Source organism: Hetaerina americana, unplaced genomic scaffold (assembly GCF_022747635.1).
Source record: "Hetaerina americana unplaced genomic scaffold, ioHetAmer1.1.p SCAF_4, whole genome shotgun sequence".
NCBI lineage: Eukaryota > Metazoa > Arthropoda > Insecta > Odonata > Calopterygidae > Hetaerina > Hetaerina americana.
This window is the reverse complement of record NW_027286985.1, coordinates 67828155-67900243: the sequence shown is the minus strand read 5'-3', so window position 1 is coordinate 67900243 and position 72089 is coordinate 67828155. Positions and strand designations below refer to the sequence as shown.

The 72089-nt window shown below is 37.6% G+C and overlaps 1 protein-coding gene across 1 annotated transcript; it reads left to right on the top strand.

Annotated features, from left to right (window-relative positions):
• Positions 1-45653: 45653 nt before the first annotated feature.
• On the top strand, positions 45654-71854 carry Usp5 (ubiquitin specific protease 5). Its single transcript, XM_071590365.1, has 17 exons — positions 45654-45854; positions 45968-46093; positions 46166-46348; positions 46640-46746; positions 46942-47129; positions 48651-48796; positions 50357-50550; positions 53751-53822; positions 57695-57890; positions 60960-61043; positions 62204-62343; positions 62641-62760; positions 64354-64547; positions 65337-65528; positions 68932-69162; positions 70810-70919; positions 71581-71854. Exons 1-17 carry the CDS (start codon positions 45750-45752, stop codon positions 71641-71643), a joined length of 2451 nt encoding a protein of 816 aa, XP_071446466.1. The 5' UTR covers positions 45654-45749; the 3' UTR covers positions 71644-71854.
• The last annotated feature ends 235 nt before the right edge of the window (positions 71855-72089 follow it).

Here is a 72089-nt window from a genome sequence, read left to right as displayed (position 1 = left end):
ACTGAATTCACTCCCACAAAATTACACACTCTTACACCCTTGTTATCCATGGATTGTGGTAACAGACTTAGTGTTGATCTTGACTCTCGTTTTAATGCAAGGTTAACCAAGGCGACCATGCTATTGTGGTATCAAATTAAATTTTCATTTTGAAACAAGTGCTTATTATCTGAATCCTCCATCGGTAGAAACATCCAGTACAATTTCAATTGGATTCTTTTCTAATAAAATTCAGTCTCATCAAATTAATATCTAAATATCAATGGAAGAATGGCAATTTTTTTCGTTTTTATTTCTTGGACAAACTTCGTTTGAATATTTTCCAGGAAATGAGAGAAAGGTAATGAGTATTTTTGGAATACATGAGCTAATGCAAAAAGTAGTAGATCAGAGTATTTGAACAGGGAAAATATTACACCATCGCATATTTTCCTTCGCTTCTTTGCATAAACAATGTGATGGACTGAGGAGTCGAGAGGTCCCCAATAAGCGAAGAGTCTCGGATTTATGGTGATGCCTCCAGACACTTTCAGCTAAATGCAAGAGAAATGCTTTTAAAATTCAAATAACATAAGTTTTAAACAATTGGAATTAATTACTACTCTCGGAAATTTTCACGCGAAAAAAGTAAATTTTAGGATTAAATAACATTAAGATAATTTGAAAAATTGTTTTTGCCGAGAAAACAATAGGCTATTCTATGCTCAGTGACCGGAAATATTTCAGGAATCTACCCAATAATCTAGCCCTGTTAATCTACCCATTCATTCGATTGGAATGCAAAGATAGCACGTATTTTGTTGGAGCCGGGTCACTAAATGTTCTCTTGAAAATTTCCAGGTCTGGCGCCAGACTCGGGAAAATAACCCCTCGTCGAGACCAATAAAGAATGCGATATCTGAAATGGTCTGGAGGATATCTTTTCTCTGTTTAATCTTATCAAGAAAGAAATATTTTGACGGTGTTTAATCTTAAACTGGTTTTTATAACTAAATATATGGCATTTTCAGAGCGCAGTAACTTAAGTAAATACATGAGGCAAAGTGAGGGGATTTTAAAATTATTTTCGTACCAAAAAGGTATTTCCAACTTACACTTCGCAAAAACTGTGTCATCTTCCAAACGATAAATATGTAATTGGAGGGAGAATATTTAATAAGGTGGCGTCACGATATTTAACCTAGGTTAGTGTACTGAGAACAACCATATTATGAGTAGCTATTAAAGTATTAGTGTTTATTGGAATTCTTGGAAAACAATTTCGATTCGAGTCATACATTTTGAATTCTGGCATGTGGAGATATGAATTTATCCCGAAACTACTTTCAAAACAGACTACTACATTTTTATCGGGTAATAACTCTTGGTTATTATTATCAATTCTATACTATATGCAACACGCTTTGCAATAAATTTAAATAATCAACTGACAAAGATCATGGACATATCCTGGGTGAATGAAAACTCACCTATACGTGGTTTGAACTCTTGACACACGGAAATTTTCCATTTCACTAACAAGGTCGGAAAAATATGGCAGGAGTTTATAAAACTTCATTTTTAATGCACTCAACCAGATTTGAGTGTAAAATAGCGTTGTAAGAATTTCATCATCATTCATTTATTGTGCAAAACAGATATTCCATGCCTAGGAACTAGACCTAAAACTAGACCTTGTTCTAAAAAATTCCATAAATTTCTTTCGATGATTCCTCTGACTAGTAAATTTCACGGTCAAGAATTTTAAACCAGTGAAACGTGTCATGCATACTATAATAAGTGCCTCATGCAATCGAGGGAGGATCCATATGGTCTTGAAAACCACTGTCTTTAATTGATTGGTTCATCCGTAGAATAAGAGCTGCGAAACCGAACTCTTTGAAACCCATTTCTATAAACTCAACCATTTGTGTTATTAATTATTTATTTAGTTGATTATGGACCTTTGGTTCATTTACTCATTTGGTACTTTTAATTCCTGAAATTCTGCATCCTTGCGATCAACTTTTCCTTTACAGGGAATCCTTTCCTGCATTTCACATTTTGAACCATTATGCACGGAGGTATGTACCCTCCAACTTGCGAGGTCGGAAAAATAAGAGAGGAGTTAAGAAAACTTTATTGCAATAACACTTACTATATTTGAGCATAAAATAATACCATAAAAGTTTCATGGTCAGGTCAAAACATTTTGCCATCACTCGCCACATGGGTTTGGCTAGAAATTCCGCAATACGAAACCAAATACGCAAACCAATGTTCATTTAAGTAAATAGGCGCTCTACCCTTTTATAATTAAAATATATCCAAAATAGGAAAGGAGAGTTTTAAATTGCGTTAAATTTATCTGGCTTTCATCCCAGAGACTCAGGAGTAATGGAAACAGAGCAATCATTGGAGAATGAGTCTATCTATAACGAGTCAGTAACCGACTGATAGGAATCCACCCACAATAGAGCAAATTCCGTTATCCAATAAAAAATATGTGTGCACAGCAATTATATGTTACTGGAAAAGAAAGACCTGTTATTCAGACCCATTTGATAAGCGAGCTGAGACTTATGAACTCGAAATTGTGACGAAATTGTGCGAAGTCTTATCTTCGTATCCAACGTTTCCAGCGTGTTATGTGGGCTATTTAAGCTCCTTCCAAACGTCTTGGAGATCAGTCAGGACTGGACAGCCCAACAAAAGCTAGCCGCTGAGGTTAAGACACGTGGAGAGGGAAAGAAAAGGTAGTTGGGAAAAGATGGTCACCTTGCCTTCAAGAATGCCCCGTCAGAAGACGCTGATTTTTGCCGTGCTTCTGGTCGTGTCCCTCATTCCGGCATCCCATCAGAGACCGTCCAAGGAGGCTCGGCCGTGCGGAACGTCGCTCGACTGCGGACCGAAACGGTGGACAGAGGGAAGGGCCGGAGCAGATACAAGTCCTATCCTAGCGGCCCTGAGCAAGGCCGCCGCCAGCAGCAGATCCACCGCGGTGATCCCTTCCACAGCGACCCCAAGGGGCGGAGGTGAGTCCGAGGGGGGCGCCGCCCGGAAGAGGGTGAGGAGAGGCATCGGTGCCATGGATCACCAGCTCTTCTACATCGTCGGGGTCCCCGTTCTCCGGTGCCCCGGGGGGCAGCGGATGGGCCACGGGAATACTTGCCGGGATGTGGAATAGTCACGGAAGAGATCCTCCAGGCGCATGGTGCTGGGGACGGCGTCCCGCAGAGATATGGTGTTCAATATTAACAGCGAGGAAGGTCGACTGCCGGCGGAGTTTTTCAAACCTCTGAGGAGAAAAGGAGTTGCGTTCGAGGTTAACTTCGAAAAAGAAAACTAGGAAATGTGTTTACCTCGCACAAGTACTTAGGCGTACGGGGTACAGATTTGGCAGCAAGTGTAAATTGAATTGCTTGTGGCGAGGTAATAAATCGATTTCTGCCAAAGAGGGAATGTATTCCTATTTACGCATCGATCTACTCGGAGGTCGCGTGTTAACGATCTCTGATATTTTGGGCATCATGGACGCTTTTAATGACTGTAATAAAGGAAAAAATTGTTGATGAACGGTGGATTCCAAAGAAAAAGAATCTCATTATTGCTGGTTAGAAAAACAAAAGAGTCAAAATGGGCACATTTTCGCTTCTCTTCCTTTTGTAAACGTCGTCTATAAGGCGGTGAATTAAACCGATGGTCCGTGAAGGAAACGTGTGATTCCTGTAAAATTCTGAATAATTCCACAGTGCATTATAATAATTATTTGATATTGAAATTAATTTTATCATTTTTTATTTTTCTTAGCTGGAACATGTATCTTAGAAATAGTCCTATCGTGTAATTAACACTGTTATAACTCAAAAATAACAACTATGTCACGGAAAATGCTCATAGCTAACTCTATATTAGCTACTAAAAAATAAATGTATATTCCTTAGGCTGTGATATCCATGTTGATATGACATTTTAAAAGACGCAAGAAGAAAAGAAAGTATTTCTATTTATTGTTAATTTAACACTATTTATCATCCAAGATGTATTTATGACAACGATGAACTTATTCATGTAAATTGAATTTAATGGAGATATAAATAACCACTAAAGTAAAATATTGGGAGTAATTTGTTTTATTTAATCCATATTCCCATCCTACAAACCTTGATTGCATCTGTGTCAAAGGAATTAGAAAAAAAACGGCGAGAACAAGTCCAGCATTCATGACACTCTTAAGGACAAAATGCTAGGGATCAGCAAACAGCCATATCGTATTCATGAAGTTTTCTCGGGTCTTCCACCGGGTCAGGGGTTCCATGTTAGCCGACGTTTCGATGCCCGACTCGTGCATCGTCCTCATGGTATATAAACATACATATGTATACATATATATATATATATATATATATATATATATATATATATATATATGTGTGTGTGTGTGTGTGTGTGTGTTTATAAACATATATATACATATACATGTGTATATGTATATATACAAAGAATTTTATTCATCCCCAGATGATGTGCATTTCCAGTGACCAAGTGTCTCATGAGTTCCTTTCAGTAAGTCCTCTAAAGCAGCTTTTTAGAAATCCCATTCTTAACCGACCAATTTTCCAAATCGGTCGTCAGTCTTCACAAACCGTTACGCATTCGATAAGCATAATAAAACGCCATCTGATCGGGAGATTACACATGAATGTAAATTTCATTCGGAGGCAGGCCAAAGGCATCGGATTTGAAATAGCATCTCAACGAGGGAGAAGGAATCCCTTTTTGTGACGTAGCATGGTGTTTGTGCTTGGAATATCAAAATCTTATCTGTGACAGGTCTTTCATAGTTTAAACGATAGGACGAGGATTGTTTCCACCATTTTTGACGCCAAAGAAATGGATTTGCAATTTCAGGGAAAAATGTGTGATCCGTTACTCTTAGAATCCTATCTAGGTATTGGCGGCGAAACGTTTCAGAAATATTTCATACGAGAGAGAGAGTATATAGTAACAAACTTATCTTTTGATTCCTTCCATATACATCCGACTGATAAGATAAGAACTTTTCAACATTTGTTGCGTAGGGTACTTATTTCCAGTGAGATAGTAACTACGTCAACATAATTGGAGTCATGGGTATTTTTTGTTATCTAAATCTACATAATAACCCACAAGCCACCACATGGGCGTGTGGCGGGGGACATAAGGTCACCAGTCACACATCCACGATCATTACATCTGCGCATACATATTAGCTCAAGCATGCAACCAGGCAAAGCCATTCGCCATGCTAGAATCTAATTACTTGGAAAATATCAAGTAAAAGGACAATATTCAAAGCTTACGTGAACAATTTTATAAAAATGGGTCTATTTAATATGCATGCATGATAACGACAAAATATAGGCACTCCCAATATTAATTATCCTCCTCGTGCCTGCAATCATAAGAATTTTGGTCACTGACTGTCCGAGGAAAAAAATAAATTTTATATCCATCCGTTCAACTGTCTATCTCTCCGATTTAACGTACGTGATCTGACCTACCATAGAACAAACAAGTCGTGGCCTGTAATATGTCTTTACCATCCTCGGATAGGTGACTTATGGATGCATTAAAAATGCGAGATATGGTGGTGCTACAGCTCGATTATTCGTTAAAGAGATAAAAGACACCACACCTACATAATACCCTGCAAGTCTGCAAGGCTTGCAAGGTCCAAACGACGTATATACAGCACACGAGCAGTTAAAGTCACGTCACATGCACTCGACTTACATAATTACAAAAACAATTCTCATATGCAAATAAGTATGACCACTTATCGAATTCAAGAGGAGTGCTCCACCATTTTTTGTAAAATCATGCAACTAAAGTGATATGCTAATTATTAAATTTGGCTTCAACTACCACAGTTGTTCGCCATGTACACACACATGAGCTGTCTGTTGCAAGAGTTGTAGGACTGTTTCGATTTAAAATAATTTATTTCCAGGATTGATGCATTCTCTCAAAGTGCGAGGTGAGGTGGAAATATAGCGGAGATTACACTGGAGTGGTAGTTATACTAGGTCTGTCCCAAAAGTAGCAGACCTGAGTCGATCAAAAAAATGTAATGTGAAATATCTAGGGCGAATGCCAAGAGGAAATTTCGGAGAGCGTCAAAGGAATTCAAAAGGAATTTGCTATCGGAAAATTTGAAAGAGAATCCAAAAGAATTTTGGCCATGCGTCAAAGAAGATCAGGGAAATAAGTCAACTATTAATTCACTCAAAAATGATAAGGGCGAAAGAGTAACCAGCAGTTTGGAAAAGGCTAACTTATTATATTCCTTCTTTTAATGCGTCTTCATCAATATCTCACCGAATGTCTCCGATAGCTTATCAAATCGTGCCGGTCAACCGATTTCCAAAATTTAAATCTCATATAGAACGGTATAGAACGTTTGCTGAAAAATATTAAGCCTAATAAATCCCCCGGGCTCGATGAAATACCCGCTCGTATATTTAAGGATCTCGCTTCGGAAATTGCGCCGTATCTAGAAATAATATTTAAGGAGTCGCTGGTAGATCACAAGGTTCCCAGAGATTGGAAAACGGCTAACGTAATACCATTTAACATTTAATAATATTTAATATTTACAATACTTTATGGTTGAGAAGGGGAAAGGAGGGAGATGTCCCTGGGGGATAGATTCTCCTTAGGGCCGTTGTCTCGGAGGAAAGCGATTATTTCTTCTTAGAATGCAGGGTTAGGATCAGCAGGAATATGTTTATAGGAAGAAGTGTCAGAGAATAATCTGCTGGATTCTTGTTGGTAGCCTGCTGTGTTTAGGACTACCACTGTCGAACTTTTGTCGGCGGAAGTGATCACTGAGTTGGGATTTTGTGTGAGTTTTTTTTAACCCAGCTACTTCTGCAGGGGAGAGGTTAGGTCTCGGACTCGTGTATATACACGAGGTCTGTAAATTAAGTAATGAGACTGATTTTTAAAAATTTATATCATTAAAATAGAATTAAAATTTCATATTGTCACCCTCAAAATAACTTCCTTATGAAGCCACACAGCGCTGGACTGGAATAGCCTTCAGCTCATCGGTTGCAGCCGTTTGAATGTTATAGACTGTGCCAAAATGAGTTCCCTTGAGGTGATTTTTCAACTTCGGGAAGAGAGAAGAGTCACAATGACTCAAGTTTTAGACGATTGGGACAAAGTCCTTGGGAATGGATTTGAGAGAATATATGCCTGAGAGGTAGGAGGTAGAAATGAAAAGAGGGTGAGGGTTTTTGGTGGAGGAAGGTTTGGATGTGTGGAAGTTTTTACGGAGTATTTATAGAGGAGGGATGCCGGTTATTTACGATGAAGGAGAAAGTGGAGGAGATTATTGAGAAATAAAATGAGGGAAATAATGTAATTACAAATTCGGTGACCGACAATAGAAAGGGAGTGTGAGAGTAAACGTTTGGTTTGGGATAGCAACTGCTGTGATGAAACTCCTGATGCTTGTTGTTAAGTATGATAAGGACGGAAGCGTGAAATTTATTATTATTGCAGGACGTCAATTATTATTATTATTAGGAAATCTACCAGGTAAGATCGGTTTTTGGATGGACACAGCTACTAAATAAAACATTTTGTGACTCCGAACAAAATACAAAATCCATCATCCTATTCTATATCAGGTCCCTCTTCATCTCTGAGTACTTTCTTCCTCCCTTCATCCCGTCCAACATCCCTATCCTGTTCCTTCCCTTTCCTCGTTTGCCTAACATTCTCCCCTCAATTGCAGTCTTCAACATCCCGCTGCCGGACAATACCCCCTTCATCCACTTTTCCTGCCTCCATAGGATTTCTCCCAACAAACCCTTCTCTTCGCCCACCATACCAAGTACATCCTCGTTTGTTTTCTTCTCTGTCCATTTCACCTTCTCCATTCTTCTCCACACACACATTTCAAAAGCATCCAGTCTACGTCTATCCTCCTGCTTCAATGACCACGTCAATATCAAGGAAAATTATTCTAGAGGAGGAATCAGCGATGGCGAAGGAGACAGAGGAGAGGTCGTTGAGGGCAGAACCGAGAAAGTTAACGGCTCCGGTGCAACACGACCAGAGGAGGAAAATGCTGCCATTGAATCGGAGTCAAGTGAGTTGTTTAATAGGGATAGATAAATGGAGAGGAATATTTTTCAAGGTTATAATTTTTTTAAGGTTTTGATCGACAAACTCGAAGATTCCTTCGGTCGGAAAATTTTGGGAAGAGAAATTATGCCGGTCAGGAGACCATTTTAACGACTTAATTGTTGAATTTTTGTGAACTTTGGGACGAGTATAAAATCGAGGGTTACTCCTCAGATGAGATTGGGAAATAAGATGTCCGTGGGGGACAAGTTTTCTAGGCGGGTCGCGGTCTTTGAGAAACCACCTGTAACTCGTTATTTTATGTTGGGGTATAATCATTATGAATGAGTTTGTACTATATATAGCAGATCGGTCAGATTCCTTCATTAATATAATCAGAGGTGATGAGAGCTGCTATATTGGAGACTTCACCTGCGGGGATAACAGTAATATTGAGTTTATTTTACTGCAGTAACTTCGACAGCAGAAAGGTTAAGCATGAGGTTTGATGATTGAGACTGGAAAATTCGGAAATAAATGGATTTATAAACATTTTATTATAATGATTCATGGAAAGAATTTTGAGTTCATGGGAGGATTGAGGTCGTATTTTAAGCAGAGTATTTTGACTTCTTAAGCAGGGTATTTGGTTTGAAGTAGCTGGGGTAGGAGTTGAGAATTCCAAAATATTTTCTACTACAGGTTTTATCAAATTGTAGAACGACATCGGTGAGAGCACTCAAGTGTTTAACTTTGGTGGTTAAGAAGAGGAGGGGACTTACATTTAGGAGAGCAATTCCTTAGAAGATTAAGGAAGTGGAAGGAATGGAATTGGCTTTCCGCCCTGCCCCCACACTACGAGTATCTATGTACACACACCCCTCCACGCGTTAGCCTTCCAGCAATAACTTTTTCTCGGTAATATTATTCGTCACATAAACGTCACTTACTACTCTTAAAGTATAAACTTTGACAGTAGGAAAATTACGTTAGTGCATTTCCTTGTTAACATAATTTCCGACTTTGTCCCATATCTCCTTTCCAAAGTAAATGAAATAGTGAAATCAGTTTTCCTTTTCCTCAAACTTCGCGCCATAAAATCCTTAAGAAAGCTCTCCTCCATATTAATGTCTCACTTGAGCCAAGATCTCCTCTTAACTCTTTGGTTAATCCCACCCATTCCGTCTCTTCGAGTAGAGAAAGATATTATGCGCGGGGTATTTGCGAATTTTCCTCCTCAAGTCACGTGGCACTATATCCCTGACATCGTTTCCTTTTCCTCCCTCGACGACTCTTTTCTATCTCCTTCACATCCACTATAGAATGACTTTCCTTGATATTGACATATCCTTAAAATGATAATGGATTTCATGCTTATGTTCTCATCATGCACCCCAACAAGCAGCAGTACATTCATCACAGCAGCTTTCCATCCCTCCCACACCATACGTTCACTTTTTCTATTCCATTACCACTGAATTTGCAATCATCCTAGTTGTCTCAATAAAATTTTTAATAAAAACCAACACTTTTTCTAACAGGGAAGATACCCTAAGCCCCTCCTGCATTGCAAACAAAAACAATCTTACATATTTCCTATCACTCTCTTTCAATCTACACCACCTATTACTTTCCTTCTTTCAAATATGTTTATTTAAATACCTTTTTCCTGTTCTTAGAAACGCTAACAGTTATACCAGCATTTCCCTACATGTCTCTTAGTTACTTATTTGACTTTCAACCAAGTCAAATTTACCTCTCTAAATCTTTACTCCGCTCCAAAATTCACATCTTCTAATAAGATTGGTCATATGCCCCTACCTGACTCACTCCTTTCTCCAACCCACTCGCCAACTCTCGACAATCAATTCGCTTCTTCTCATAAAATAAGGAACACAATGCATTCGTCCATTGAATTTTACTCGGCTGCAAGTAGATTCAACGCTTCAGTGCCACCTCTGATGTGTTGAACCTAGTGGTACCTGAATAAAATTCAGTGAACGAAAAGTGCGTTCCTTATTTCATGAGCATGAATTTGAACATAGTTGAGTCTGAAACCATCGAGTCTCCTTCTCCTGTTGCACTCCCCATCAATGTTTTGAAATTTTAGAATATAATCTCCGTTCATTTTCATAAATGCCTAAGCTTCGGTGCACCACCACAAGATGAGAGTTGAGGTAATGAAGCAGAGTATTTTGAGGAATCTGATCCTGCTGTCATGGAGGATATGTAAACGGATAGAGAGATTTTAACAATTGATGTTAAAGATGGAGTTAAAGGAAGTGATCCGAGATTTGAAGTATGAATAGGATAAAGTTAAACTTTTAGAGTTTCTAATGAGAGAGAATTAAGGAGGATTTCAGCAAAGTTCATCCAGGAAAAGAAATCAGATTCTAGCTTACCATTATTCCGGGCTCTGTTTTTGGAACAATATTGATGAATTCTTCAGCCACGTATCTCCGGAGATTTTTGGCCATAAATTTTGGAAGAAAAAAATATTCAATACATATGGATGAAAGAATGATATGAATATTCCTGAATGAATATTCCAGTATTTCTGAGTACCATAAAATATAAAAGTTACAACTTAAAAGTTTATTGGGATTTGCAAGGGATTAAATTGCTTATGACAATGTAGCGACGATCCATGAAATATTGCTTTTTGAATTGGATAGTCGACGAAATTCCAAGAATTATGTGGAATCGGAATGCCCTTTTAGGAGATCTTATGAATTTGGAACTTCAAGTATCGATATACGTATTCGATGTTTTCAGGCTTAACTTTGTGGAAATCCATCACTGAAGTAAAAAAATACCAATGTAAATTTCTTAAATTTTAGGTACCTGAGGGTGACGCCGATGCGTCGAAACTAGTTGTGCCGAATAAAAAATCTAGTGGAAAGATTCATTGGTATTTTTTACTTCACTGATCGAGTACCGTCAATGACCAACTGATTAGTCAACGAATCATGCCTTTTCCCCGCCCGACATAAAGCTTGGTCTTCTGAAGCATTTCGTGAGGATACTATCCGAGAGAAAGTCAAAAGACTTTGAGAATACCTAGGAAGCGCTTTCAAAGAACACTCGAGCCAAGTTGGAAGAATGCATAGGTCCGGAGATACAGGAACTACTGCGGTGAAATGAGATTGACGGCACACAATGACTGCGAGCTGTAGGCCTGAACACTTTTGCTTTGTTTCTATGAAAATTTCCGAGAAGACAGAAGATGCATTTACATTTTCAATGAAGAGTGAAAAGTTTTCGATGGTTTCTGGCTCAACTTTGTGGAAGTTCATACTCATTTTATGAAAAGTGAAAAGCCTTTCCAAATTCTATGCGTCATTGGGATGTATGACGTAACTTAAGTTACATTTTCTCTAATCAGATCTGGATGTTTTTACAGATAATATCGGTGCAACATCCGGCAAACAAATAGAATGCTTTAATCAAAGCAGCACACCATAGTAAATAAATATCATGTTCTCTGAAACTAATCAATCTTGTAGATCACTGCGGGAGGTTATAGCATAGAGACAAACCTGCGTCTAAGCAGTAAACGGTAGGTGGACAAAATCGCGAGCGTTCAATATTGTTATCTTGCCATTCTTGATTTAATATTTTGATTTTAACGTGCCACATCCTGTTTGTTTTCACATAGAGATAATATTGTAAACTGGGGAATTTAATCATAAGAGCCAATTTTTCCCTGTCAATCGTTTGCCTTTTTCTTACAAAATACCTTTTCTGTGGAAAAATAAAATTTGAGAAATGTGTCGTAGTGTTCATCAAATGCATATGGACTTTTCCCATGAACGATAAGGGATCAGAATTACGTTTATTTAACCGCGTATTCGAGGGGAAAGGTATTATGTGTCAAAAGTACTCGTAGTCTGGTGTGTAATTACCCTGGTGGTGGCTTGCAGGGTACTATGTAATGTCATGTAATGTATGTAATGTAATGCAAATCGGGTTCGGGCAATCGGGTTCGTTGAGTGGTTGGTTTGACCAATTCCAGACTAGTTTCTCGGAAAGGAGTGGGGAGGGGGGACGGGAACATTCGCTCGTTACAAAGTGTCCAGTTGGGGTTGGCTGAGTGACTGACTCCTTACCTCCATTTGCTCGAGAGCGTCCATTTTTAATCCTTTTGGGAGTATATGTAACATTTCTGGGACAAAGTCACTGCTGTGGTCGAATTCTAGTAGGTGCTTAGCAAAGAGAGAATTGTTATTCAATTGTTCCCGGCTCAACTTTGTGGAAGTTCATGTTCATTAAATGAAGAACACAATGTATATTTCAGAGCAGCACACCATAGTAAATAAATAATACCATGCTCTCTGAAATGAATATACATTGCGTATATTCATTGGAAATATACATTGCGTTCTTCATTTAATGGAGAGAGCTGGTATTCTTATTTTTGTGACACCTTGCGTGTTCCTTGATTCGTAACTTGACATTCCTCCCTGTCAGACCAACATAAACGGTGTTGGAAATCTCGCACTAGAAGTTTGGAGAGGGCGAGGGGGTGTGTAAAAGTCTGCTTTGAGTGAGGTAGGTAGGCAGTTGTAAATCCTATATGATATATCTCCCATAAATGTGATTAAGTACCACCTAAAATCGTTAGATACTGCGGACTGTGCGGAGGAAATACCATTTATGGCCATTGATTTTTGTTTTTTTCCGAAGTAATTTATCAACTAGCTTAGGGTTGTTGCCATTGTTGGTAGCTATACGAGGTGTGATCAAAAAAGACCGGACTGAATACGAGGCATGTGGTAATAGCCTCGTACATGAGCAACTCCACACATTCTCCTTTATTCTCCCAGCTTAAATGTTTGACTTTGCTCAGGCTATAACAGATATATCATTATAACATATTTTCTTTTTTTACTACGGTTGTGAGTCAGGATGCTTACTTTTGGCATAAAATTTTAAAGGATCGAAAAACACGAGACAGCATCATCATTCGTCGGAAAAATTCATTTGGGTCATGCACCACCGGAGGATCCCTTAAGGTGTCCAAAAAACTATGATTGCCCAATAGATCAACTGCAACTCTCCAAAATCCCATCTTCCAACCCCATACCTGGGACCAATGTGTCACATGGGGGGTATCAGACGGAGATTTAAACAGGGCCGAGTCAAGAGAAAGCCGGAGTTTATTGCGGACATGTGTACATTGCACTCAAATTTGGGTTGAGCCTCGGGTAAGTGGTCCGGAACGGGATGAGAACTCCAAGTTGCGTCTCCGAGGAAGCGGTGGGCAACGCATTGCAGCCGGGCCGAAGCCAGCCAGCTGTTGGCGGGTGAACACCTTCGGACAAACGGCATACTGTCCCCGAGCCCAAGTTAAAGTTGAAAGATATTCATTCCAAGATCGTAATTGCATGCATAATAATAACAATAATATATATTGCATACCAAAGCAATGTGAACCGTGGTCCACTTTTTGGGAAAAATTCCACTCCGAGGGAGGTAATAAAGCGTAGATAGTGGAAAGGTGCAGCGGTGGCGGAATACCTAATCATTATTTCCGTAGGGAGAGGCATTGGCCTGACATTCGCCCATGGGCGGTGGGAAGTCCGTAAAACCTCTGTCAGGTCGCCGGAAGCAAAGGAAGAAGAAATAAATAAGAGAAAAGAAAGAAACTACAAAACAGTGAGAGTAAAATGCTTAACATTGGTCAAGTAGACTACGGAACAAAAAAATGGAATATTAAAACATATTCGTACCCTTTTAACAGTTAATAAGTACATTGGAATCAGTGGTAGTCACTGGCTAAAAGTCGTAGCACTTGATGTGGGAGCACTGAATGCACTGGAGTAAAGGTAGAACTCTGGGAGTACAAATGGAATCGTTAATCTTGTGTTGCTGGGTGACGCTCACCCTGGCTGACTACTGCAGGCCATCTTACGTTGCTGACCGCCCATGCTTTCAGGAAGGCAGTGAGCAGCCCCGTGTTGTGGTTAGCCAACACGGAAGCCGTCCTGCTTCGGAGCATGCACAACCTGTGGAGGAGAGGACCCTTGTTACAGCCAAATAAATTTCCGCTCGGAGGGTGTCGGGCGGGAGGATGAACAGTCGCCTAAGTACACTGCGTTCCAGAGGCGCGAATGGATTGATGAGAAGTCGATACGAGAGGGCAGCGACCGCAGCATACTCCATATACCAGCTCGCGAGGGATTAGATCGTCAACTGCATCGACCGCGAAACTTGGCTCCTAAAAATGAGGTGATTTTCCAGGGTTAAAAATACATTGTTAAATATCGTTCCTATGTGCAAATCTTTTGCCTAAATGAAATAAAGAAGAAATGTCTCCACATATAAAAAATTATAATATTTAAGTTATTATAAAATTATCTCTGGAATACATTTGCAAAGAAGTGGAACTTATCCAATGGCATTATACATGTCCATCTTCACACTCCCGCGGACTTTTATACTCCCAATATGCTCGATTTATGGAAGACATAACGAAGTATCTCAAATCGTGACGCACGGTAGGGGAGAGGGGGTTGCGGTGAGGGAGTGAAACCATATGTGTCCAATACCTTAAAAATTCTCTTTCAACGCATTGATTCGGGGGCAATCCCAAAATTGAGATTTCCATTATTTTAGAAACAAAAAAAAAAGTTTGTTTTCTATAATTCATAAAAAAATTTAAAGCTTGAACTTAATTCTACATTTCTACATACTTGGCATATCTATCAATTCATATCTGTTGGTGCTGGGGCAGTTTTTGTATGCCCATCTCGCCGCCATGTCGTTGAGGAATCGTTGGGTCTCATCTTTCACCTTTCGATATAGTGCCTTCCGACCAAATTTTCTTTCAAATTAGGAAATGAGTGGAAGCCGCTGGGTGCAAAGTCAGGACTAGATGGTGGGTGGGTGACATTTCCCGTCCAAACTGTTGCAGGAAGGCGACGGGCGACGTGGGGCCGAGCGTTGTCGTGGAGAAGGTAAACGTACGTTCTTGCTTGTGTGTTGGAACACTCGGGTTTGATCATCCAAAACAAGCGACGATGACGAGGGTAAAGATCACGTCCAACACGTTCTCAACGATATGGTGGCGTACAAAAACTGTTCCTGTGCTTACAAAAATACATCCACCGAAATGACAATTATGTGCAACAATAAAATAAGGTTCAAGCTTTGAAGTAATTTATAAAATATTTTTAAAAATATTTTTTTCAATTTCGAAAAAAAGTTAAACACTTCTATTTTCGGAGAAATCTGGTAACCTATGAATTTAACTTGAACCTGTGCTTGAAGAATAGAAAAATATAATAATGCTAAAAGTACGTAATGGTCGTAACTATTTCATTCAATGCTGGTCTTCTGCTCAACAACAGCCCCTAGTGCACCCAAAATCGTAGTATATCAATTCAAATATCCCCGTATTCGTTCCTGGAACTTCCTATTTAATTCATATACATCATTGATGTTTCCATTGGGATGACTAATTGCCCTTCCTTTACAAATACCTCACTTCTCACATGTTCCAGTTCATAGTCTCCACCGTGGTCAATCCACACGGCCCAATTTATCTGTATCTTGCTTTCTGTACTGAGTTCTACACTCATTAATTCTCTTCTCCACGCGCATCCTTTACTTCCTTCTATTCCTTGCATGTTTTATTTTAATACTTTGAATTTAAACAACACATTTTGTTATTTGAATTTTGAATTTTTCCATAGTTAGTACCCAGTACTTAGTACTACATCAAAAGTTTCCCTACCATCAACTGGAATACCGGGAGTAGTACTTCCATTGAGTTGAACATTAGTCGTTTTGAAATTCAAATAACGGTGTAAATGCCGTAACTTCAACGGAACCGTCCGCTGGTGTGCATTGAAATTCCCGCATTTCGGGTTAAAATTAATGAAATTGACTCAACTTTGAGTGCTTGGACAGTGACGGGAAGATATTTTTTCTCTCTCATTTCGACGCATTTCACAACCTTAACCTTCAGCTTATGAATTCACACACAAAACAATTCACTTTTTTTAAATCAAATTTTTCAGGTCTGACGCGGTACGTTTTTCATTCACGGGAAATGTCTTCGGTCGTCTGATTGTCTTACGAGAGGTTATTTGCCCCGATAATATCGGTAGAGGTACTTTGAGACACGAGTTCCTGCGATTTGTGATATTTTTTTTGAAAGAAGCGCCTGAAGGTCAGGGAAAACCCTCACGCCAAAAGGAAAACAAAACGGAAAGTGACATAGTTTTTGGAGCTTTCTCCCTCGTTATTTGCTTTTCGCCCACATGCGGCCCATATGATTCAACCCACTTCCCCGACCATTTCCGCGAACGAGGAAAAACACAACGAACTGTCGACAACCCCAAAGGACAACAACGGAGACCGAGTTTTCTCGGGAGGCAAAAAGGAAATTCCGAAATTCGCTCCAAGCACGCACCGAGACATTAGTTTCCATCCGTCCCTCGACTGAGGAAAATAAACAACAATTCACCTCCTCCCTCCTCTCATCTCTCTCTCTCTCGATGCTTAAGGAAGCGGAAACCCTGTCAGATAAGCCACCCAAGTGTTTTGCTCACAAGTTGACGGGCAAAACTGACGATTGGCGGAGAGGGGAGCGTGAGGGAGGGAGAAAGCCGCTGTTTTTTTTACTACTATCTGTATTGACTTAAGAGAAAAGAACAAGTTTATCTCTGTCAAACGGAGGGGTAAACACGTCAGGGGAAGGGAGCGGGTGGATATTTAACTCTACGTAGAAACGCCCGAAGGGCCATTTTCGAGTCGACATCGAAGAGTCTCTCACTGCGACGAAGAAGGCCTATCAATCGGCAAATATTTTTCCCGGGACTTGGAAGAAGTTTTTGAGAATTTTTCGCTAGGAGGAAACGATCGATTCCTACCCACTCCCCCGTTTTTCCACGATCGAGGATCGCCTTCGATTATTCCTCTGCGACGTCGCCACCCCCATCCGGTCGAGACAAGAGCTCCGCCCTTGGCAGCAGACACCGATCAGGGCCGATAAAGGACGCGAGATGTCAAACACTGTGAGATTGGCCCTCTTCTTGTTCCTGGCACTCGTCGACGTGACCCAACAGCGACCTATGAACTACGGGAAACTCAAGGTGTGCCCCCCCGGGCAAGCGTGCGTCATACATGCGGTAGAGGCGGAATTCGACGACGGGAAGTACTATTATGTGCTAAGGCACTATCCCGAGGAGGTGAAGGGAGGATCGACTGTTAAAACCGATGTGTCGCCCGGTAACCACCCGGGAGTCAAGCCGGCTAATAACGGGTTGCAACCGTACCAGCCCATCTACATCATCGGCGGTCCTTTGGCAAAATGTCCGGAGGGTCAGCTTCCGGACCACAGTGGCAACTGCAGAGTGATCGAGGACTAAGAAAGGAGAGGAGGATAGAGGTAGAGGGGGCATGGGCGATGAGAGGGATGAGTGTGAATGATAAATCGCTCTTTCGTTTCATAATCAAAAGTCTCTGATAAAAATCAAAGACGATTAACGTAAAGGACCTTGCGTTGAGTGTGATTAATTAGTGTAACGAGTGGCAAACCTACGTTGTTGTGAAAATATTTTTAACTTATGGAATCATTTCATTCAGTATCTATTCGATTCAATGTGGGATAAATATCTAAGTGTGTGGACGATTTACAATTTGTCACATGTATTCGGAATGATTATGTATTGGCGGCTGTAATAATTTGTACATCAATTCTATTCAATTTCATTCTTGAATTAATCTCATCTGTAATCATGAAGAGAAAGTAAAACAGTTTTTGTGAGATATGTACATACATGTATATAAATATTTGCCTGAATATTAATCATTCCGTTTTTTTAATAAATAATTATTGTAAGCTATAATTGATTGTTTGCTGTGAATTCCGAGGAACCACGAGATACCTACGCATTCATGAATTTCGGGCAAGGTTTATATTGATTCATTAATAAATTTGTGAACATTAAGGGAGCTTTGGGAGGTCATTCATTTCAAATTTCAAGCAGTTTATTTTTATGAATGATAATAATGAAAATAATTACTTTTATTACATATACTGATGCCTGGCTTTTTCGGACCAATTCATCCGTAGAGCTCAAACTGTATTGAATTTGTACTGTAGCCCTTTTTATGTGCATGCGTAAGGTGGTTGTATTATGCACGTAAAAATGTAAATAATTGTTAATGAAACAATTGCCTTTATTAATATACAAAGTTATCCTGAAATACTGCTAAGGTATCAACCATTAATGTGTTTAGTTTGGTCCAAATTGCGATACAAGTACATGTCATTTGATTTTTCCAGGAATAATGAGTACTAAATTCGAAAAAATGACCTGATGCACTTCCAAAGCCAACTCTTGAATACAAGAAATACAACACTCTTGTAAGTAAGATTCTTGAGCACATCATTGTTAGTTCAATAATAAGGTACCTCGATAGACAAGATTTATTGATTAATAACCAACACGGGTTCCGTAAAGGTAGATCCTGCGAAACTCAACTCCCACTCTTTGTTCATGATATAATGCATTCCGGTGAAAGTAATATTCCAGTTGATGCGATATTCCTAGATTTTAAAAAAGCTTTTGATTAAGTCCTTAATTGCAAGTTACTCGCGAAGTTGGAAACTTATGGAATACACGGGAGTATTATATGTTAGATTAGACAATTTTTTTAAAACCGTGTTCAAACAGTCGTCCTGGACGGTGTATCATCCGATACTGTTAAGGTCACGTCGGGTGTACCACAGGGAAGTGTCATAGGCCCCTCTTGTTTCTTATTTACATAAATGACCTCAGTACCGTGTTTAATAGCAGGCTCTGTCTTTTTGCTGACGATGCGGTGATTTATGGGGGCATTCGAAGTCGTGATGACAGAGTCACGTTAGCTAACGACCTAAATGCAATCCAGACTTGGTGCTATACATGGCAATTGGAATTAAATTTGAAAAAATGCGTAGTAATACATTTTTGGGAAAAGAGTAACACCCCCACATTTAGTTACAAAGTGAAACAAACAGAAATCGCGAGGGTAGATTCCTTTAAATATTTGTGTGTAACAATTACTCACGATCTGTCCTGGGGAAAGCGCACACGGGAAATATGCGGTCGTGCTAATAAAAAATTGGGATTTGTAAAAAGAGTGCTAGGTAAATGTGACGAAAAAGTGAAGGAACGATGTTTTCTTGCCCTAGTCAGGCCCCACGTAGAGTATGCTGCCAGTATATGGGATCCTCAAAAGATAAATTTGATTTCGGAATTGGATCGAGTTCAACGGAGGGGGGCTGGATTTGTCAAAAATTGTTATGACCAACGCAGTAGCGTAACTACTTTGCTAGAAAATTTAGGCTGGGATTCCCTTACACAGCGGGGTTTAAAATATAGATTGAACTTATTAAAAACATTTAAAGATTGGTCCTTTTCCGATGACATCAAGAACATAATATGAACCCCAACGTATTACGGGTGGAGGGATCACGAATATAAGATTAGAGAGATTGACCGCAAGACTGACAGGTTTAAATGGTCATTTTTTCCAAGAACAATAAGAGACCAGAATACTTGTAACCGAAATCCCCCAGGAGTCGGCTCGACATGATAAGTATTAACCAACAAGGTAGCGACTGCGCATGGTAATACTAGTATATATATATATATATACATACGAGTGTGTGTGTATATATATATATATATATTGCAGGTTCCCCCCACCTTTCCCCATCCATTTGAAAAACCCTAACCCCCTCATCTCTTACCCTTTCCTCCTGGTGCTACACCCCCTGCCACACACCTTTTTAGTGGCTCGCAGGGTATTGATGTAGATGTAATTAGAGACATTCGGACTTCGCTGTAGCAGTATAAGGTTTGTAGTCATAACCCTCTTAAGGGTCAATTATACGCTGATCAGCACACATTGAGCTCTTCAGCTTGTGCTGGAATTATCTGTGAACAATCCTTAATCTGGGGACCAGATGTCTAACCATGGTATGGGTACGAATCCTTTTATAATGCGAATACTTTAGTAAACCGGGGAAGTAGGAGATTTCCGCGATGTTAAAGAAGGTCGTCGCCTGCTCGGGGAGGAGTACACACGAGGGTTGCGCCCGGACTAGTGGCCAGAGGCCCTCATTGGTCTCGGTGCATCCTATCCTGAGGGTTGACGGAGTGTATGCTCTGTCGCACGCCTCCACTCGGCCTCTTTTTGTGTTGGTCAGGAAGCCACTCCAAGTCGCGGACGGGTAGGTCGGCATGAAACGTAACAATAAACGCAGGAGGTGGTCCTGTGAAATTTTCCGCCCTCGGGTGAGAGACCGACAACTCCCTAAGGCGGTGGCGGACCAGGTTTCGGACCCTTTAGGCGCAGGGCCCCATGGGTTAGACGGCGCTCGAAAGTGACTCCCAGGTACAAGGTATCTCTCTTCCAGTCGAAGTCTTTCGGGCTGACTGAGATCTCGCAGGGGTAAATTCGCCGGTATGAGAAGACAACTACCTGAGTCTTCTGTGTGCTAACCGAGAAGCGACAGGCTTCTCAGACAGACAAGCAAGCGGCAAGCGACAGCGATAGGACAGGGCATACCAATCTAGAAGGTAATTGACTCCCGCTGCATATAGCGCGACAAGCCAGGCGCCAGGACAGCCGCGTTGTCTCACACGAGGCCGAGATAACGTTTGAACCGAAGTCCGCCGGCATGTCCAGAGCGTGAATGGAGGACAGGAGAGGAAATAGCAGGCTTTCCTGCGGTACTTCCGCAGCTATAAGGTGAAGGAAGGATGATAGACTGCTCCAGGACACTAAGCAGGTACGGCCAGAACTGGAGGATTTGTGTAATCCACACCGGGTGCCTGAAACTGCGGAACTTGTGCATTAGCTCCGAGCCTGGCACGCGGTCGAACACCTTTCTCGGGTCAAAGAAAGCACCGATTGTCGTTTTACGCCAATTCAATCAGTTGAGATGAATCCCCGAAGCGTATTATCTTATGGTTGGTGTAATGCTCCTCCATGAAGTCAAACTGCTACAGCAGCAGGATAAGAAAATCCGAAGTCAACCTTTTAGTGACACTCTTTCCAAGCGTTGGTATGCAGATTATTCGCGCCTGTTTTTACGCGACTGGGAAGTGGCCGATGGAGACGCAGGCGTTGAAGACCGCAAGTAGCAGCGTGACCGAGGAGACAGGGACATTTCGCAGAACTCCAATGACGACACCGTTGGGACCAGGAGCCTTGTTTCCTCTTCAGCCTCTTTATGGCCCTCTGGCACGACCTTTGGTGTCTCTTCAATCGGGGCGTGCCTGAAAAAATTATGCATTTTTAAATAAATGAACCGAGATTATCAATTTTTTTGCAGCAGCTGTTTACAATCTACGAGGCGTCAGCATAAATTATGCCGTCGGTACTAATTATAATATATGCTTGTGAATGATATAATAACTGAAGAAATAATGCTACAATTTAATTTTCACTCCACATGGAAGTGAATTAATTTAAATTCCAATTCTGAATCAAAAACGTGCTGCCATCTGGGTGTGAATAAAATATTTTTTTATCGCAAAATGGTTTTTATTCTATCCTAAAAATTTCCATAAAATCCTAATTTACGTTATTTCGTGTATTTCTATCCCTATTCCCTATTTATGCAAAAAAAATAGGAGACCTTAATCCGTACCGTCTTGGTAGGATGAAAAACAAACTAATTTTCTGATTTTTGTATAAGTAATGTAGTAATGTGTGTTGGGGTGGGGATAGACTAGAGGTAGCGTGTCTGCTTGTGGAACCGAAGCGAGTCGCGTGACTCGAACCAGCGACCTATACATATTTGTTAAAATTTTAAGGAACGGGGCAATCCCGCATTAACAGAAAAACCTCGAGAATAGTATTTCGGGACGAGAAAAATAAACTTCTACTAAAAAGCTTCCCTGAACCCATGATGGAAGGTAGCAGTTTCGCCATTAAGCACTGGTGTCGAAGACCGAGAGGGTCAGCCCGGCATCAGCTGCCACAGCTGCGGGCGAGAGTGAAGCTCACGGTATCGGCCGGAGTACTGCGATGTGGGAGGGAACGGGAAACCACCACATTATTCTCCCTAGAATATGCCTTGTCTTGCATTCAAATACAGTAAAATGGAAAGATAATGGGCTGCAGTAAACCAATCCTAGGATTGAAATACTGATGATGATGGTGTGTTCAAAATGGTAAATGACTTTTTTTAACATCCAATCATCTAAGCAAACTTACTTCATAATTTACTTCACAATAGTATTCCTTCCGAAAGCGTCACTCTCTTCTTTACGTAAGCTTTTAAAATTGAAGAGACCGCTGTTTTTTTAGCGTTGCGTGCAGTTGTCATGAGTCTTAAATTATTCATGATTTGCACTAAGAGGCTGTTCTACTCCACCTTAGCCAAATTCACTCCTTTCCTCGGTGCGATTTCCTCGAAAGGACTTCATTCGTCTGGTTTTTGCTGGCTTCTTAGCGAGAATAATCATAAAATTGTGGCCTCCTCGCTAAATTCACCGCAAGTAATGCTTATCATCCACTGACCCCATGACGCAGAAGATACGCTAACGAGATTTTATGTAGGCCACCACGTGTCACCCTTATCGCTTTTATTGTCATCCAATACTTCCAATGCAAATAAAAATATTCTAATGATTACTGAAATAATAGGACTTTTCCATCCTCACTATAAGAATCGCGACTGGTATACCTAATTCCAGTAGTAGTAGTAGTAGTTTTTAGGGGAGGCTACCGACAGCTACGATCATTTGCACCATAGGGGATGGACATGAAAGGACGAAGTATGGAGAGAAATCCGGTGTCGGCATTAGCCTAATCTTTACGAAAGGCGCCAAGGGGTCCGCAGTTTAACGTCCGATCCGACGGACGGCGTACTCACTCAAAGTGCCCTCCACACAGCACCTCAAGTAGGGATCGAGATACCTCTGAAAAGTATTCAACACCGCCGGGATTTGAACCCACGCCCTCAGGGTGGGAAGCCAGTACGTTAGCCCCCGCACCATCTCGATCCCCACCTAATTCCATTCGGATGCAAACAAGCAAAAAGCCGCCATAAGGAGGACAATGACAGGGGTTGTCTGAAGCCGTGTAATCCTCAGGTAAACATAGTAATGTAGAGCTAGGAAATATGTATTACTCTACACCAAGAATACAATAAGCAACGAGGATAAATAACGGCAAAAATATGAGCTTCAGGTAGCTTTAAAGAAATACCTGAAGGAAACTACATGAGTGCAGTAACAGAGAAGAGTAAAAAATAAAAATACAAAGTACAGTTAAGCAAGTAAAATATTCTGTAATTTGTCAAAAAAAGTATTTTAAAATGAAGAAATTATAAATGATTACAGACGGGGAGAACTAATATAACCAATAATTTATTTCAAAATAATTCTAAACTATGGAAATAATCAAATATTATAAACTTAAACGATGCTTTCATAGAAGACTGTCATTCCGTATAAAGGTAAATCTAAATCCCAAAAAGACCAAGTCGATAATCTTTGGAAGCACCGCCAATGTACATATGCTGCTCGCAAGTGATCTCCATAAAATAAGTGTTTTTAATATTCAAATTGACTACTCAAATACAGCGAAAAGCCTGGGAGTTTATCTAAGCGGAACCTTAACCTAGCGCGAGCAAGTAAATGCCATTTCTAATAAATTTCACAAAACTCTTTACACAATGAAGCATTTCAGACACCTAATCCCTATAACATTACGCCAGAAGCTTGTTCAAACGTTAGTATTACCACATCTCGAATATTGCTCAGTTGTCTACGCTGATGTGAACAAGGAGCTAAGTACAAAATTACAATGGCTCCAAAATTCTTGTCTGCGATTCATCTTTAATATGCGTTTTAATGAACGTATAACTCCTTACTATAAAATGTTGAATTGGCTAAAACTCGATCAGAGGAGAATGCTTCAAAAGGCCTCACAATTATTTAAAGTTCTGAATTCTAAAACCCCTTCATATTTATATGAAAATGTTATATTCAATTCACTTACGACAAAGAGATCAACCCGCATTACAAAAACATTCCATCTTCCCAAATACCGCACGGCTATATATGAAAAGTCATTCAGTATTTCACCCTGTAAACTATGGAACTATTTGCCTAATAAAGTAAAATTATCCAGGAATACATCCCAATTCAACAGGAAAATGTTTGAATATCTGTCTACCACACTACCGAAATGACCTTATTACTGTTCTATCAAGCTAAATATTTAACTATTGTTCTTTGTATTTGTATGTATGTATTGTACGATATGTTTCGTTCAAATGATGTTAAATTGTGTTTTTGACTGGTTTAATTACCTTATTCTCTGCATTATGCAAACCTGTTTCACTCCATAGGTTTCAAAACCTCATGTAACATGTAATCTGCTCCAAGGGACATGGCTCCCAGAGCAATAAAAATTGTTTATTATTATTATAAAGTTTAGGGCCAACATATGTAAAACGTCTTTAAATGGAATAGAATTCTTCACCTCCAATAAATGTTTCATGTACCAAGATCATTTTGTCGCCAATTGATGTAGAGAGTGATTTTCGGTGTGACTTCGCGGGGCTGCTTCATGGTTAACAGAACTCAAATTACTTGGTAATTTCACTTTCAAACATTTTTTTCCGACCCAGACCTTGCCTAACTTCTATCTTCTTTCTCTATTTTCTTGTCTGGTAATTTTTTTTCAGTCTTTTTGCCACTTCTTAAAAAAAATATTTACGAAACCTCGTAAAAAAACAAATGCCTTTTAGAGAGAGAAAACTCCGTGGTAATTTTTCAAATTTTTCTTATATCCGAATCTGAAACCCCTTGCGCGAATCTTGAGATGCCCTAAGCTTAGTAGTGTCAACCTAGTGTAATTGTCTCACTGGTGCGTGCCACCATATTACAATTTTGCCGCCCCTTATGTCGTGTCTCCTCTGCTACAATTTACGGGGATATCATGAACTCTTACAAAAAATAATACTAAGATGCCATGAACTTTCTTGAATGAAAGATGCTCAGACCTCATGAGCCTTCACGAATATACGCGCATGCGTGCGTCTTTTCGATGCTTTAACGGGTGACTATTTTTTCTCGTTTTTAGAATTACAGCAATTATAATTAGCTTTGTGGTAAATTATTTCAGCTTCCTGGTAAATATTCCGGTGGTGTACTTTAAATTGCAGCCGTGAACTGATGTGTCCAACCCTAAATGACCAGCGTAATGCATTTGCCAAACTTCTGCACAGCATCGTGCGTGTGAGTGTGCGTAGCCGTCTACGTAGGTTATGCAAGAGCCTGCACAATTTTGGTAACCATCTGTATAAAGGTTCTTCTACTCACAACTATCATAACAAAAAGTCAAAAAAATTACTTCAACAAGTCAATCCTTCCCCGAATATTTTTTTTTCTTTCGAAGATTACATCGTTTGAACACATTTTAAGGAAAGAACGGAACATTCTTCGAGTCGTGTGAAAATAATTTACTCCCATCGACTTCTTTCACCGGACACTTTTTTAGTCTTTCTATTGTCCCATGGGACATTTTGAAAGAAAGTGTGCTTATATACGCAAGGAGGGCCCACACCAAACCATCAGGGGAAAAGGGAAAAGACCACAGGTCAAATTAAAAATGAAAATATTATTCATTTAATGGCCATCCATGAAAAGAGAATAATTTATATGCTGACTCCGTCGTAGCTTGCAATAAATTATGTGCTTGCAACAAAATTCACCGAAATATTGATCGTTTTATGTACATTGGTATGCCTTTTACTCAAAACTTTGTAGCGTAAATCGTTCAATTAAATACGAAAATCAGTTGTTCTATACTAGATCTACTCTTTTAAATTATATTTAGTCTTCTGGCTATATTTTTATGCATGCTCGTATTTATGTTCCTCTTTTATGCTTGTTTAAACAGTTTTATTTTGTTAACATTTCCATGTGATCATGTCTAGTACTCCCTTACATGTGTCATCAATTGTGCAGACATTAATGCAATAAATGCCCATGAAAATGACTGGAACTTACAGGGTTCGTCCGGAAAATAAGTGTACTGAGCTCAGGAAAAAAAAAATTATTACACTTTTACATATCTTAAGCTAATATTCCTCAAAATAGGACCCTTGTGAGTCGATACACTTGTTCCAGCGGCGTTCCCATTCCTGGAACGCTCCCGCGAAGGCATCATCGGGAACCTCTCGAAGACTCGTCGTCGACCTCTTCTCTGCCCTCCACGAACATCTTGTGCCACCGAAAGATCATGTTTCTGGACATGGCTGACTCCCCGTAAGCCTGGTTAATCATACCGACAGTTTCGGTAGACGATTTCCCAAGCTTTACCGCAAATTTGATGGAATAACGCTGCTTCGGCATCGCGTTCCGTGACGTGGGTCGAGCGTGGAGGTTCGCGTTAACAGAGCTCCTCACTACACCACAGCTCAGAGCCGACTGCCTTTTTCAGCGTCGCTTGCCAACATACCCCCCTCCAATCGCAGCCCGTCAGAGCGGTCAGAGCCCAGGAGTCAGTACACTTATTTTCCGGACGAACCCTGTATTGTAGTTGGGGTATTAAATTTGGATTGTGAGGTGCTGAGGAAAACTGCACATAATATTCTATTGAAGTATTGAAATATTATTAAATAGTCTATCGGCGTCGTATATGCACACGGTGTACAATGAGTCGGTAAAAAGTCGGGAATGATGCTCAACACACACAATTGATGAAAAACAGTTTATTAAATAATTTAGTGTAAACTAGATTAACATAATGTCAAATTGAATAGTTTAAAGATGGATATCAATGTAAAAAGGTAAAAGATGTAGAGATAAGATTTTTTATCGCGGACGTTGTTGACCAAAACTCATGTCCAAAAAATCCACCACTTCAAATCAATAACTGCCATTTTTAAATCTCTAAACAAAAGTAATACATTATAACAAGATAATAAATTAAATTAATCACTAATGAGTCGGAATTGATAACTTCCGCCAGACGCGGTCGTTTCATCACACAATATAATCACAGAGCTTTGTCCCATATCACTCTACAGAGGCACTTATTATTAGTATCCATAAATAACCATTAAGTTCAGTCACATATATCCTCTTGCATAAAGTCGCTGCTTACATATGCCACTTCATTTCAAATTAGTGTTTCCATCATTAATTTACTTTGCAATACTGGTAACTTCAACGCCTCATTTTCACCTAGTCCATGACTTGTCCGCCGTCATCTGCACTTTCTTATATCTTCTACAATTAGGGTTAAATAGAGTTATGAAAAATTCATTTATCCGAAACTAATGATGAGATTTTTGAAAGAACTTCACCGAACATAATTCTCATTGTTTTCGGTAACTTTAGCACCAGTGAACAACAGAGTTCAGGATCTCGAGACGAATGAAAACACTTGAATTTTATATCGTTTCCCATCTTCTGACAATAACCTCTTAACGTAATGTCAGTCCTCAAGACATAGTCCAACGAGTAATTCCATTTGTTTCACTTCGATGAAGTACTAGTTGCCCCAATCGGGATTATTCACGAAATGGCATGGGTCTCGACAGCTGCCCTCGTCGAACGTCGCAGCACTTTCAGGCGATCTTTGAATGTCACATTTGTTAGAATATATTTTCGCCCAAACTCAACCGATTAAAAAATCACTTTGGTGTTTTTGATGATAATAATGTTCATTCTCGCTCTCGACAATCCAATCCGTGGGTCTCCTTCGTGTTAGGTGGGCAAGCGACTTTCGGTAGGGAGATAAGATATCTCGAATCTAAATCCTTAAGTCCCAAGAGCCCTTCAATATCATCCGGAGGATTGACTGGGAAGACGATCCTTTCTCCGGCAGGAAGGGAAGCCTCCTCGGTAAGGCTCTTTCCCGGAGACCTCGGAGGGACCCGTCCATTTTCGATTTTGGAGACAATTTCTCCCACACTCCCCCCTCGCTCCGTCAGCTTCGCGGGCACGGAAACGTCCCCTATGCACCGCGTCGAATTCTGGACCGCGACCATCGCCGGCCTTTGGTGGGAAACACTGATGAAATGCGTCAGCAGAAAAACCAGCGATAGCATGCCACAGGTTCCCTTCATGTTCCAACTTTCAGGTTGCAGTTCGCTCAATAGAATCCTATGTAGTCCGTCCAGGGAAGTGTCAGCCCTCGTTCCCTCAGATCCGGTTGAAGGGTCCGATATTCAATAATTGGACCGTGGGGAGTCGCAGAGGCTCGGCCAAAGGGTGACTTTTCGATGGGAGCTCTCGGAATACTGTGCCTTTGCTGTCCGCAGACCGAGGATTTAAATGCGTCCAGCGACCGCGGCAAACAAAGGAGTGTGCCGAAGGAAAACGAGAGGGTGGGGCATCGAAGTCGGCCCCTCCTTCCACACGAGCAAATGTCTCTTCTGGCTTGTTTTAACTTTAACCCCATCTACTAGGGCTTCCTCAAACTCCCCCTTCCCCCCAGTGAAGGAGGAGGAGGAGTCAGCGTGACATCACGCGAATGGACGTCATTTGTCTTCTTCTCCACCGGGCGCCCTCTTCCTCCTCTCTCCCCTTGTTCGGGTCAAACCCTCAAGCAAACCCAGGTGAGAGGGAGGGAAGGAGTGGGGGGGAGATGGGAGGTGGATTGGAGAGTTAGGAGGGAGAGGGCGAAGGATTGAAGTGACAGGAAGAGCGAAAGAGCGCTTCCCGCTTTGCGGGTACAGAATGCGGTTTTCTCCCTCCGGCTGCAACACCCACCGGACATGCTACTCGTTAAAGAACCCTCTCCTTCCTTTGTTTTCCCCGCCGCGTGGCTCGGTTTCTGGATGCTGGCCGGTATATCTTTCTCTCCGGTTGCGGGAGAGTCCCATGGGAGTACGTGACTCCAGTAGGTCGGCACCGTCCGCCGTCTGACGCATCGGTTTTCCCGCGTCCGATCACGGGAGGGAACCGCCAAAACGGAATCCGGCACGACCGTCTGGTTTGCTCGTTCCCCTCGCCCAATGAATTAATGCTTCCTGACAGGCCGAATCTTTAACTCTACAGTTCTTTCCATTTTTCATTAGATCTCGAGTTGTATTTGATGGCTGGGGGAGTCCGAGAGGAGGGATTCTTGAAACATGCCGGGAAAGTAAAATCCACGGTGAGGCTCTAAGTTGGTCGATGACTGTCGCTGAACATAAGGAAAGATTTCTCGGGGATGCTGGCCATTGGATAAAATACGCGATGCTGCAAGCTTAGGTGACAAATAGTTTTATTTCGTTATTCATTTGTATTTCCATCATATTTTATATATCCGTGTATGTGTGTGCGTGTATATATATATATATATATATATATATATATATATATATATATATATATATATATATATATATATATATATATATATATATATATATATACACACACACACGCTCAAACACGAAATCCCGCCAAATGGCGAACAAATACTCATTTATATAGAAACAGATATAAGGAAAAGGGATAGGAACACAAATAAAGGACGAGCACAGGAGAGGTGGGGAAGGCGGAATCAAGCAGATCACGAATGCAAAAATATTTTATGTTCAGTAAATTACTTCTCTATCTTCCGATGAAGACGGAGCAGAATTCCATCGCAATGATCAAGAAATAACGTGTGAGTGATCTTTTTTTGTGTTTCTATATTGTTTGTTGCTGTCTAATTTATATACTGTGTGTGTATATATATATATATATATATATATATATATATATATATATATATATATATATATATATATATACACACACACACACACACATACACGCATACATAAAATATATGATAATATATGATTATAATATTATATATATAATCATATATTATATATATATATATATATACACACACGGAGAAGCGAGATAGCGCTAGCGAACGCAGTTCCTTTTTACCCAGAGGAAGTTGGTTGGGCCACAGAAAATTCGGAGTACGTGTGAGTTTCATTTGTATGTGTTCCTTTGTGTTTTTGCTCGCTAGCGTTATCTCGCGTCTCCGTTTAAATTATATATATTATAATTATTTATATAAAATATATTATATGCATTAATATTATATATATAATTATATACATATATTATAAAAATTTTAAGGTTTTTAATACCAACGATTTCTATTAGCACTGCTGCAGTATTTTTTTTACAACATGCGACCTCTTTGAGTTCCAAGAGGACACATTATGCCTGAACTTGTAAAGGTTCCCTTATGGATGATTGTCGCAAGCCTTCGATATCTCTATCCATAGCCCAATTTACCACTGCTGAACATTTTACAAGTACAGATGGTATCACTCAATTTCAATGAGTCATAATAGAGCCAGTAATCTCGCTATCGTGCATTCCGTAACAAGATTGTTTCACTAGACCACGTTTTACTCAACCTTTGGGTTAAAAAATTGATTGGTTTATCGTTATTGCTTTGAATTTTTACTCGTGATTGTGCTCCATATAATATGCAGTATCAGGACATTTTCATTCCAGATTGTCTTTCATTTTCAAAATGTCAGATAACGTCACATATCGTAGGCTCCTCTTTCCCGTCGTCAAACAGTAATCCATTTGCGTATAGATCGTCCGACCGCATTTAATTACTCTGAAAAGGAACGGGCAGCATTTTTAAACGCAATCTACCATTTAGCCAGATAGAACTTGAGCGGAGGGTCATGTACATCCAAAATCTGCTTTTTTTGTTTTAGTTTCTTATTCTATCATCAGGTTTCACGCTTTCATTATATTAAGCGCGTAATTTCCTTCTGGCAAGTGTTAGAAGTGCCTATTTTCGTTACAGTTTTTCTACAAAATTGACATTTTCATCAACCGCTTTCCAAGGTCATATTCTGTATCTCCAGAGTTATTCCAAAGTGAGCATTCGATAATGTATCTTTTTTTTACTAATTTTTCAAATTTAAAGCCACACAGTATCATTTTATGATTTCTCACAGACATCGGGTAATCGTATTTAAAACGCGCGAGCGTATCAGGATAGGTACAGTTTGAATAACAGAGCTCCTTGGTAGTTTTTTCGCGCTGGATAATTGAAAATTGTGTCAAAACGGTCAAAGTATAGTTTCGTGAATGCAGGGTAAAAACGATTTAATACTTTTTCCATTGGTCCAGTTTGCACTTGCTGGAAAAATGTTACATTTTATTCATCAAAATGTTTGCTGAGGTGCCAAAATTTTCAAAATTAATTTCGCTGACCATTACTCAAAATATTGGCCATATTTATATTCATTAGATTTTCAACTTATCACTTGAGATCGCAAGGAAGAAAATTTTGAAAATTCTCACGACTTTTCACTAACTGATAGTTACAAATAAAAAGTATAACCAGCTGTTTCTCTATTGATTTCAGTATTAAAAAATTCTTAAGTGTCTCTATTTCCAAATAGTCATCAATCTAAGGATGGTAAGTGATGAGGTTAGATTCCATAAAACTAAAATTCTTTTAGAGTCCATGAAACATGACGATGTAGAACTGACTACAGAGTCCAAATACTCAAAGTGATCGTGGAAGGCAGATAAGAATAATAGTAAATACGCAATCCGGTGACAAGGAATACATAGATTTTTATGAATGAAATATGAAATTAAATATGTGTTTCCGAAATGTATTCTACCTTTAAAATATGCAATCAGCTTGCACTAGTTTCAAACACCATTTCCATTGATTTCCTGTATGAAAATCCAATCAAAGTCAAATATCGATTTTATTATGATAATTTTCACTGGTTTGAAATACTTTTGGTGTTCATATGGGGAAGGATTATCGACGAGCGTCACGTCCCGGTCATCCGTCACCTATGGAGAGCATTGTCGGGGAAGAGGAAACGCGAGTTTTTGGTGAATCTCGCCGTGATGCAAGCGGGGAATAGGTTTTCCACCGTGATGGCCATTGGGGTCCGTTTCCTTCGGAGCAACACCATGTGCAGAGCGGCACGTACACACCGGTGAAAACCTACTTCCAAGGTGAATCCCCGGGACAGGAAAATGAGGTTGACTGTGCGCATTTATTTTGTCCTCCACAACGGGTCAATGATCAGACAAGGGGTATCCCAACCTGTTTTTATTCCATAGCATCTTTCCATATCGAGCTCCACCTGTCATACCATTGGAATTGACGTTCATTCTCGGATCTGGAGCACTGAAATTCCCGATGAAAATGACGAAATTTAAATCTTGTCATATCGATGCTATAGTCATCCACAGAATTTACCTTAATCAAGCGGTCATTCTCAGCCAAAACCCGCCCGTAACTTAATAGATATAATAGAGCTATGCTTTCACCTAAAGACCTAATATCTCCAATTAGATCCTAATTTAAAACATATTGAATATTTGTGAACGTCCAAGCACAATATTAGCGAACAAAAGAAAGACAAAAAAATTCATCGCAAAACTTAACATTCGTTACTTTACACAGCTTACCTCTTCACGCCCACGCATAATATTAGTATTTTAAATACGACCCGCGTTAACTTGAATCGACTTTTGGTGTGAAAAAACTGAAATAGTCGCTCCATCTACTTTGTGTGATTTCTCCTCGGGCTACCGAAGAAAATTAGGTAAACATGTCCTAACAGAAGTCCTAAGTATTAAATAGATCGTCGGTTTCGAAATGAAAGTTCACGAAAATAAAGTTGGTCCTTGCAGGTAGAGTTTGAGAAAAAAATACATGCTCTTCAAGTACCGAAGTAACGTGAAAAATATTCTTGATTCACGCCAGCATCCCGTTTGAATGAAAAGGATAATGATGCAGCCATTTGCAATGTACCAACGTTTTCTTTCGCCTTGAGAGATGGAGTGGATGCGAACTTACACAAGGTCACACGATTGCTTCTTGTGAGTCTCGCTCATGTGTGCACTATCGCAAACCTTAACTCTGCCTATGTATACCCTCCCCCATTCAAAATAATTACTCTAACCTTCATAATAAAGGATAAGTTAGAAATTCTTCCCCAAGGAAACACCCCACCCATTCTAATACTATCTCCTCCGTTTGAATTAATTGAGGTTTGATTGAAAAAGTTGGAAGATTTTGCCTGATTAAGGCGTCGTCTGTTAGTGAACTGCCTCTGTCAATTTTAACTTAGCACAGAACTGAAGTTAATTGATCTCAGATATTCTAAAGATATCCCCGAAGTATCTCCAAAAAGTGTTTTATCAATTGTCAGTTTCATCAATTGAACAATCAACGGTACATTCCCGTTCTTCGTTTAATGCGCAAGTAGTACTTAGTAAGTAAATACATGCACATAAAAAGTACGGTTATCATTACGCTTATGAACGATACTGGTTCCTTCATCAAATAATAATATTTAAAATATGAAGGAATGGCGACATTTTTTATCAGATTAATGAAATATCTTCTTGTTTGTTAAAAAAAGCTGTCTTCTCACGTCACTTACTTGGGATATCAAAGTATCTTTGTAAAGTCCCAAGATTTTGGGTTTCCTCCTCGTGGATGGACCATCCTCTCTTTCAAACATAATAGCGGGAATACCTTTTGAAATGACGTCACTATGCCGCTGTACACCCACATTACCTATACTGGAAATCTTTGCCTTGGGGCTCAAATGCCCAACGGCGCGCAGGTGGCCGTCTCGGAGTACGTGAGGAATTTCCGAGCGGAATGGTCGCTGAGAAATTGTTAAACAAAAACGGAAAGTCTAAAAGATCAAATTTTGTGGAATGAGAAGGTGAAAGCAAAATAGTGGCACGTTGTAGCAATGCTGAACTATTCATAAAACACACCGTCACGAAACGGCAACTTCAATAATCCAGACAACATTTTACGCCGAATTCGAAGAAAGAAACAAAACTCGCCGGCAGATCCCTCACAACCAGTCTCCCCTTTCCCCTCTTTTCTCGCCAACCACGTCTTTCTTTTCCCAACCCCCCCGCCCACTGGACCTCAGGTGGAGCTTGGGGAATCCCAGAAACAACGAGCCATTACCCTCCCACCCCCGCATCATGGAGTACGCGCAGCCAGTCACTTTACCGTTTAAACGTCACTGGACGTGCCCAGGGGTAAAAGGCATCGATCAAGAAAACCGTAAGACCGTGGTTCAATTCTTGATTCAGGACTTTTTATTCCGCTTAGAATACTCTCCCTTTCACCACCACCCCCAACCTCGTGTCCGTCACCTGAATGTTTTCCCTACCCCTTTCCTCATCCTATACTCTTATGAATATGCTGGCGCCTTTGGCCTTCGCGTATGAAAAAATTGTACGAAAGTCGCCCGCATGTGAAGAAATTCAAACAAAGGAGAGAGATAGCGTTGGCCAACAAAAATATAGAAAAACTCATGAAAAAGCACACTTAAACGTATTCCGAAATTTTCGGTGGTAAGACCACCGTCCTCTGCGGAAAGAAGGAACTGGGGAAGGAGTTCCTACTTTCCGCAGGAGTTTCTGGTTTATGCATATTGTCACGGTCGGAAGTTATATTATGGCTCAATAATTTATCCTATACTCTAATTATCATGTCATCAATTAGTATATCTTGTTTATGGAATTGATAAGAATTTGTAGTAGGGATATTTTGTAATATTATGTGTATGATGAACCCAGGTCATGGAAAATCTCTCGTCCAATTGGCCTCACATAGATCCTCTTCTCAGCGCAGTTCTCCATTAACTTTCAATAGAAACTTTTCGGCTGAGAAAATTCAATATTAAGATATGTTATCACCGCTATAAGCTTTTTGGTGATTCGGGTTAGTTTCAGTCTCAACAAAAGGCTGAAAACCAACTCGTATTCGCCTCCGAAGTTTGTACCGGTGTTTTTTGATAATGCTTAATCTCTTTCTCTATTCCGCTGAGATTGAGATTATCTCCTGTTTTTACTTAGTATTTCCCGCTCAACTTCAAGTCAAATAGGATTGTATAAAATTGCTAAAAAGGACGAAGCGTGGGAAGATTTATGGAAAGAGAAAGAAAACCCATACTTTAAGGGAAAAAATGACCAATGCTTTAAAATAAAAATATGCAGAACGCAAGAAATAAAAAATAAGAAAAAATACCCTTTTTTTTAAATAGAACTATTGGTGATTGGAACCAGCTGCCTGGAGGTTTGTTTGAGCCCTTTCCATCCAATTTTAGGAGTGTTACGAATAAATGTAAAGCAGCCACTGGGTGATAAACTTCATTGATCAGTGATTATTATACTATTGTACTTATTAAAATATTGTTTGTATGTGATGTGGACGGCGTGAGAAGTTGTATTGCAAAAGTGAATGATATGTTAACTGGGCGTGATTTTGAACGGTACTCGAATATGAAATTGGAGAGTGCGTGATTATGGACGGAGTGCGCCAATGGACGGAGCGTTGTAGGTATGGTGCGAACTAGCCCTTGTGTAACGGTAAATATGCGGTTGGAAATCTTTTAGTGTCATTGTATATAAGAGAATTTTGTCTCATATCTGTTCTTCTTGTGTATGCATGTGTGTGCATTGTAAGAGTGACCTTTGACCAGACTTGATCGTTGCCCTCAGGACAATGGCCTAATTGCAACGAGATTTATATTAGAATAAAATGCTAATGCTGCCCATTTTCAATTAACACTTTCATTTTTTTAGCATACAATGGGGTTAAAATGACATCTCTGCGTCTGTGAACTACCCTCCACATCTGTGATCAACCCAAATAAAACAGTTATACTTACATGCTAGTGATTTCATCTTTTTGCAAGCTAAATCAGCCAAGTCCGAATGAAAAGCTTTGAGAGATATGACACATTGCTTGCACATGCATCGAATCAACGTATTTATTCAGAATATTTACTTTGTCAAGGAAAGAATTCGACCATATGCTACTCACTTATGGCGACTTTGCGGTCGCTAATGCTCATCACTTTCATTACGAGAGAACATGGGAGCGTAGATAGGGTGTGGACACACGGAGATTCATCGTACGTCCGATGAAGGTTCCTACGTTTAAGTCAACAATCAGAGTACGGCGGAAATGATCCTGCCGATAGTGTTTCCGGAAAGAGATGGGAAATCCGCGTCACCTTCCACGAGTATTTTTTTTTTAACCTCCACCCGCGATAAAGGGCGCGGTGAACAAGTTATTAGTCCTAAGTCTCCACCACAGTTCTCGTGGGAATCCGCATGAGCTAATCTCATATCCTTGCTATTGACACAGTGGTCTAACACCACAGCAGTATTTAGGCGCCCTGCTATCGGTTTGGCGTCGCATATCCGTTAAGTCTCCGTCGAAGAATAGCGAAAGAGAAGGTGAACGAGCAGTGTAAACTGGTGAATCTGAGTCGCCCTCAATCCTTATCACTCGTCGTCCGTTGGGAACAGTTCGCAATGTCGCACGTCCGACTTTTGGTTCTCGTTCACGTCCTGGTGTTGGTTTCGTGCCTGCCCCCGCGCCGGGTGCCGTCATGGATCTGTGGTAATGGTCGCCCGTGCGTCGCCCTCAATCCGCAAGGAAACCCACCGGAGGAAGCCGCCGTCCAGGAAGACGTGCCCGTCGCCGATTCGGAGGACGTGCCCCCCTCAGCGCTATTCCCTGGTGCTGCTGTCCCCATATGGGCGCTCCCACAAACGGTAAGGTACTACCAAGTGCCACCACAAGACTATGAGAACGTCGAAGCCGTCGAAGGAGACTGTCCGCCCGGCTATAAGCGTGGTCACGGAGGAATCTGCAGGTTCATCGAGTACTAGTAGTCCGAGACGCGAGGTGTAGTACTTCCAATACCTGCGGGGATTGCAATTTGCTCTCTACTTGACGAAGACGGTGGCCAGAGAATCTTATCCGGCTCTTCGAAGATTACCAAAGATTTTGCCTAGTTTCTCCTAAGCTAATTTCCATACGTTTGAGGGATGGTAAGCATGCTACATGATGTTTGATTTCCACAGTTACGTCGAATTATCCAGAAATTTCTGGATGTGTGCACCATTAGTGAGCAAGGATCCGAAGCAATCTTTCATTTTGAATTCAAATGTCTTGAATTTGTTAATTAAATGAAACTATTCCACCTTTGGTTAATCTCGTGAGACATTCATCCAATTTCAGCCATTAATGATTGTGTTGTGAATATGTACTTGCTGTGAATAAAAATCTGACTCAACACACTCATTAAAATGAATTTGTTTGCCAGAAAAGCTTTCATTATTTTAAATTTAAACACATTCATTTTTAACTTGGAATACTGTATATTTACTTTAGGGTGAGAAATATACCTAACAAATCAATTATTACATATTTATTTAAGTATACTGCTCATCATAATAGTCTCATCTTGAATAAATGAGATGCCTAGTATGCAGACAATAGTGAGTAGTGGTTGCACATTCCTACGCGACACAGAATGATTAAGTTTAGAGTGACTTCAATTTGTATCCATTCTCAAAGCTGAAAGCAGTAGTTTCAGTATGCTGTAATTACTTAGACGGCAAATGCAAATTGATGTCGTAAATTCAGCAGGTAAGGTCGAAGTTGTGAAGTAGAATTCGCATAATGGACGAGATTTAAGCCCATAACCATTATGTTTGCTTGAAGTTAGTAGTTTTATTACAATAAAATCAGGCTTTCAGCAGGTAATTCAACTACCCTTTATGCTTAAATGATGAATTGTAATGTTGCAGCATGAGTCGTATATTTACGTTAAGTCCTTGAATGGGATTTAGCCATTGTCAGTGATAAAATCGCAAAATTCTCGGATATCGAAACTAAATTTTTCTTTCATAACGAGAAAAATTAACAGAAGCCTCAATCTTGAAATAATTTAACATTAAAGCACCCGCATAGCCTATTTTTAGAATAAAAAGACAAATACGCATCATGAAATATTGATAAAATTGAAAGAGATACTCTTTCCATAGTTCTCGTCCATATTCGAGTTTTCTGATTAAAACCTTCAGCGTGCCCAGGGCTAATGTATGCTTGATTATAAAATGAAATATGGCTATCTTAATTATAGCGTTAAAAAAATAATTAAAATACGTACGTAATTCTCATTGTGAATTCCTGAAGTAATGGAATCTAATCCCTTTGGTTCCGTTCGTTCTTCGGAGACAGAATCTTTTCGATTCTTAGTGAATGAACACGCAATTCCGGCACTTTACAATCTTATCCTTGCCAATTAAAATTGTTTTCAGCAGTTCATTGGCGCTAGTATCTTACATTGATAAAAAGTTAGTGCATTGCCTTTTAGTTGAAACTCCAAATATCTCAGCGCCTATGCGAAAGAGTGATTTGCAAAACCTGAGTGCGGCGTGGTTGTGACGAGAGTAGCTTAAGTTTGGAAAATGTATTTACCAGTACATTTATATGCCATTGAAATGAATTCGACAACTTATTCCTGCAGTCTTATGTCAGGTTAAAAATTTATATTTCCTTTCATTAAGCAATTAAGACTTGGGCATTCTACCGCCAGTCTTTCTGCCATCGCCAGGCATTCTACCGCCAGAGTTTCTGTCGTAGTTACGGGGATTTATATTTTATGTTAAAACACATGACTTTTTCGATGAGTTTTTACTTTAATTTTCTTCTTGCACCTTAGTCGCTAAGGGTACCCTGGACTGCAACTACAATGGATTACTTTTTTTTAGTATTTAAATTAAATCTTTCAACCAAACTTGTTTATTTTCACAATCCTTATAATATTTACTAATTGACTAATTAAAAAATATGCGCCTGTCAGTTTTAGCAAAAGTATTTGCTCAATTCATAATTTAGTAATAAAAATTGTATCAAATAACTATCTGCTTTTGAAACTATCTTTTGGGAGACATAAAAATAAATGTGTAGGACGCACAAAACCGAAACCTTTATTTTCTTTTGAGACTATGACGTTTCATTGGTCATTCGAACGACGATTTTCGAACTACGTCATTGTTATGGAGTGGACAAAATGGCTGGTGCCACCGCTTAGCAATTTTTCTTGTGTTATACATGTAGTATGGATAAGAAGCGGTACGGGATAACAAAACAATTCTGATGAATTACTCTGTGATAATCCTAAAAATAATTATTTAGTTTAAATTACACCTTAAAAATTTTATTGAGTACAGCTTAGTTTGTTTTCATTAAATATTTGTTATTTAAGGATATATCCTTCCGCAAGTTCTTCACAATAAAGAGAGTAATATTATACAAGTATACTATACTTGTATTCGGAATCACATATGTTGGGTGAAATAGTTAAGTAAGGCGCGAAACAATTTTTTCGTTATGAAACTTTCCGCGAACAATTGTTGGGTTAACTGATTAGAGAAGTTGCGAAAGGGGCCATTGATAGCTTTTCATATATCTTTCTCCGTTTGATTAGAGTTATTTTCATAAGGCGTCTTCGTGGAACCTTCCCTTTTATGACCTTTTTAGGAAACCCATTTTGTCGCAAGATACAAGTATGTCCAGTCCATATGTTTCTTCTTCGAATGTCTTCTTCACATTATCTCACTCCCATGCACTTTTAAGTTTTGGGCCTCTTATAGTTCAATTCTGCGTACTTTAGAATTCTCATAATTTGTAAAAATCAACAGTAATTCATCATAATGCTTTATAATTATAACGAGTACAAATATACTGAGAACAAGGGATATTCCACATTATGCACGAAAACATAAGTAAATAAAAATAATCTATTCATACATATATAATTCAATCTAGACGATCGGCAAACAGACTGGGAGCGCCTAAAATCAAATTTTTTACGAATAAATAAAAAAGTAAAGCAAATATTTTACATTTCAATATTGCCGCCATCTACCCATTGAATCGTCAGCATCTCCGTTCGGCACATGATTTCGAAAGCTTCTTCGATTTGCACTTCTATTTCTCTGTTGCATAGCATACTGCCCTCCAAACACGCACATCTAGCTATGCAATTAACCTTTGTGGTAAAAAAGTATACTTTAACTGACTTTAAAAAATTTACCATTAAAAAACCCGTTTTGCATCGGTCAATTCGACATGGGTCTTTGTAGAATGGTTAGTCATTATGATCACCAAGGTATTTTTACTCATTTTCGATGACATGCACTTCGAGGCCGGCAAACAAAAGTGGAAAGGGGAGAGGAATCCAATGTCAATCTCAATGCCTCCTCAAACTTGCGCATCGTAAAGCATAAGCATCTGGCTTCCCCGTAGATTTCCAAGAACGAGATGATACTAATTAGTTAGCGCATATGCGCCGCCGCCTCTAGCACGCCAAAGGGAACGCGGGTGAGAAATCCGAAGAACGAGAGAGAATACGAAAGCCACTCTCATCCTCTTCCTTCTTTAAATATTTGGACTGTTGAAGCCAGCGGTTGGGTATTTATCCGTCTCTATAAGAGACGAGAGGCTCAGTTGCTTCGCTGCAACACAACCAGAGGAGCTCTTCCTGGAAGCAAATTAATTTCCTCTCGCCCTCGAAGGCCCCATCGCCCTTCGTTGAAGTTCAGCATCTCCCGCTTCTCTCTCCTCGTCTGAGCATGGGTCTTCTAGGGTTGTCCTTCTCGGCGGCCGTCCTGGTGCTCATGGTGGTCTCCCCGTCGCAACAGAGACCACCGCCGGTCACTTGCCCTCCCGGAGAAGGGTGCCCTCTCTTCCCGACACGCCCGGTGGACTCCGAGGGTCACGTCATCCCCTTCCCGGCCATTCCTTCGGGACCCCTGCAGCCGCGGCCGCCTTTCTCGGCGAGCGTTGGGAGCCCGGTGGATGTCGGAAGGCCACGTATCGGAGAGTACTCGCCGCAACAGCAGCCCGGGAAGGGAACGCGTTCGACGCCTGTGCCATCACGAGCGACAGCCGCGGAGAAGAAGGGCACGGTGGAGAAGGAACCCCGCAAGCCGACTAACCCGAAAATAAACCCCGTTTATATAATTGGAAGTCCCATCCTTGGTTGTCCCGAGGGCCAGAGGCCGGGACACGACAATTTGTGCAAGGACGTGGAGTAAATCCAACAGCCACGTTCATGAGTTGGCGAATACAAATTTGAAATCAAAGTTTTTCATTTGCCGCAGGGAGAATGTTCATCATGGCTGTCCTTTGGAAGGGAAATTGTTTTAATAAATAAGTGAATACTTTCAATATGCATCTGTTCTCATTTCTTAAGAACACCCATCAATATCATCTGCATTGAAGCAATTGAAGTACGTTCCTACCCTCCTGGTATCTTTTTATCAGATAATCCCCAGTTATCTTAACGACACAGGTTACAGTGCGTTGTAAGAGAACTAAAGGTTTCGGACAAATTAGAGCACTGCACTCCTCATTAGTCGCACGTTCGAATTTCGCGAACGAATGCTGTTTTAAGGCAACGCGGTGTTTTTTTCTGAATCAATTGACATGCCTTAGTAAAAGGTGTTACCGCTAGGGCTTCGAAAACTTTAAACTTCACGAAAACTAGAGGTTTTTATGAATTAAATAATTTTCGTGATCATATCCGTTTTTTAGTTTAGTTCATAAAGCTCATTTTGATAGTAATGTTGATAACATACTGTTCTCGATATTAGAAGAAAATTAATAATCAGCGCACATTTTTGCGTATTCAAAAGATAAGACCACTTTGTCAGAGCATATTCCCCAATCGCCATTCGTAAGAATTGTCAATTGTTAGAAATTTTTCTTTCATAGTCATTCTCCTTTAATGAATTCCTTTTCCAAATTCCCATTTTGGTTGAAAAAATAAGATCTAATTATTCAATTTCCATTTTCTCTATACAAGCAGTTTAGTTCGGGATTAGTCCTGCAGAAACTGTCTCCGTAAATCGACTTTTGAAAACATTTTATTATTAAAAGTTGTGGTTTAAAACCAGAGTATTTTTGAGTAGAGTCAGGGTAAGAAGGAGACGTTTGTAAAGGATCCATCACCCCCTTCTATCCTACCCATGCGTATGGGATTGAAATAATTTTGTATGTACTGAATACAAAATTGCTATAATTGAAATAATTTTGGAATGTACTGCACTACTGCTATTAAAATACTTTGGTTGATGCCAGGGACATACCTGCGAGGGGGGGGTGACCTACCTAAGTTAAGCATGCGACCAGTGCCCTTCATTTTATCAGCCTATTGAATGCATTGTTAATATTATTGGTATTCACCAATGTACCAGCCAATGCAGAAAGATGTGGCACAAAAAAACGCAGGAATGAAATATTAATAAATGAGAAATATTTTTTGAAATATATTTTTAAAAGGTCTGTTGAAAGGGAGAACAGGGTGCAGTAAATATGTAAAACAGACACGCCATTCTTATTGCTTTTAATGAGTGACTGTTGCTGGGAAATTAAGCCCTTAAAATAGGTCTCTAAAATTTAAAAATATATCGTTTTGCAGCCGAAAGAAGGGAAGGAGAACGATAAATTTTGAAGGTCCTTATATATTCTGACTAAAGTCATTACGTGCAATGACAAATTCATAATGTCTTAACTAGAGAAGTGGGGGGAAGCTCTTGAATACATGGTTATGGAATAGACAAGTTGTTCCACACTGCAAAGCAAAAGATTAAACCTTATAATTTCTCAGAAGGTTTTCAAAGACTGATGACAGAAAAAAAGACTCTTTGCTTAAAGAAAGCCTACCAAGACATAATAATTGGCCCATTTGCCTAAGAGAGGTATTAGAGCTAAGGTAGAGAGTTTTTAACATAGATAAATGTTATATTCAATAAGTATAAATGGCTAAAAATACTGCTGCTATAAATATGGAAATGATAATTTGATTGAATAAAACATATTATTATTACTAGCCTATCATCATGTTAGCTTTTGGATAGACACCAATGAGCACCCATAAATTTCTTAACCTTGCCTCACAAGACTGTGTGTGAAACCTCACAATACAATAAACCATTCTTCAGGGGATGATGTTTACTAGGAGAGTAATTTAAGAAAATGAAATTGAGAGCATTCCCAAACTTAATACTCATTCCATAGAGAGGATTCATGTAAAATGACTCTTGGCTATTCATGGACTGTCATCCAAAAAGTGTCATTTTTTACCTAAATATTGCATCTTTGTAAGCCTAGACTATTAGTAAGGTCGACTATTCTTGAGCCACTATTGAATGTATTCCAGTAATCCCAGACCAAAACAGGGGGAATATTTCCTTGGATAGTTGACCCATATTTGGTTTTCAGATTTTCAGAATTCCTTTGTTTTATGGTGTGGTTCCTTGCTGCATCGCTCACCCATCATGGATAATAAAAATGCACAAAGCTGCGTTGGGGACAACTTAAGTCTACATACAGCACTAAGGCTGCAAGATCTTAATCATTCCCCGATGTGAAAATTAATAATATCATAATTGCACTTCTATTATATTGGCAGTAGTGGCAATTTGGCAAATTTTTTAATGGACTCCAAAATTATGAAGATTCAATCGAAATATTAATTTGGCTTGTTTTTGTTGATGAATGTTCCTTTCAATTAATCACTTCAGTTTACTTTATCTCATACTAATACTGATAGTGAATCGAATAAATAAAACTAGGTAATTCTCAATTTCAAACTGAAAGATAAATGCAATTCTGAGATTTCAGTTCATTTTCACCTCTCCTTCATCTTATTCCTTTCCTCTTCTTCAAGGTTTTCTTTGTGTCATATAAAATAGAAAACCTTGAACCTTCCTCAATATCCAGATTCAGAGCTGGTGACAGAGGCCAAGCCTTGGGTAAGTTCTTTCCCTTGGCGGCCCTAACTCAAGATCTTCTCACTCCAAGTTTTAGCACCTTCCTCATGCACCAAATGGTGGTGCTCATCTTTATGGAAGCTTCTAGGATACTTTTAATCTGCAATAGAGCAGACTGTGCTTTCTTCTAAGTTATTAGCCAGGTTTTCCTTCATAAAACATTATTGAATTGGTCCATTTCAGGAAATGAAGATTGCAGTCAGCATTTCACTGATGAAATGCTGATGGAATTTTGTTCTGTAATTATTTGTGTGCCACTATTAATACAAAATAAATTTTGACACTATTGAATTGTGATATATATGATTGATTTAAATTAATATAAAAGTAAAAGTAGTATGAAATCTTCCCTTAAAATCCTTCCCTATAACTACTAACGTTTAATAATAAAATTATACAACATAATTTATATTCCATGCCTTGTGTTTTAACATTTCTCTTAATGCTTGGAAGCCCATCATGTCATAATTGAAAAATAGTTATGGAATGAAAATTGGTTTTAAAGACATTTAGTGTCTTGGAATTTCATTGATAGGCATGGAATTTTCACAGCTCAACCGATCACATAACTCTACTCATTCTGGCCCTGGCATGAAACATGAAAGCTAATAAACTGTGAAATGGCCAACTCACACATGGTGGAAATGGCTGGCTTGTAACATGGTGGAAATCCTTCATGATGAAAGAAGACACTTTAAAAAGAAAGACGCAAAAATTTTTAATATGATCTAGGTTTCGTTATATCATAACATCTTCAGGTTGTTCAGATTATAAACTGAAAATGTTATGTTTTTGGGAAACCTAGGTCTTAATAAAAATATTCCATGAGGAAAAGCAAAGTATCTTCTTTCATCCATTCAGCAAAATATAAAGTATGTATTTATATCAAGAAGAAACAGTTTGAATGCACAGTTTCACTCACAAATCAAAAATAACTGTAAATCACTCATTAAATTCTTCACTATAAATTTTTATTAGAATTTGTTTTCATCAGGAGAGGGTAAAATTGACCTCATAGGCTGAACTAAGAGGTAGTTCAGGGCGGTAGTCCAGGGGTAGAGCGTTGGATTACTGAATGGAAGGCCCGGGTTCAATTCCTGATCAAGTATCTCTGGGCACCCTCAGCTCAAGCTATGTCTTTTTTCCTAGGGTACCAGACCTTCCTGGGAAAGGATAACAGCACATGGTAAGGCACTGGCCCCCCTGGGTTAATGTGTGAATTTCACACGCCGTTCGGCCAAGTAAATGGTGAACTCTTCCATCACCGACCGAACTGACTTTAGAGTTGATTACGGTGTTTATGGTTATGTTCCTAAGGAGAATTTTGTAATTGCATGTCTAATTATCAAGTGCAGCAAGGCATTCTCAGATATCAAGCTAAGTTAACCAAATACATTGAATATTTCACCTTATATATTTTTTCCCCATTTTCCACCCAACCCAATATTTTTTACTTTTAAATCCATTTATTCATACCTCGAAGACTGGTTGTTGTGCTTATGTTGATAATATTGATATGCCTAATGTGAGAGGGATGAAGACAACCACAAAATATTATTTTCTGCAATAATACTTCCTTGTGATTTTACTTAACATGCTACTATTTAATAAAAATATCATTTCTCCTAACAAGAAACGTTTAGAGAAATTTCAAAGAAAAATGTTCAAGTGTGAAGGGGAAAAATATTCATTAATAAAATTCCGGAGTTTCTCATAGTTTACTATTGATTGTTCCTTGCAGTATCTGAACTATGAAACAATATTATCCAAAATAATACTATAGGAAGCTGAGACAATCAAATTTTAAAAGCTATTGCTGATTTTTTTATTTCTACGAGGTTTAAATGACCCCGCGTCAAAAATTGACGCTCGAATTAAAAGCATTTTCGCAATTCACTTCCGAGTAGAAGCTACTCATTGTTTTTGAAGTGAAATATTCATTGTCTTGCCTTATTTACGTTGTTGACCACTGCCAAAACGAAAAGAAGACGGGAATCTGATAAAATGGAAGTATCCGAGCTGCTATCTCATCTGCAAAATATCTGTAAACCTGATCCAAATCAAACTAGAATTTATAAAGATGAGTGTGTGTTTTCTTTTGACACACCGGTAAGTGTATATATTCTCTTCGAAATAATTTTTATGTTTTTGTGTATATGTATGTACATTATTCATGCTATTGATTAAGATCTGATAGTGAAAACTAATTTTTTCATCAAAAGGAGTCAGATTCAGGATTATATTTATGCCTGAAGACCTACTTAGGGATCGGGAAAGATTACATTGAACTTTACCACCACAAAACCGGGAACTCAGTTTTTCTCAACATCAAAAGAACAAAGAAAGAGGTAATTCAAGTCAGGAAATGCATTATTACCGCGACCCAATTATGGATTATCCCTTAACCAAAATTATTTTAGCTTCCTCCTGAACAGCAAGGAGATGGCCCAGAGAAGAAAGTTACTCGACTTGCAATTGGAGTTGAGGGTGGATTTGATCCGGATGCTGGTAAATCGAAATACGAATACGAAGAATCGTACTCATTAGTTATAATGCCTGGTTTTCACACCTTTCCGTGGCCTGTACCTGAGCTTCCCAAATCGGTGAGTTGTGTGAAGTAATGTGCTTGTGTTAAAATATAAAATACCTAATGATTCTGTATATATGAGTAAAATTGGAATAATGAACATGCCAAGACACTTAATCTACGCATGATGAGTATTGACAATCCGTTTTAGTTTAGTGTAGTGAATAAGAAGAATACGTCATATTTTATGCAACGTGGAAATGCATGAGTCGATTCTGTTTAGTTTAACCTTCAGGTATTCTGTTTTGTTTTTTTCTTGACAGAAGTGATAATTAACCTAATGGATTACGTGGCATTTTCTATTTAGTTTTCAGAAACTATTCAAGTTATATTAGATGCAGATTCTGCTGCTAAGTTGGCCGAATTGCAATCCTTAACTGAAACATGGGATGGAGAGATGAGAGTTGTTTCGAAGTAAGTAAAAGTTTATTTTCAAATCAAATATTCTTTTGCGGTATATTGTCTTTGCACGTAGGGATCTTAATATTAGTGCCTAGTGTTTTCAATTTCAAAATTTATATTTTAAAAAGCTAAACTGTCTTGCAACGGGTCCCAGAGGTTTGCGGTTAATCCAATATCGTTAACACAATAATGGTCATTACATTTTAGGCATGCTGAAAACCTGCTGCAATTGGATAATGGTGTTCGTGTCCCACCAACTGGATGGGTTTGTGAAAAGTGTGATCTAACTCAAAATCTTTGGATGAATCTCACTGATGGCAAGATTATGTGTGGGCGAAAGTTTTATGATGGCTCTGGTGGCAATGACCATGCTGTGCAGCATTACAGAGAGACTGGTATGTAAAAATGAGTGACTTCTCTCCAGACTATTCACTGAGACCAATTTCACTGTTAATCAATGTATGTAGTATTGTGTACGTAGTGTCCCCTCTGTGAATGTGCCAATCTGTCAAGTCAATATGTACCAACAATAACGTAGTCTTTTGTTTGAGTAGATAATAGCTATATATTTTGCTTGTTGGGCAAATTTTGACCTTAGACTCAAAATTTGTTATTGAATTCACATATCGGCTATCCAGCTAATGAAATCACATATGCAAGAGTGAAATTATGTCAGATAGTCAGTTGATGCTTCACATCTACACAATACCCTCCAAACCCAAACTACCGTAAAGTTGTGTGGCAGAAGGGTGTTAGGGCACAAATATGCAATAATTGATGTTTATTGGTATCGTTCAATTTTGGTTTTAAATGAAAATATCCAGGTACTTGGGTTCCATTTTGTTGAATTCCCTTGATATGAAAATCTCTTCACAAGAAAGCTCAGGTGTCCATATCCTTATAAAACTCTTGAGTTCTTTCTGCCTTTCTTTGTGAATCAAAGGGCTTCGATCCTAATTCCTCCAACATATCTGTCACACTTACTCCCTTCTCATAGCAATTCTTAATTAATCTGGTGGATTTTCTTCTCAGAATCTTTTCCAATCTCTGGATTGACATTTTCTCCCTTAGCTCCCAAACAAAAGCCCCAAATGTGGCTTAACCAAAGCAGAGTACCACTTTTCTCTAAATTTTTCATTCCATTTTCGTGCCACCCAGGTAAGGAAATCTATTTTCTTTTAGGCTGACTTGCACATTCTTCTGATATCTGAACTCATGAAAGGCTTAACCCCCAAGCATTCGATCTTTTACTGTTGTTACTGTACATTGTTATTCAGTTTTATGGCTCAGAGAAGTCTGAAATTTGGCCTTACCATTTTCAAATTCTGAAGTTTTAAATAAATTTTATGTGCATGTGTGTACATGAGCCTTTGCTTGAATATGCTGCCACTACAATAGGCTTCACCATGCAATTAATTAGAATACTTAACTCCACCCTGATGTCTGCTGATGATTAATGTAGTGAATATAGTTGCTCATGATAAATAATCTACCGAAATTCTCTTCATAAGCTTCCGTTTTTGTCCACAAAGCAGGAAAGTGGCATGTGTTATTTGTACCAAAATGGTTTTCAAAATTTTGATTAAATAAACCATGCTTCAAGAAACATATCTTGAAAGTATGCGGAGTAATTCATCCTTTTTTTGAATTCATAAACCAGGTCTTTGTGTACTTTAAAAATCGGGAGAAGTAGTTGGTATTACCCCATTGAAAAACCCAAAATACAGCTTTTTGTACTCCACTGCAGTGTATTTTCAAGAGTTTAAACCTCTAAAAATAAATCATTTACATGAGAAAGTGTCATGAAGCATTTGTTTTTTTTTCTTGTTGTATGTCTACTATGTGTCTATGTTTATCAAAGTATTTGCATAAAATTCTGCAAGGGGTTTGACCTTTGAATTAACTTTACCTAACAGGTTACCCATTAGCTGTTAAGTTAGGAACAATAACCAAAGAAGGAAAGGCAGATGTTTACAGCTATGAAGAAGATGATATGGTTGAGGACCCCCTGCTTGTGAAGCATTTAGCCCATTTTGGAATAAACATTGCTCAATTGGAGAAGGTAGGCAATATTTTAATCGATGTATTGCAGTTTTTCGCAGTTCATTTCATTGTATACATTTATTTTGGTTTATGTATGAATTAGTGCTTGAGAGCAGCTGTTTTGCCTTGTCATTCTGCCTACTGTTATGTTACTTGTTATTTTGTTTTTGACGTATAGTATTCCATTGTAAAGAATTTGGAACGTTTCATTGTAATTATTCATGGAAAGAAAATAACTGCATAAACAAATTGGCTGATTATGGATTTTGGATTGATTTGCCTCAGGTTTTTGTCTAATTGCTTACTTTAACATATCATACTTAATTTGATTGTATGATATTAAAAGCATTCATAATATGAATTTAATTATTTTGACTATTTTTTTCCTTGTTAAACTTTAATACTCTTTGGAATGAGATGCAAAGCTGTACAAGGATTAGATAAGTATATTTTTGGCTTATTATGTCAAAATCAAGGATGTTGTGACAAGTGATGAAAGATTTTTCATGAAAATCGCTATAGCAAAATTGGGAAAAATAAATTATTATGAAGCCCAGAGAATTGAAGGTGTCAAGGTAGTAGTTGGCTTAAAGCTAACATCAGCTAGGGGAATGTATGTTATAGATTTACTTAGTTTAAGTTGTGAAATGCCTGAATATTATTGAATCCATATAAAAAAGAATCTGGTGATATTACTGGTGGCTGGAAAGTATGTAGAAATAGTAAATAATTTTTTTGGCCTAGAACATAATATTGTGAATCATAAGGATACCTAAAAAAAATCCAGTTACAGGCACACACAGGAAACTCATTGGTTTAGGAACAATGTTTAAAATGGTTTCATCAGTGGTAGAATTGGAAAGAATGAGAAAATATATGCATTAAATATCGCCTTTTTTATTTTATTTTGGTGCTTATAAACAATATAATAGGAAGGTTTTATAAAGGCAGCTGAGAATTTAATCTATGATAAAATTGTGTTTTTTATTAGGAGTTATGAAATTTCAAAAGTTATTGTTAAATTCAGTACAATCTCAGTACAAGTTCAATTGTGACTACAGTATAGATGAATACTTATTTGGTGGACCTTCTAGTTAGAATGATATTTTTTTGTGTGATTTTGCGTTCCATGTGGTAATGTTGCGTTTATTGTTTAATTCCTGTCCTAACTCTACTGACCTTGTTCTGTTTAATGTGTTTGACAAAAGAAAAATAAACTTATAATCATATCTTTAAATTGTTTATCTCACTCTGTCCTACTGGCAGAGGCTGGTTTTTATGATTATTAAGGATCATTTTCTAAACACCATCTTATCGTTGAAATAAGGTAAATGGATATTTTAGTTTTTGCTATTTCCTAAAGTGATGTTAGGTTTAATGTTGGTAATTGATGGTTTCAACAAAATTGACCCGCATAGGTGTCTTCATCCTTTCAGTATGTGCTGTATACTTAATATTTCTTTTATTTTTTTATCTCCAAATTCTCCTCATCAATTCCCTCAATTTGAAAAGTTCTACCAATCTATCTTTTGTGGTTTCCTTAGTTATGTGGACTCAAGTGTATTCATTTGTTTTGCAGACTGATAAGTCTATGGCTGAGCTTGAACTGGACTTGAATCAAAGATTTGGAGAGTGGGTTGCAATGCAGGAATCCAGCTCAAAGCTTACTCCTCTCTATGGTCCAGGTCACACTGGTCTTGTAAATCTTGGCAATTCATGCTATCTCAACAGTGTCATGCAGATTATATTCTCGATTCCTGATTTCAAGAAAAGGTAAATTTAATAGTTACTCCATTAGAATTTATTTCACACCCTTATTAAAATTATGTCTTCAATGTTTCTGTGAAAAATATGCACTTTTACACCATATAACATTTCAGCTGCAATATCAATGTATTCAACTTTTTAATTATTCCAAATCGAGCTTTAATGCTTTTTTTAATGCGTTTCCTATCAAAAATAGATGAATAATGACCAGATAAGTGTGAGCATAGTAAGAAGTTGATTGTTGTGATTATTTTTAGATTGTGTGCGCTATAAATAGGAAAAAAACAATGCAACAATTTCAGAGTGTAAAAATCATTCGCCTTGACCGGGATTCAAACCTGGATCCCTCAATGTCCGGTCGAGTGTTTCAGCTAGTTATGCTACCGAGGCGTCCTCTTAAACTCTGAAATTTTAGGGCTTTTAAAGGAACAAGGTGTTGTGACAAAATACCGTACATACAACCGTGGCGCTGACTGTGGTGCATCGCGCACGACTACGAATGCCTGTGACATTGTATGTACGGTATTTCGTCACAACATCTTGTTCCTTTAAAAGCCTCAAAATTTCAGAGTTTAAGAGGATGCCTCGGTAGCTTAAGTGGCTAAAGCACTCGACCAGATATTGAGGGATATGGGTTCAAATCCCAGTCAAGGTGAATGATTTTTACACTCTGAAATCGTTGCATTGAAATGCACATTGGCGGTTGACTCCGTTAAAAGTTACTGTTGCGGCATCTCCCGCAGTTTCTTTGGAATTAGGAAAAAAACACGTTAAGCTAGTGGACTAAAAAGTGAATATATTCCCTATCTTCTAGTTCCCAGACGTATAAGCCCTAGAAGAGACAAATGTTGTTACTCATGAGCATAAAAATAAGATTTGAATGGTGATACTATTATATGTTCTTCAGTTGCATCTTATGAGACATTGGTATTAATCCTCATTTGACTATTCCTCTGAATTTGAATAAATAGGGTTTGTAGTGTCCTATTTTTATGTATTATAGAAGTGAATTTATCTACATTTGAATCAAAACTGTTATTAAGCCACGTAAGGGCTCCTATGGAGAGTTTTTGTATTTAAAAATCCAGCAAAATTAATTTATTTATGCCATTGGGGGTTAGTTCTTTATTTGTATGGATTGAGGTTATGCCAGACACACAAAGATTAAAGTGAACATAGACAATTTGAATGTAATAATTTGAGGAATCAGGATAAGTACGAGCAATCCATTGTGGAAAAATTGAATTAATATTCTTGACATTTGGGGAAATTTACAAAGTTTCCCATTTTAATGGAATTCAGGGTAATTGTATGGCACAAAGCATCATGCATGCTAAATATTCTATGCTGAATTTCCTTACACTCATGATATCTGTAACCATTTTCCTAACCGATGACTCATTTTTAGGGGCACATGGAGAATTTTGATATCAAAATGAAATGTAAATAAAATAGTAATACTGCTTATCATTATTTTTTTCCACCATCAACAATACACACATCTGTTAAAAGTGTGCATTAAGGTGGGACGAAAAAACTTTTTTGAAATTTCTTTTGCAGTAAAGCTCAAAATTTGAGATCTGGCATCAAATTAATTAGTGCAAAATATGGGTTAGATTGGCATTACTTTGCTTACACAGTGTCTTAAGTTATAGACAACCTGAAAAATCATAATTATTTTTAACTTTTCAGTGATGCCCAATGCATTAGGTATTGCATAGTGCTCCAATCATGATTTTATATTAATTTGAATGCGTATAATGCAATTATGGCCTTTGAATTTTAGATATCCTACTTCAGGTGGAACCTTCTCCTTAGTGATTTTTTTCAAATCCTTCTCAAGAATATTTTGCAGAAAAGGCTGTTCTTTTTTTCCCAAAATTCTCCCAGTCTTATCAAATCTTATCAAATTTTAAAGGTATTTTTTTACATTAATGAATATTTCCCCTCTTGACTTTTTGGCCTGTAATAATTTTCTGCAATGTCACTTGCAAGACACTTCGATTTTTGCGACTAGTGATTCTGTAATTATAATCCAAAATGAGAATCTATGTATGAGTGAAAAAGACATTTCTTTGGATTACTGGATTGAAACTAAGGTGTGCTTCATGAGGGCTACTATGATTTTTTTGTGGAAAAGAGATGCCCAAATCTAAATGAATCTGAATGGATTAATGAAATTTAAATTTTAATCACATTGGAACCGGTATGTGTATGATAGGATGTTTTCTTAGATTTCCAATTTTGATGCGTTAGCATACTATTCTGTCAGCTATTGTTAAACATCATTGGGCATGTGAAATATTTCCAGTGTTTAAGTCTACAAGATCATGTAAACACACCAGTAATCACTGATTTGCACATTTCATATAAATGGTGCTTAGAATGTTGCACATTCTTTCAGGTCATTATAACCACCGTCAATCTCTTCAATTATATATCATAGAGGTAGCAGATAAAAATGGAGTCAACATGTTAACCCCTGTAGATGTCTTTTGCTCCCTCAAGTTGTCTGAGGGCATCATTTTTTACTCTCTTGTTCACAGTTGGTCCCTCACATCCGACAGCAACGAAATGCGACTGGCTGATATTGAAAATTTTCATACTGTTTGCATTAGATTTTTGAAAAGTTGCAGCTGATGGCATGGACGGTGTTGTGTGGCCAAGATGTGCATTTCAAGTCTGGCTCTTAAATAAAAGAGATTTGCTCCTGCAATTGAAATTTTGTACCCCTTAATCACTCTTGCCAAGTTTGGTCTCTTCTGCTGTTGAGCGAGAGGCCATCTAGAGGGATAGACAACAGATGATTCCATCACCTTGATTAGTTATTCGTTTGACGTTTTTCCTTCTTTGTTAACTTTGGATATATCTCCTTACGTAACAATTCTAAACTCTAGAGTGATCTGCCAGCATAACAGCCTTTGATGATGATCTAAAATTTTTAAGCAATTAGATATTTTAGCGACAGAATGGCAGTTGGATTCTCATTTGACATCCAAAATACCCCGTATAACTATTATCAATATGACAAATTTCATTCACATGGACTGTTCTTAATAATTATTGGGCTTAATTCTTTTTTCCTATTGAATAAACACAAGTATTCTCAAATGAAAAGACAAGCATGTTCATGTACATAATTGAAACTCGGTTATCTGCTTATTAAATCTTACGAAATAATGTATTGTGAAAAAAATTTGTTCCAGGTTTGTTGAAAATGGACTGGACATAATTAAAGAATTTCCACCTGATCCTGCTACAGATTTTAATGTCCAAATGTAAGTAGACCTTTTTTTTTCCTATTTGTTATTTTTCCATTTTAATGATTACATGTTTAATACAGCTTTTGAAATGAAATGGAGAGGCTTCTTGTCAAGTTCATGAGCTGACTTGGTGTAGTAGTTCTGCTCACATTTCGGTTGTCCTCAAGCCTAACTTTTTCGTGCATGGGGGATAATCTTATCCCTCTTGAATTAGTTATAATTTTTTGGTGTAATGGAGGAGATAAGATAGAATGGCCATGTCTTTCAGATTGACTGAATCTCCCTTGGTTTTGCTGAAATAATTACATAGAAGTTTCGGCCTGTATTAACTACAGTAATGTTAAACATTGAACGTTACTGTGTTAATACAAGCTGAAACTTGGATGTAATTATTTCAGTTGGCTAATGTGTTCATAAAAGATTAACCCTTTCTGCTATTTTGTTTTGTAAATGGTTAATTATTTAGGAGCATTATGACAAAATTCAATTAACATCATATTTTAACCCGAAGATTGTATTGTCTTGTGAAGAAATTCAATTGGGAGACAACCAATGGCGACAAAGTTAGTCAAGTTAGCTTTCTCCATTGGTGTTGAGTGCATGTTTATTGTGGCCCTTGCTATGCTTATTTTTATTTACATTTAAGAATGGTTCAGTTAAAGGCAGCAAAATCGTGCATGACTCTAGCAAGAGATTCAGGATAATAGTTTCAGGAAGAGTAAAATTCATATTCAGTAACTGGTACAAAATTATATAAATTATTTTCCCCTCTGCGTGAATCATGCTTGCTTGCAATATGCTGGAAAGACTTGAAAGCTTGCATAGGCCAGCAGTTTCTTCCAAAATGATTTAGGCATGGCCAATTTTCTCAATGATAGAAGTAGTAGAGAAAAGAGCTATTAATTAGTCAGTGTTTAGCAAGATGCTGTTGGACAGTATATCTTGAGTTTTTGCTGTTTTCATGACGATCACCACTGTAAAATGTGGCCATAAAATTCCATCAAGCTACAATAATTGTGTTGTGACTATTCCTATAGCAGTCATTAACTTGACAAAATTGGCAAAGTGGAACGAAACCTGTATCAAAAGTTGCATGGTGATTAATAAATAGGCCAAAGGTTAATCCTACATGAGGTATCATAAGATAAAGGGACAGGCACACAAAAATCACATGTCCTACGGTTGTTTATGGAAAATATTTTCTCACCAGGAACAACTGTAATCTTCAAGCTCTTTACCAATTAGTAGCTCTCCTTATTGTAATTGTTGGGAGCTGCATACAGGAAACTACTATACAGGATGTCAATTTATCTGGAAAACCTAAATTTTGTTGGGCTGGGAAACTCAGGGAATTTCATCACCATTGAGTGAAACTCTGGAGAAGTTTTATTTAGGCTGATGTATTTTTACTGGGTGGTATTCCCAAACATTTTTTGCACTTAGCTGCATGTTACGTGCAGCTCAGGCTGGTGTGGCTGTGACCCTCTATTCCACCCTCCTCATCTTCCCCCCCCCCCCCCCCATCCTTTTCTAAGGTTACTTTCTAATCAGTGTGTGTCATGGCATGCCCAGCAGTTGGTAGTGACATTTGTAAAATTTTCATTTTATATTTGACATCATATCAAAAATCGAATGCATTTGTGTGAAACTTTACCTGGAAAAACAATAAAATAAACCTAAAAAAAATTTGGAAAACTAAATTAAAAGAAAATTCAAAGCTGCTGGACATTCTATAATGTGTTATAAATATGCAAAGTGGTTCATACGAAAATTAATCCTGCACCAGGGACAGACTTACCACAGTCAAAATTTTGCCCACATCAGGGAACTATTTCAGGAAAAAGCAATCCTTTTCACTTGGTAGTATTACAAAAGTGATGTAAAATTGTGGGATAGGCTATTATTGTCTTTACTCTGGGGCAGATGTGACTTGTCAAAATCTAAGTAAGTGAGTTTTTAACAGCGAAGTCCTTCAACTGCAGGAAGGAAAAGTAGGGCATTAAAATTTTTTAACTTTCAATTATTATTATTATTGTTCTATTATTTAAGGTAGGTTTTGCATGGTCATAGGCTCCATGCCAATACAGATCCTGAAATTAGAGTATACTCATCTTTTTTGCATGATTAAGGGAGCATCCCCTAATCATACATCCCTATTTGGGTAAGGAGGAGGCCGAGGGGGTGTATCAAACAGCCTTTAATGCCTAAAATGAGCCACCCCACAATCCATGACATCTCGTGACACTTCCTGAATAAATGCAGTCACATGAAGTGGGCAACTCTTGTGACTGTCAAAGACCGAATACTCCTCATCCTGCTATGAGTACAATGTGAGTGGCCCTTGATGGTCTCTCTTGAAGTCAAGAAAGCTGGGCCACACAGCTATATAGACTCTTGTACCTTCGAGCACAGCAAGTGGAGTAGTCATTTTTGCCTGCTGCTTGACTCCTGCACTCACATTGATAGGTGTATTAGGCAGATCAATGTTATGTTGCCAGTCTTGATCTTTTGCAAGAGGTCTAGCAAAGACATTATTTCTTATGCATGAGATCTGGTTGACACCCACATTTCATCCTGGATTTCATTCACAAATTTAATTGCCTCAGTGAGTTCTTGTAGAGCCACAGGTGTAGTGGGTCATTTTCACCTCATCACAGCCCCTGACCTCATGGAAGATTACCCCTGTATTTGGATGGTCTTTCTGTCCCAGATTGGATTTCTTTCGTTTTTCTTATCTGCTATTCCCTAAATAATGCAATTCTGAGAGACCTGGGGGATCATGAGGGTTGATCTGCCCCTTACCATTGGTTTGAATGGTGGTCAAAGATTTCCAAGGAGGTCTGTAGGTGTTTTTGTTTTGTTTGAAGTGATCATGAGCAACCTTGGTCATTGGGAGAGATTTTTCAATGCAATGGTGGTAAAATGCATTTTGCGTTGTAACCATGTAATCGTCCTGGATGATGTTTCTATTGGTGTATAAAAACAATGGTTTCACCAGTATTCCAGTCAATATCTTCAGGTAATTCTCCTTAAGAAGCTGACTGGAAAGAAAGAAAAACTATTGTTTTTATGAGCAATAAATGTGGACACAATTCGGAATAGAATGTTCATCAATAAATTCTGCATAAGCCTTCACAAAAATGGTTCTGGTTGGTTCCCATTGATATTTCAATATCAGTTTGGGTTTTTTTAAGTAGTTTGCAATGCCTCTTTAAGGTCTAAATAAGGAAAATGACAGATTATAGTTTCTGATGTAACTTCATGGAAGTATGTATATTCAAAGTGCCAGACATGTTACTTTTCCACATTATTCATTTAAAGCAATGCAACCAATTCCACTGAAATGAAAAATGCTTTATTCAGGTGAAACTGGTCAGATTGAATAAAATAAATTATGTGGGAAAGAACCATGTCTGTTATCTCTTTGAATGGCAAATAGTAGTTGGAAGCTTGGTAGATCCAAAATAAGCATCTGCTTGTGGAGTAGCCTTGAAAATGCATATTGATTTTTACATCGTGGTATTTGCCACCAAAAACTTCATTCTAAATTTTTTAATGTCATCACAGATATTTTTTGATATGCATGCATTTCCCCACCACAGTCTGAAAATCAGAGCATGCTTCATTGTATCACTTCAGTCCCGTATTCCCACAATTGCAGTTTTTATTGGAATGAGATTGAGTAACCTTTATTGGCGCAATCACTTTTTGCTCAACTGTGTTTAAAAGATACACCATGGCAAATAGTGTTGTCTTATTTCTTGTAGAAGAGTTTGAAGTGTTTACTTCACTCTAATTTCACTGACGTATATTAGGAGCATATGACCATGTTGCCAAGGATTAAAATAATCTCTGTCCAATAATGTGTCCCCTCACCTTACAAACAGGGCAAAACTTGGCTTGGGCTTATGGTCTGGTAAGTACTCTAAGACCCCACCTGAGGATGCCAAGGAAAATGACTGTCAGCCAGGAATTAAACCATTGATGTTTAAGACACTCATGGGAAGAGGTCATCCAGATTTCTCATCAAAGAGACAACAAGATGCTCAAGAGTTCTTCCTGCATTTCATCAATGTGCTTGAGGTAAGATAATGTCCATGTTGTTGCTATCTTTTCTGATGCTACTGATTGATATATTTGTAAATGTTCTCATTAATTTCAATGAAAATTCTTGGTTTACCAAATAACTAACAGCAAATATTGTTAATGATGCTATGTAAACTTATATGTACTGGTTTATATATATATATATATATATATATATATATATATATATATATATATATATATATATATATATATATAAGGTTTTTATTTTTAACCCTGTGATTTTATATTTTAAATATTATTCCTTTGCCAGCAAAGGGTTTACTTCATTAAATTAAGAACACGATGTATTGACGAAGAATGCAATTGAATACGTAGAGTTTTAGTTCATTCAAACTTTTGAAAATAGCTATTTTCTTCCTATTAAGCGGTGTTTTCCAAATAATTTCGATTTCGATCTGTGCCCAAACTGGTGAGGAGCTCTGGGTCTAAATTTGTCATAAATATTCCTCTCCCTCCCCAAACCATCCTACTATCTAATCCTCTCACCGTGTACAATTTTCTATACTGTTTCAGTCTTTTCAGAACAATTAGCCAATCTAGTATTATTTTTTTCGATAGATACAGGTATGTATTGTGAGTTTGTATCTCTCACTTGTTGGCTCACCTCTTTCCTGTTCCTATTCATCCCCTTCCTAAAGTTATCACTGTGGTTTATTTTGTAATCGTCAGTTCTCTATTACTACTCCTCTCAATAAACATTCACAATGCTGAGTTCCTTCATACAATTTTCCCCCTCTCCGCTACAAAATTTCTACCCCTTCTACAATGCCAGTATTCCCCTCAAGATTCCATTGTGTAAATGGTTTTCAAAACATTTAGTTCTTCTTTTATGTTGCATTTTATGTAAACTAGTAGTACGGCTTTGTAACTCTCACGAATATGTTCCCTTGCCTTTGCCAATAAATATATGATTAATGCATGTGAAAAATACACACCAAAGTGGAGATGAGAGAATCCTATTCTTCTGCCAATCAAAGTGTGTAAAAATTTTAAACTCACCAGTTGAAAAAATATAGCAAAATCTAACAAAGTTACCATTGGAGAAAAAAATATTTTCTCAATACATTGTTAAATGATTAATTTTAGGGCCTTTCCCTGTCCACTGAGAGTTTTCTCTCGAATCACAATAATTCCTTAGTTCATTGTCTACATCTGATATATCCTCATTTAATCTGATATATCTTTATCATCCTTGATTTCATAGCCTCACCTTCATAGTTTGCTTTAATTCTGAAGCTCTTTCTTAGGCACATACTGCCTCCTAATGCCATTTTATAGCTAGGTATATAGACTAACCTACCGAGGCAATGTAAAATGAAAAAATTATTTCCAATGAAAATTTCATATCAACTTTTCAAAGGGAAAGTTAGCTAGTTAGATAGATAATTCATTTATCATAAATTATTTTCATGTCATATTTTAATTATTATTATAGGCTTAGCCCCTTGAGATAGGTAGATACATGTATAACCTTCCAAGGCAATCTAAGAAAATAAAATTATCCCTATTAAGTTACTATTGTAATACACAGGGGACTATTTTAGTGTGTACATCACCGGAAAAGAAAATATAGTTTTTGATCCACACAATGAGGTATAAAATGATTAAAAAAGTGCTACTCCTTTTCTGTACAAAATGGATGAAATTCATTGATATTTATTTTATCAAAATGGAAATTGCTCCCATCAGAATTACATGGAGCATAATTTAGCGCATATTTAACACACTGCATAATATGCCAGGGCTTATTCAGCCCACACAATATTTCATATGATGAGTGAGGTTTTTGTCAATTATCAATTAACTAACCAAAATTATACATTTGATATGATTTGGAGCACTTAAGGCATCTTTGGAGAGAGCCTTGGGATAGCACTGGATAACCTTAAAGCTAATATTGAAGAAATATTAATCAAGTAAAAGTCATGTTAGATGGTGTTTACTTCAACTCTTGGAGGCCTCGTAACCAGTCTATCTAAGCATATAAAATATTGATTTTATTTATTTCACATTAATCCAAAAACAGCACTTTGGCCCTAACATCGGACTTTTAACATTGATATAACAGTTACGAGCACCCAAGCCCTAGATGGAGAAAAACTTACCTGGGCGGGAATCGAGCCTGTGACCTCTGGGTTAGCAGGCATTGACGTTACCCAGCCATCACTGGGGCCAGGTGGTATGGTTGTCATCCTCGGTCTGAACATGGGGGAAATACTAAGTGCCACCTCTAATAATCTAACATATGCCAAGTACTTAAATATTTATCAAATGCAGTGACAAAAAAGTAAAGGAAGTATAACATATCTCTGATTTTAAACCCCTATTAAAATATGCGATAATAACCTGGAGTCTATCTCAGAAAACATAATTCAAGAAGTGAATAAAATATCAAGGAAATTTGCCAAGTCATTATTGCCATGAATCAACTAAAAACAAAACATCATGCTATGCCCTGGGATAAACTAATTGTGAAGGCACTTTTCATGAGTTTAAATGTGAATGTGAGGTCATCCAGGTTAAATTAAAAGGTTAGACAATAATGTTACAGAGTAACATGAGTCATTTGAAGGAAAAAAGATAAAAGGAATCATTTTTCCTCAGTTATTTTGTAATCACTCTCATAAGGTAACACTATCATATTAAATCATATTTCTTTTTTAATGGGTAATTCCCTAATTCCTTCTACCATGGTAACCTGCAGTATATGTAGATCAACATTCTAAAACATATATCCTTTAAAATTTACTGAGTGGTTTTGGCATTCCAATGCCTAGAATTTGTATTTTTATGCAAGAAAGGTAGGATGTTGTTATTTTTAGATGTATTCAGGTATAATAAACATGTACCTAGCTATAATAGATCTTCACTTAAGCAGTGGTGTTGCCCTACCTGATTGAGATAGCAGACCATTAATCATGACTGTTTTGGAATTCTGGAAATTGCTTATTGTTACCACATAATAATTTGACTTTTTATACATTGACCTCTTAATAGTTAATGATATCTTCTTATTTTATTGTTTCTTTTTTGCATTGTCAGAGAAATAGCCGCCATAGAGTGAACCCTGCAGATTGTTTCAAGTTCAAGGTGGAAGACAAGTTTCAATGCAGTAAATCTCAAAAGGTTTGGTCCAAATTAAGTGATAGTTAAATTATATTTATTTTGCATCTATTCTTGAAAAATGATTTCACATAAATATGTTTGTGTAATTGGTTAGTATCCTATTTTTCCTCCATATCACCATTATTAATAAGGATGCAATATAACTTTCATATTGTTATATTGGTTAAAAATTCACGATTTTCAACAAGAAACTTATTTCAGTGAAATGTTTCCTAAAAAGGTTCATTCTATTTTTTCTCATGTATTTTGTTTTCAAATGTTCCTTAAATACATATTACCCTTCAGTTAAAACAAAATGTATACGAATTGCAGTTTTGTAGTATTATGTATCTTTTTTTTCAAACAACCTTTCATATAAGTTATTTCAATGTTATTAATTAATTGATGATACAATAACTTGTAATTATACACTCCATCAAAGAATAATAAATTTAAAACAGCAATTAAAAAAAAACTAGCTTCATAGCATGGTCAGATTTTTGAGCAAAATTAAGTACAAGTGCAATATAAATCAGTTTGGAAATCTATGGTAAATATCTAGCTTGACAATAGTTTGTTCACTCTAAATTTCAGCTTAAGTAAGTTGAATGTTGACCCAGCAACTTCTTAATGATGTACCTATCCAATATAGTCACATCATAATTGTGCTTGGAAAAAATATATTTGATTGAGAAATAGTTCCACTTGTATTTTATCAGATATTATTTCATGTTAACTATTGACATGGCAAAAAGAAGCTCGGTATTTGGGTTCAGTGGAGTTTTGTTTGAGATGCAAATAACAGTCACACAATATTGTCTCAATATTTGAAAAAAATTGACAGAAAGCACAAATGCTTTTAGTTTAAAGATGTGTAATCTCTACTTTGATTTATCTATGCTAAGGGGTCTTAAAAGATCCAGTGCTTTTGGTTGGGGACTGCCTTATGCTTCAAATTAAAAAATATTTCAAATTAAGCTGGATATAAATAATTGAGGTTTAATCGACTCCATTTTCTGTGTGTTGTTTTATGTGTTAAGGTAGGTGTAGATCTCAAGTATGAATTAAATAATTAGAAAATACTCAGCATAAATTATTGATCCATTTAATTACATTCAAATTGAGCTATAGCTATGTTTTTCCCCTGATTGCATTAGTGAAAAAATTTATTTTATTTTCAGGTCAAATATACTCATCGCACGGAGTATAGTTTACCCCTGCCCATTCCTTTAGAGGCAGCTATCAACAAAGAGGAGGTTGCTGCCTATGAAGAATCTCAGAAGAGGGACAAGGAGGAGGGACTCACTGCTGCCAACAGATCGTATGTACTTTAAATGGGACTCAGAATTACTTGCAATTTTTCTATTAGATTGTTGTTAATTATTCATTAACACCATTTGGCATGCTCAATGCATAAGTAAACTCTGGATAGCAAAAGGGAAGATTGTTTCAAATATTACCATTTTAAAATCATCACATAAGTTTGATTTTGTATTGGAATCTTTTATTATTCATTCAAACAGCTACTTTTGAAGATATCTATGGAATGATACAAACTTGAGGATATGATGCTGTATTTTATAGTCATTTAATGAAAGATTGTTATTTTTTTTTTCAGAGAGCCAAAGCCAATTGTGAGGCCAAGGATAAAATTGGAGGCCTGTCTTGACACATTTTCCCGTTCTGAGACTGTTGACTTTTATAGCACAGCTGTAAACCAAAATACCAGTGCTACAAAGTAAGTACCACGTTATCTCTCTCATCCATAATTAAAGAACTGTATAAATTGGTCTAAATAATCTCATCTAGCAGTTTCAATTAACTTAACCATTTTGTGATCTATGAGGTGAAATTGAACTGAAAGCCAGTATTGATTAAGCTGTGTGACCACTTTTGCTAACCAACAAGTTTTCATGCACTTGAAGCCATTGGACCTTGTTCACAATGGCTCCTTTTATCTCAATTATTCAGAAAATGATTGGATTAGATAATGTAAATTAGTTCACTTTTTCATTGCATATTAGTCCCTTTCCCTCTCATTCAAATGGTTTGAGCAGTCAACCCCTCTTTCTCACGTAGAATAAAAGTGTTCAACTTATAATACATTAGGCTCTCAGTGAAGTTTATGAATGTTGATTACTGACTGTAATTATGTTTGTTTGCACCTATTATTTCATATAGTGAAAAAGCTCAATGCTCAATGCAATAAAAAAAACCAGAATCCTTCAAGAACATATATTCATTGTACCAAAAAGGAATTCCTAAGGTTTATTTAGGTTCTTAAGCCTGTGTGCGTAGTGGAGATCTAAATTTTTTTTACTCCTCAAACACTCTGGTGAAGGTTTTGGTACAATATTTTGGAAGTTGCATGCATAATATGCACAATTTTGCACAAGGGATGTAATGCTAAAGGTCAAAAGCACGAACTATTTGTTATCACTGTTAATATAATTAAAAAAATGTTTGTTTCTAGTAAAAAATTTATTGTCAGCTTATTTCATGCATAATTTTTAAGAGGTTGATGTGCAGCTCAAATTGTGGGTGTATCTATTTCCTGCGAAAAGGTAGATTTAATTAAATGTCTTTTTCTAAGTTTATGTAATATTAATGTGATTGCCAGAAACTCAAAAATGGCATATAGAAATAATATGTAGGGATGAATCATGAATTACTTCACCTCATCTGACTTTTAGCATCCACATTTCATTCAATTTGTTAGCAACCTTGTTTGTAAATACAGTGCAGGAATCGCTTACCATTACAATTCTTATGCAATAGAAATTAACTCATTTTTTTCTAATAGTCATTGTCAGACTTGGAGTAATTAAGTTTTGGTAATTTTTGTCTGTCCGACATGGCGTTTACAAACTTTTTTCCTCAGCTTAGGCAAACAGGCTGATTGCACAATAAACAGGTCTATGTAATTTCTCTCTTCAATTTATAAGGGAAGTTTTGGCGTAAAATTCTTTTTTTATAATTTGTCTCAGTCAACTGTCATTTTCTGTTTTTCCTGCTCATCGTTAATTACAATTTCTGCACCTTCAGTGGATTTTGTATTCTGGGATTCGAAAGAGGTCTCCTTTAATGGGCTTTGACAGTTTCGTGACAAGTTCCTCGGCAAGATTGGCCGTTTTCATGATTGGTGTACACTGTTGTTGAATGTGTAATGCAAATACACTTGATCCAATAATATCCACCAGCCCAAAAAATATCATTAGTGACTCACTTCTTGTTTTTTTAATCGCCCTTTGGTGTTTGAACACTTTTGGTCTCCTCCTTTGGTGTGATTAGAGAAAGATCATTAAATCATTTTTCTTTTGTGTGTGTGCAGGACTACTCGCCTGGCATCATTTCCAGATTACCTTCTCCTTCACTTAAAGAAGTTTACTCTTCGTGAGAATTGGACATCTGTCAAGTTAGATGTTGCTGTGGAGATGCCAGATGAAATTGACCTGGCATCATTGGCAGCTCTTGGTCCTCAGCCAGATGAAGAACAGCTACCAGAAATTCAAGGATCACCACCTGGTAAGTATTTTACGGTCCATGTTTCTGATTAGATACTAGGTCCATGTTTCTGATCTGTTAGTAAGTCAGCAGCCCATGTTGTAAATTGCTTATAAAGATTTTTTCAGTGGCGAGTTTACCAATTAAATATGGCATTGGAATTGATTGGTTACTATTGTCGACAATATTGGAAAAATTAGAGCGTCATTAGTTCATTTGTGAAATTATTTGTTGATATTATATTTTCTTTTCAAAACTGGAGTAATTGCATTAGTCTGTTGGTATTAACATCTGAGCATTTTTTAAGTTCAATTGAAAGTCAACTTGAAGTAAAAAATGTTTCACTCAGTAAAGGAGACAGAACTGGCTATTAATATTCAAGATCATAAGTTTTAATTTAAAATGTGGCCATATTAAAATATTATGACATTGGTAATGATGTCCAAATTTAAGCTATTTAAGCACATAGAAGTTCTAAAGTTTTGATGTGTTGATAAACAGTTTCTAAAAAGGATGCATAAAAAGTAATCAACTTTGGTTGATTGCTGCAAAAACATTTTTTGCAACTCACTCAACTGAATAATGGGAATACATTATAAATCACTAAGTGCATTATTTCATTATTTGTGGAAATAAAAATGCGATTGAATGTTTTATTGAAACAGTTTGTAATTTATCCCATTAATATGTTTGAGACATCAGTGATACCTGCATTTATGATATAGTAAATATGGGGCAAGGTCTCAAGCTGTTTAAAACGTGTTGTTGGATTTAATCGGATGCTTTTTTCAATTATTTTCAAACTGGCAGCTGTCACATTAGATGAGAACATGATACAGCAGCTCATTGGAATGGGCTTCCATGTGGAAGCCTGTAAAAAGGCTGTTTTCTACACTCAAAGCAATGGCCGTTTGGAAGCAGCAGTTCAGTGGCTAATGGATCATTTTGGTGACTTTGATTTTGAGGAGAAGTTTGTTCTCCCTGGAACAGATCGGTCATCAGGTCAGTATCAATAAAATGCTGAAATTGTCTTAAGCGTACCATGTTGAGAATGGTGAAGTATGATGTGGGGTGCTCCCATGAATTATTGGAGATGGATATCACGTTTCACTGCAAAGGATAAAATGATCTTTTGGATACTACCTTGATCAAAAAGTTCCCGGAATAACCACCGTGTGGCGCTCCCATCGTTCCGATTTGAGTTCTGTTTTTTTTGTTAAATTGGTACATCTGTTGTTGATATTCCCTTTAAATCTTAGTGTCATAACTTGACATTTGCAAAAGTTACGTAGCCAAGAGTACATCTATCTCTGTGTGTGTTGGCGATTTTTTACAATTGCAGAAATGGATTTAAATTTGCAACAACGAACTTGTATTAAATTTTGCGTAAAAAACGGATTTAGTGGCGCACGGACGTTGGAAATGTTGGAAAAGTGTTTCGGCAACGATTCTCTAAAAAAAACGGTCGTTTACCAGTGGCACGAGCGGTTCAGAAGTGGTCGTGAGTCAATCGAAGATGATGAACGCAGTGGCAGACCATCGACATCGAAAGTCGGTGAAAAAATTGATAAAGTAAAAGAAATGTTGGTCAATAACCGCAAATTAACCATCAGAGAAATAGCGGAGGACTTGAACATTGCCTATGGATCCGCCCAAGACATTGTGGTTAATGATTTGGGTTTCCGTCGTGTAGCAGCAAAAGACCTCAATTTCATGCAAAAAAGAGACCGTGTTGACGTCGCAAAAGACATGATTTGCGAGGCTGAATCCGATCCCACATTCATCAAAAGGATCATTACTGGAGACGAGACGTGGGTTTATGAGTACGACACGCAATCCAGACATCAGGCAAGTGAATGGCGTTCACCAAATGAGCCGAGACCAAAAAAACCACGTCGTTTTCAGTCAAAAAAGAAGGCAATGCTGACGGTTTTCATGGATTACAACGGTGTAGTGCATCATGAATTTTTGCCAGAAGGCCAGACAGTAAACAAAGAGCATTATTTGGGCGTTATGAGACGTTTGCGTGAAGCAATTCGCCGAAAGAGACCAGAAATGTGGGCAGAAAACTCATGGATTTTGCACCATGATAACGCACCGTCGCACAGTGCTATCATTATTCGTAATTTTTTGACGAAAAATGCAACAAATACCATCCAACAGCCACCGAATTCACCTGATTTGGCTCCCTGTGACTTCTTTCTGTTCAATCGAGTTAAAAAACCATTACGGGGAACGCGTTTTAGCAGCCGAGAGGAAGTAATGGAAAAATCGCAGGAAGCACTGATGGACATACCGAAAACCGAATATAAAAAATGTTTCGGGGATTGGATCAAGCGCTGGCATAAGTGTGTTGCAGTCGATGGGGATTACTTTGAAGGGGACAATATAGATTTAGATGAATAAACTTGTATTTTTAATTTTCTGAATAAATTCCGGGAAATTTTTGATCAAGGTAGTATGTAAACTTTTCACTTGCTTTACTGTATGACCTCCAATTTTCATGTTGAACCTTCTTCAGTCTAGAAAACCTAATAACCTTTGTATTATTTGATTCACAGGCTTCATTAACCATTTTTTTTTCATATGTACCCTGTGTTAACCCCCCCCCCCTTTCATAGCACTGTCCATCATGACTCCCCATCCACCATATGTACCTGAGTAGTCTGAGACATGTGCAAGTTGTAGATAAACTTTCATATTCTTCCAATGTACTCCTATCTCCTGTAATACATTAATTAATTCTAACGAATTTAATATATTTAATGCATTCTCAAAATCTATTAAACGGTCAAATACATGTCATTGTATTCTATATTCCTCTTTATGAGTGCCCGCATTACTGCTATGACATCATGTGTAACTCTTCTCTTCCTGAACCTAAACTGCTCATCCCCCAAGTAATCATTTGCTCTGCTCTCAATCATCTCATCAATGATTCTAAATACCACTTTTGACAAATGTGACATCAAACTTATTGTGCCACAGTCGTCACACCTTTTCCTTTTTGGGAAGGTGGCTAATAATGATCCTTCCAAGTTTTCCAGCCCTAGTTCTCCTTTATAAATGCTATGAAGGAGCTCATAATTTTTACCTTAATACATTATTTTGTGAATACATAGGTTAATCCTTTAATTTATTGACTGTAGCTCCACTGTAATAATTCAAATATAATGCTTATTGATAAATTTGGGGATAAGTTATTAGGCAAATTTATAATGCCTAACCCTTTACTATGACCCTTAGGGGAAGTACATATCCTTAACCTTATTCGCTAGGTTTAATGAATTATTTATCTCATACCACAGATTTGTTTCGCTTCATTCAATGTTTGTGCCAACTTATTCCAATATAACCAATTGTCTAATTGGTGCCTTCGGTTTATGCATTTCGAGGAGCCCAAAAGTTAAATGAAAGAAGTGATAGGGATTAAATGAGAACTAAAAACTCTCCCAAAATCCAGTGTTCAAGGGGATCGAGATGGTGCGGGGGCTAACGTACTGGCTTCCCACCCTGAGGGCGCGGGTTCAAATCCCGGCGGTGTTGAATATTTTTCAGAGGTATCTCGATCCCTACTTGAGGTGCTTTGTGGAGGGCACTTTGAGTGAGTACGCCGTCCGTCGGATGGGACGTTAAGCCGCGGACCCCTTGGCGCCTTTCGTAAAGAGTAGGCTAATGCCGACGCCGGGTTTCTCTCCACCCTTCATCCTTTCCTGTCCTTCCCCTATGGCGCAAATGACCTTAGCTGTCGGTCGCCTCCCCTCAAAACTACTACTACTCCAGTGTTCAATACTGGTATGACTGGAGTTGTTTCTTTGATAAAATATGGCTAAGCAGGAATTATAATTTAATCTTTAAAATGCAGATCCAGTAAAATAGGAGCTAGTGTAACTGGAGTCAACTTCATGTGTGTTACTATTCATTCCCAGAATTATAAGTTGCTAGGGAAACTGAAGAAAATTGTATCATTTTGTATTCATGTTCAAGGTTTTTAAGGAAGTTCCATAACAATTTCTTAAATGGGAATTCGCTATTACATTTTAAAATGTGCATTTCAGTTGCACAATTTCAGAATACTTGTGTGAATGTTTAAGAGAATCCTGAAAGGAAAATTTTGGTTCATCAACCTAATGAAATAATTTGTTTTGATAATGCACTGCATCAATTTTGTTTTTTCATAAATTTTACCCTCTGCTTTGTGTGTGCTGATGATAGTTTTTTGCTGCTACATGTATGAGCCACTGCAAAGAAATACATGGTGGTTAAAAAACCATAAATCCTTAATACATTTTATAAATCTTACAGCTGTTTATGGCAATTGTAACACTTCAATACAGCTTTAAAGAAGTGCTGCAATTATTAGAAATGTGCTAAATTTTTGTTTCAATTAACTTGATTGCATTAGGTGGTGGATCACAGTCCATGGAGGTTGATGAAGATGGCATCCAAACAATAATGGGGATGGGTTTCACCCGTGCCCAAGCAGTAAAAGCCTTACGTGCTACTGGTAATAATATTGAACGAGCTGCTGACTGGATATTCAGCCATCTTGAGGAGTTGGATGCAGTGGAGGAGGAGGCAGCTGAGGGTGGAGGAGAGAAACATCCATCCAACGAGGCAAACAAAGGAAGTAGCCGTGAGTTGTTTCATTTGAATTTTTTATACTAAGGAAAGATTTATGCATGTACCTCTTTATGTACACTTCTAGCCAGTTTTAATGTAACCCTTTGGACTCATTTCCTAAAGCTATAACTCAGTTTACAAGTCTTATGATTAATTTTAGGGCACTTGTAAAGTGATTTGCACTTTGAAAAAGTCTACTTACTTTTTCCCGTGGCATCCATTTTGGGAACAGTTTGAAATTGTATTTTTCGGGGAATAGTTAACTTATCGGTGTGTTATGATTTCCCTAATGAAGAATGTGGTATAAATGGAAACCAAAAAAGTCCCATATGATACTATTTGAAGAGGCAGACTCTGAAGATAAGGAATATTAGAAGTCTTAGGGACAGCAGAAGGACCTATGTGAAGCAGTGTATGGATGTGATAGGGGAGAAATAAGTATGCAAGGGCAGAATATGTAAAAGAAAGTAGTAAAAGGAAGTGAGTTTCCTGAAATAATTTAAAATGAGTTTTTTTCTTAAATGGAATAGTGTGAAGTGTATGTGTACCAATGCAGTGCATGCATGCTAAATTATCAGGAATTAAAATTTCTCGATTCAGAAGCAGAACTAAGTAGGTTTTAATTGAACATTACATTTCAGTTACATTTGGTAAAAATGTTGACATTTAAATTCACATTCTTTCTAGCAAATGAGTCGTCAGCTTTTTCATAATTCGAAATAATTTGATTATGGATTAACAATATGAATATTATGGCTGATGTAAATTCTGAACGAGAATTTTAGTTTCATATTATTTTCATGCCGGGAGTCACTAAGTGCATAATGAAAACTTTGGATAAAACTTCTTAACTTTTTTTTAAATATACTAATGGAAGATGAAGATATTGGGAAGAGATGGAGGGAGTACATTGAAGAGCTCTTTGAGTTGACGAAATAAACCGAAAAAAATCAAGGTAGTTCTCAGAATCAAAGAAAAAGATTCCCTCTTAGGAAGAATCAGAGAGCTACAACAATGGAAAAATACCAAAGCACTTCCAACGAGAGAGTGATGGTTGCAATGATGAAAAACCCTAAGAGCAGATGAGAACATCAGTCAGATATGTAATAAAATGAGTTAAGATGTATAATTGTCAAGAAAGCTCAAATTTCTCATTTCTAATGAGTATCATTTAACACCTTGCCAAGTCTTATTTAAATGTCGCTTAAATTCATGGTGTTGAGCTATGGGATTATTCCTTTTTTTATTGCAATTGTAATCTAAATTGAGAATTTATGTTGTGTTAGTTTATATAGTGTAATGTTTATCCAGATGACATTTAACATGGTAGTACCATTTATCAAAATGCATTAAATCATTATTTTTATACAAATTTCATTATTTAAATTGATTTTCAAGAATAAATTTACCATTAATATTCACTGCAAACATTTTACATTGTGTGTATTGTTGTATGATTATTTGTGAAATACCCAAATGAACTATTTGTCACTATTTTTCAAAATTCTGTCCTATATTACATAATTTTTTGTTGAGATAATGAGGCGACTTATGGATTATTTATCAGTTAGTGATTGTGTCTCAAATACATTGCAATTATTGAAGTCTTCAGACTCAAAGTGAGAATTGGCCATAATTCTGCAACATCAAACTTTTTCAGGTTATCGTTTGCTTGCCTTCATTTCTCACATGGGAACATCAACCATGGTTGGACACTATGTATGCCATGTTCTGAGGGATGGACGCTGGGTGATTTTTAATGATAATAAGGTAAATGATTGCATAAATCGGTTTTATTTTTATTCATTTTTCTGAAGAAACCTAGCATTTGTGGTCATTAATGTGATGCATTATCAGTCATGTTTAACTGGCTTTGCTATTTATAATGTTATTCTTCTTGTAGAAAAGTTCTTTATAAAAAGTTATAAGTTTAAGTTGTAAGTTTATATGCTAAGTTATAATGGCGTCAAAAGTAAAGTATTGGAATTCTTCTCCTGACAAAGTTATAAGCAATTTTAATAAATGTCTTGCAACAGTTTTTGAGTTCGGTTAGGTCTTTGTCTTAATGTTCATGTGCATTGTATCTGCTATGATTACTCATAATACTTGGAATTCTAATTACTTAGTTAATTTCTTAATTTTCAATAAGTGGATAAAAATTAAATTGACTTTAGTCGAGTTAATATTGAAACTATTTAGAAATGTTTCCTTTAATCGGGAGTCATAAAGCAGTGTCAGAACTTTACCTGTTTTATCTCCCCTGAAATTCATGAAGATTGGGTTAATCTAGGGGTGAAATATTCAAAATACAGTTTTTAAACCAAGTATACCATAAAAAATCCTGTAATTTGTATATTGTAAAGGGAATCCAGTGCCTATTCTTAGCATTTTTAATACTTATTGTCTAATTGTTTGATTTCTTTTTATTCAGGTTGCATTATCTGAAAATCCTCCCAAGGAGCTGGGGTATCTTTATCTGTATGAACGGATATAAAAATCTCTGTTATTGCCATGTGTTGCATGGAGCACGAAAGTGGTGTAAGATAATAATTTTTGAATAAAATATGTACAGGAATGTAAAGCAAACATTTCCTGGAATATGGTCGCTAGTCTCAAAAGCTGCCATTCAAGTTACACAATGCAACATTGTTTGATTTTGCATTGAAACCAAAAAATTAATAAATTAATTCACACTTTTAAACATATCACCTGCCAGTTATTTTTTATATTCCTAGTTAAAAATGGACATTTTTTTATAGGAAGTAATAAAATAGGTAAGGTACAAATATGCAAAGCATAATGTATAAGCTGTTGGTAGAAATGTTGTGCTCTCTTATGCTTTTACTATGCATAGGAAACAGTATCAAAATTTTATTTTATTGTTTTAATGTTATTGTTTTGACTTTATTATACGTCCATTATCAATACTTAAGCTTCAAA

Coding starts and splice junctions, on each gene's coding strand:
- Usp5 (XM_071590365.1), top strand. CDS start 45,750: ATGGAAGTATCCGAGCTGCTATCTCATCTGCAAAATATCTGTAAACCT. Junction 45,855..45,967: donor TGTTTTCTTTTGACACACCG/GTAAGTGTATAT, acceptor TTTCATCAAAAG/GAGTCAGATTCAGGATTATA. Junction 69,163..70,809: donor GGCAAACAAAGGAAGTAGCC/GTGAGTTGTTTC, acceptor AAACTTTTTCAG/GTTATCGTTTGCTTGCCTTC.